Source organism: Maylandia zebra, linkage group LG2 (assembly GCF_041146795.1).
Source record: "Maylandia zebra isolate NMK-2024a linkage group LG2, Mzebra_GT3a, whole genome shotgun sequence".
Lineage (NCBI taxonomy): Eukaryota > Metazoa > Chordata > Actinopteri > Cichliformes > Cichlidae > Maylandia > Maylandia zebra.
The window spans coordinates 2,145,924-2,218,012 of record NC_135168.1 but is presented as its reverse complement, the minus strand read 5'-3'; the positions used below and the strand labels follow the sequence as shown (position 1 = coordinate 2,218,012).

The 72,089-nt window shown below is 42.0% G+C and overlaps 3 protein-coding genes across 6 annotated transcripts; 2 read left to right on the top strand and 1 right to left on the bottom strand.

Moving 5' to 3' along the window:
* Positions 1-9,365: 9,365 nt before the first annotated feature.
* Positions 9,366-19,878, bottom strand: LOC101464458 (ovomucoid-like). Its single transcript, XM_004566613.4, has 4 exons — positions 19,712-19,878; positions 18,951-19,051; positions 9,591-9,700; positions 9,366-9,503 (listed from the first exon to the last, which is right to left on the bottom strand). The coding sequence occupies exons 1-4, from the start codon at positions 19,758-19,760 to the stop codon at positions 9,452-9,454; spliced, it is 312 nt and encodes a 103-aa protein (XP_004566670.3). The 5' UTR covers positions 19,761-19,878; the 3' UTR covers positions 9,366-9,451.
* Positions 19,879-29,082: 9,204 nt separating this feature from the next.
* LOC143413445 (uncharacterized) lies at positions 29,083-30,652 on the top strand. The gene is made up of 2 exons (XM_076876540.1): positions 29,083-29,199; positions 29,958-30,652. The coding sequence occupies exon 2, from the start codon at positions 29,958-29,960 to the stop codon at positions 30,525-30,527; it is 570 nt and encodes a 189-aa protein (XP_076732655.1). The 5' UTR covers positions 29,083-29,199; the 3' UTR covers positions 30,528-30,652.
* Positions 30,653-36,922: 6,270 nt separating this feature from the next.
* Positions 36,923-66,604, top strand: csnk1a1 (casein kinase 1, alpha 1). 4 transcript variants are annotated; one of them, XM_004566615.4, is made up of 11 exons: positions 36,923-37,653; positions 37,910-38,016; positions 48,713-48,839; positions 48,993-49,091; positions 56,423-56,506; positions 61,182-61,321; positions 61,565-61,643; positions 61,888-61,962; positions 62,240-62,346; positions 62,617-62,729; positions 65,870-66,604. In XM_004566615.4, the coding sequence occupies exons 1-11, from the start codon at positions 37,531-37,533 to the stop codon at positions 65,875-65,877; spliced, it is 1,062 nt and encodes a 353-aa protein (XP_004566672.1). In that variant the 5' UTR covers positions 36,923-37,530; the 3' UTR covers positions 65,878-66,604. The 4 variants fall into 4 exon arrangements, with proteins under 4 accessions (XP_004566672.1, XP_004566671.1, XP_012778860.1 ...); XM_004566614.6 differs by having other exon boundaries at positions 62,617-62,765; XM_012923406.4 differs by lacking the exon at positions 65,870-66,604 and having other exon boundaries at positions 62,617-62,770.
* Positions 66,605-72,089: the final 5,485 nt, after the last annotated feature.

Genomic DNA, 72,089 nt, shown 5'->3' with positions numbered 1-72,089 from the left:
AAAGACCAAGAAGCTTATCGTGGACTACAGGAACTCCAGGGTGGAGGGCACACCCAGCAGTTTGATGGGACAGAGGTGGAGAGAGTCAGTGGTTTCAGGTTCCTGTGGATCAACCTCAGTGAGGAATAATTTGTTATTTGCAGGTCACTCTGGAATGGTGGCTGCATGAGTTTATTTCTCTTCACTTTTCACGTCTCTTCTCTTCTTTGTCTGTACTTGTTATGTCTGCTTTGCATTCAGTGCTGGAATTTATCACATAAACATACAGCACACACACAAACACACAAACACACACAGCAAGCTTCGTGCCAACAACAGCCTCGGCCCTCCTGATGGTCAGTCTGTTTGCGTCCTTTGCTTTGACGCCTGCACCCCAGCACGCCACAGCGAAGACGATGGTGCTGCCAACAACAGGCTGATAGAACATATGGTGCAGCTGCTGCAGACACTGAAGGATCTGAGCCTTGGTAGAAAGTAAAGCCGGCTCAGCCTTTGTGGAGGCAGCGTCCGTGTCGGCAGACCACTCCAGCTTGTGATCCAGTTGATCTCCCAGATACTTGTAGGATGTGACTATTTCCACATCAGTCCCACTAATGCAGACAGGAGAAGGTGGGGATCTGTTTCTGCAGGTGGTTCACCTCACACCACCTCATAAAGAGATCAGTCCGTCCTCTGTACTCCTCTTCCCGTGTCCACACTTCCAATAATGGCCGTGTCATCAGAGGATTCCTGGAGGAGTTTCTGTGATGTGCTTGAAGTCGTCCGTATGGATGGTGAAGAGGAGAGGGGACAGCACAGTTCCCTGGGTGCTCCTATGTTGCTGTTCAGACTCTCTGACACACAGCTCTGCAGTCTCACAAACTGTGGTCTGCCTGTCAGGTACAGTGGGGAAAAAAGTATTTAGTCAGCCACCGATTGTGCAAGTTCCCCCACTTAAAATGATGACAGAGGTCAGTAATTTGCACCAGAGGTACACTTCAACTGTGAGAGACAGAATGTGAAAAAAAAAAGTCCATGAATCCACATGGTAGGATTTGTAAAGAATTTATTCGTAAATCAGGGTGGAAAATAAGTATTTGGTCACCTCAAACAAGGAAAATCTCTGGCTCTCACAGACCTGTAACGTCTTCTGTAAGAAGCTTTTCTGTCCCCCACTCGTTACCTGTATGAATGGCACCTGTTTGAACTCATCATCTGTATAAAAGACACCTGTCCACAGCCTCAAACAGTCAGACTCCAAACTCCGCCATGGCCAAGACCAAAGAGCTTTCGAAGGACACCAGAAAAAGTATTGTAGACCTGTACCAGACTGGGAAGAGTGAATCTACAATAGGCAAGCAGCTTGGTGTGAAAAAATCAACTGTGGGAGCAATCATCAGAAAATGGAAGACATACAAGACCACTGATAATCTCCCTCGATCTGGGGCTCCACGCAAGATCTCATCCCGTGGGGTCAAAATGATCATGAGAACGGTGAGCAAAGATCCCAGAACCACACGGGGGGACCTGGTGAATGACCTGCAGAGAGCTGGGACCAAAGTAACAAAGGTCACCATCAGTAACACACTACAACGGCAGGGAATCAAATCCCGCAGTGCCAGACGTGTTCCGCTGCTGAAGCCAGTGCATGTCCAGGCCCGTCTGAAGTTTGCCAGAGAGCACATGGATGATACAGCAGAGGATTGGGAGAATGTCATGAGGTCAGATGAAACCAAAGTAGAACTTTTTGGTATAAACTCAACTCGTCGTGTTTGGAGGAAGAAGAATACTGAGTTGCATCCCAAGAACACCATACCTACTGTGAAGCATGGGGGTGGAAACATCATGCTATGGGGCTGTTTTTCTGCCAAGGGGACAGGACGACTGATCCGTGTTAAGGACAGAATGAATGGGGCCATGTATCGTGAGATTTTGAGCCAAAACCTCCTTCCATCAGTGAGAACTTTGAAGATGAAACGAGGCTGGGTCTTCCAACATGACAATGATCCAAAACACACCGCCCGGGCAACAAAGGAGTGGCTCCGTAAGAAGCATTTGAAAGTCCTGGAGTGGCCTAGCCAGTCTCCAGACCTCAACCCCATAGGAAATCTGTGGCGGGAGTTGAAAGTCCGTGTTGCTCGGCGACAGCCCCAAAACATCACTGCTCTCGAGAAGATCTGCATGGAGGAATGGGCCAAAATACCAGCTACTGTGTGTGCAAACCTGGTAAAGACCTATAGTAAACGTTTGACCTCTGTTATTGCCAACAAAGGTTATGTTACAAAGTATTGAGTTGTATTTTTGTTATTGACCAAATACTTATTTTCCACCCTGATTTACCAATAAATTCTTTACAAATCCTACCATGTGGATTCATGGATTTTTTTTTTCACATTCTGTCTCTCACAGTTGAAGTGTACCTCTGGTGCAAATTACTGACCTCTGTCATCATTTTAGGTGGGGGAACTTGCACAATCGGTGGCTGACTAAATACTTTTTTGCCCCACTGTAGATCCACTGGACCAGTGGAGCCTCCACCTGCATGGACTCCGACTTCTCCCTCAGCAGCACGGGCCGGATCGAGTTAAAGGCGCTAGAGAAGTCCAAGAACATTATCTGAACTGTGGTGTTAGGTCGAGGAACACGCTCTCTGCAGCACATGTATCACTGCATCGTCCACCCCCAGGTGGGGCTGGTATGGAAACTGCAGAGGGTCCTGTGACTAACTCTCCAGGGTGAGTAAGTTGCTAGTTGTTACACTACAAACGTAAGAGACAGTCTATTTTTTCCTGTTATTATTTAAATCAGTGTGGTGGTTGCATTTGGTTACCCATAGGTGTGTGTGGGACCATGCAGACAGCAACATATGTTCGTATCATCACACACACAACAGCTGTGTGCATTCTTAATGCCTTGTTGTAGGAGGTAAGTGTTTGCCCAGACTGTGTTCAGTAAGTTCAAATCATCACATTACTGTACACTGGTACAGCACATGTGGGTGAAGTTCTGGTGTGCAAGCTTCCCAAGCAACAGTGGTGTTGTCACGGTGAGCTGTGTGGCAGGCAGAGGTTGGACCCAAACGCAGGACTCAGAGATGGGAGATGGGAGCACTAGAAACAAAACCAACATTCAAACTCGGAAGGATGATCTAAACTGGGAGTTCATGACGCGGCATGACATAACCTGACAAAACATGACGGCCGAGAAACACACAACTTTTTATGTTTTCACTGTGAAGAATATAGTGACGTATTTGTAACTTAATGGGTGACTGAGACTGAAGAGCAAAAATAAAACTCAGATGTTGTACTTCTAGGTGAGATGAGAATATGTTAATTTAACGTTTGGTCACATTGTTGCAAACTATTTCTTTGCAAACTAAGGTGAGTAAATTTGAGTAGATACGTGTCACAGATAACTTGAGGATACAATAAAGTAAGTATTGGTGATATTACGGATAACGTGGGTAGAATAAGCTGAAGTGTTACTGTAACACACCCAAAGAAAGACTCTAGGTCTGACCAACCGTCTCAGTCGTGGGCAAAAAGATGACAGTCAATAAAATTCTAAAAGATAATTTATTGACAAAAAATATATCAAGAGATAAAAGATAAAACAGTCCAGTGTCCCATTTATGAATCGTATAAAAACACACAGTCCCAAGGCCAGAGCCAGCTATGCCACACGGCCAGTTGCACTCCACGTGTTGCCTGTAACAGGGTTAGAAGTTGTCCTTGGAGACCCACCACCCTGCAAGCATATAGCCAGTGGTCACTCCAGCCTCTGCAACTCTGCTGCCTTTAGGCTGTGGCATATAATAGGCCCTGGCCTGCACAGAGAGACAAAACGACACAGCAGTGTTTGTAGTGTGGGCTATAAGTGGACCAGTGTATCAGTGCAATCAAGTACACCTGCCTCTAATTAGTCCAACCCCATTCCAGCCATTGGCTCACCAAAAATGTGACACACACACAAAACCACTCCCAACCCAGTGCAACTTCACACAATAATATGGAGCTGAATTAACACAGGCACATTAGTCTACCATGTTACATTACAAGTATCTTCATCAACTCCACAATAAATGTTTATGAGGAAGTTACACAAACACATTAAAGAGGGTGGATAGGAGCTTTTCATGGTTTACACATCATTATAAGGCTTGTCCACAGGTGGCTTTTCACATATCTTATGTATAACAATTGTTATTTGAATCGTTAGAACACAATTCAACTGTCAGGGCTCTGTGTGCGGGCAGGCAGAGATGAGGATCCAAATGCAGGACTCGGAAAACGGAATGTAACTCAAAAACCTCAGCTTTATTGCTGGCAGGAAAACAAACATGAAGTGAGGATGGAACACTGAGACCAAGGACACACACACACAGGCATAATCTGTGGGTACGACGCGGCACTGGGCATGGGAAAACACAGGGCTTAAATACACAGGGTAGTAATGAGGAAATGGGCCACAGAAGGGAGACACAGCTGGGAGAGATCAGGGCTAACAGACATGGGGAACAAAGCTGCACACACTAACATAAGACAAAGACTTTCACAATAAAACAGGAAACATGAATCACAACTCAGAGACATGGACTCAACACAGAGACAGAAAATGAAACATGGAACTGAACTATACATGAAACCACCATTCCTTAAACATGGATAATAGAAACATGAAACTAATAATAATAATAATAAACATCACAACAAGAGAATGAGAAACAATCCAAAACACCAAGATAACTGAAACACAAAGTACCAGAGAAACAAAGAATAATCCATGATGCAAAAGTACCAAAACATAATAAACTCAAAATACTGGGTCCAACGGACCCAGAACCGTGACATCAACAAAAAGTGTTTGAAATAGTCTCTAAACTGAGGTGACATTTACTTTCAGTCAGCTTATCCGACTGCTAGCAAAGGGTGCATAGAAGGCAGTAGGATACTTTTAACACAGATTTGAGTTGTAAAGATTTAATCTTTTATTTGTTTAAAAAATACATTTCAAAATCAACAAGTGGCAAGATGCAGGTCACATAAATGTAACATTTTTTGCTTCTCCTAGTGTGCTGTAATACTCAAGATTTGTTTTGCTGTTTTCATTCTCCGGAGTTCGGTGGAAACGAGGAGCGAGAGAGAGCCGCCTGGTGGTGTATCTGAAAGAAGAGGATCTCTGAAGAGAACAGTTAGTAGGTAAATCTCACTTTGTTTTGTGATTATATATTTTTAAATGGCACTGTCATGATGTGCTGTGTATAAGACCCAAATGCAGAACTCTCAGAGACAAGACTGAAACTGAAGAAACTAAGAACCACGAACTGGGAAAACCACACAGCAAAATGAGGGTACAACGCACCACGGAAAACACAGGGCTTTTTGTTTTGATTGGTAATTTATTTCAACATGTGAACAATATACAAGTACATTTAGAAAAGAAATAAGAGAGAGAAAAAATACTATACAAATTACGTACAAAAAACATTCTGATTAATTTACATGTTGAAAGGGAGTGGGAAGAAGTATACACTTATTTAATCCCACCCCTGTCCCATAAATTATCAGTGAATATTTAGTCAGCTTCCTTACTGATATAATTTGTAATAAAAATAGTGAACAGATTTCTGATATACTATATACTATAATATCACATCATGAATTGTTTGTTTGTTTGTTTTTAAATAGAGACATTCACTTAATTTAAATATTTTCCTTTTCTTTATAGATCGAGAAGATCATATTTTTATAACTCTTTTTGAACAGTTTTATGTTTGGACATTGCTTTAATTCCATATTCAGTTTGTTCCATAGTTTCACTCCTTGAACAGAAACACAAAAGCCTTTTCTTGTAGTACGTACCTTCATTGTTTTGAAGTTACAAAAACCCCTTAAATTATAACTTCCTTCTTTCAAAAAAAACATACTCTGAATATTACCTGGCAGTTCTTTATTTTTTGCTTTGAATAGAATTTGTGTTGTTTGGAATTTCACTATATCGTCAATTTTCAATATTTCAGACTGCAAAAATAGTGAGTTTGTATGTTCCCTATAACCTGCATTGTGGATGATTCGAATTGCTTTCTTTTGAAGAGTAAAAAGTGAATGTAATGTGGTTTTATAGTTATTGCCCCAGACCTCTGCACAATAGCTTAAGTATGGTGAAACCAGTGAACAGTAGAGAATATGAAGTGATGTTCTGTCGAATACCTGTTTTGCCTTGTTTAGTGTTGCAATGCTTCGTGATACTTTGGAATGAATATATCTTACGTGAGCTCTCCAGTTAAGTTTTTCATCTGTTATTACCCCCAGAAATTTATTTTCACTGACTCTTTCAATATCAACACCATTTATTTGAATCTTTGCATTTGTATTTAAACTACTATTTCCAAATAACATCAGTTTAGATTTATTCAAATTTAATGATAATTTGTTTTTATCAAGCCAGAACTTCACTTTACTTATTTCATATCCTCCAATAAATTCTGCAGATCATCACCAGAGCAAAAAATGTTTGTATGGTCAGCAAAGAGAACCATTTTTAATACTTTGGACACTTTACAGATGTCGTTAATGTACAAGTTGAAGAATTTTGGACCCAAAACTGACCCTTGGGGTACACCACAAGCAATGTCCATACATAAGGAGCAACCACCATTTATTTTCACAAACTGCTTTCTGTCACTTAAATAACTCCGGACCCAATCTAAAACTACCCCTCTGACACCATAACGTTCCAGTTTTCTTATTAATATATCAGGATCTATAGTGTCAAATGCCTTTGTCAAGTCTATGAATAACCCAGCCACATATTGCTTTTTGTCTATGGAATTTGTGATGTATTCTATTGAATCTAATAGTGCCGATGATGTTGATCTGCTTGATCTGAATCCGTACTGACTCTCAGTGAGTAGTTTATGTTTATCTATAAATTTTTCCAGTCTGTTTTTAAACAGTTTTTCAAGAACTTTTGAGAATTGAGGTAGTAAAGAGACATAAATACACACTGGAACAAACAGGGAATGGGAGACAGGAGGGAAACACAGCTGGGAGAAATCAGAGCTAATGAGACAAGGGGAAGCAAAACCAGACACACTGCACAGGGACTATCAAAATAAAACAGGAAGCACGTGACAGACACAGAAACACAGACTTGACACCGAACAAAAGGGACACAGGAGCAAAACCCAAGAACTAGAAATGACAGAACAAAGAACTAGAGAGCTAAAAAAAAATACCGGGAGAGAAACCTAAACACTAATAGTGACAACAATGATGAAGTCTACGATCAAAAAACAGAACGAAACCCAAAACACTGGGTCACCGACTCAGGACTGTGACAGGTACGTAAAATACTGACGTCTCCTTTTGTCCTGCGTGGCAGGATGGTGAAGAAGTTCCCAGAAGCTGTGGTAAACATCGCAGTCACCAGTTCAGTCAGTCCGAAGCTGGAGGACAGCATCTCAGAACAGTGTGAAGACGGAGTGAATGGGTGTGTTTTAGCTTCTAAACACACCTTACACAGGTAATAAACATGCTCGTGTTGTTATTGTTTGTTTATACTGAAGTACTGTTTCTGACCACTGATTTATAATTAAAGGGCTGCTGTAATATTTGATTTGGGAATTACTTGGAAAATGTGTTGTAATAAACTGTTTAATCAGTTGGAAAAGTGAAATGTCTGTGTGTGATTTTACAGAAGTTACTTTAGTAACTTAAAACTATTTGGATATTTGTGAGTGGGATATATGTAAAAAAGTAAGTTAGAGCAACTCAGCTAATGTAATGTGTCAACTTAATATTACCAGAAAATCTAAATCAATATGAGGTTGTTCAGCTTAATTATGCTTTCGGTGGTCAAAGTAAAACACGTTGGTTTGTTAAACCAGCCGAGTTTGCCAAACCTAAAAATTACTTGCTGGATTTATTGAACAACACTGAGCTGAGTGGAAACTTTGGGCACATTTTTTTAAGTTGAGCCAACAAAACGTTTTATAGAGTGGAGAAGATGATGTTGTAAACTTGTGCAACATGCAGTGGTTGGATGTTATCACCAAACAGTGTTGGTCAAGTTACTTGAAAAAAGTAATCAGTAACTAATTACTGAAGTAACGCGTTACTGCCCATCCCTGTCACCAAATATTACATCCTGTGACATGTACAGACCCCAGTGTGTGCATTCACTGCTGTAGTCTGACTGCAGCTAGAAGACCTCTGAAGTCTCTCTCACGCACCAGCAGAACATGTAGCAGTCTGCCACTGAAGGAAGTACTCGGGGCTTTAGGAGTGACCGCCATGGAGGGGGGAGTATTATCTAACAGGTACGACAGTTCAGCCAACATTCTCTTATTGCTCACTACCACCACTGGGTCAAGAGGGCGTCCCACAACAGGCCTTCAGCTTGTTCCCAGTATGCTGCTGCCCCAGCAGACCACACCATGAAACACGAGTTATGATGCACTTCTTTCTGTGTGCTGTGGTGAGTGGACATCCAAGCCTTCTTGATTCCATAATCTAACACGGCAAAAATGATCAGAATAAAAGGCAGAACGTACAAAACCAATCTGCAGGTTTGCAGTCCGGGCAGCGGTCCCCTGGTGTCTCTGCTGGGAATTTCCACTGTGGACATCTCATCTCACAGAAGGAAAAGGGAAGAACCCTATATAGAAAATAGTACATTTAGTAAGTTTTTAAAACTTTTTTTCTTTAAATTAAAACCTCTTGAGACCCAAAGCTGCCAGTAGCGGGGGCAGAGGGGGTGAACTGTAGCTGAACACTATTGGCATGTGTGGTGTCCACAACAACCTCAGGATCGCCACTAAATGCTCATAGAAACCATTTCATCCAAACTCAGCAAAAACAAGTGAGCTAAACTTACAGCCCAGATTCTATTCAGCTGCAAGACTTCAGACTGCAGTTCAGTTTTTTTACACGGCGCCAAATCACAACAGCAGTCGCCTCAGGGTGCTTTATATTGTAAGGTAGACCTGCAATAATACATGCATTATCTTCTGGCATGCTATAAGAGTGTTTGATATTTGGTATGTCAGAAACACTCGTGTAAAATATTGCTTAGCTGTGACTAAAGAAGAGACCTTGCTCATTTGGCAGGACATACACTTTTCCACCGTTTGTTGTATTGTCTACACATAAGTTGTGATTATATCACAGAAATGTGTGATGATGAAATTACTGTTTCTCATGAACAAATCATTGACTACACCACATTTTGCGTACCTATAATAAATAGTATTATGAGAAAAGTCCAAGTACAGCTTTGTGGGACAGGTTTGAGCCACTTACTGTTATTACTGTTTAAATTAAACCTGTTTGTGATCAGTGCTGTTGTCAGGGTGTTTTTGTGTTAAAGGATTAGACCAGAGACATGCTGCAGAAGGTAACTTTATTGAGAACACAAACACAGGAAATCAATAGGCCCTATCTAACACCCATGAGTGCAACATAGCCATCTAGGAAGCGCATGGCCCCTTTTTCGCCACCTTCACAGTATTCTTCTCTTCTCTGTAGGAGAGAAAAACAAACATAGATTCAGTGTGCGCGTGTGCGTGTGCGTGTGCGTGTGCGCGTGCGTGTGTGTGTGTTACATGCCTGTTCTTCTTGCAGAGAAGACACTCGGTGTCATAGGTTTTTCCATCGCTCCCACATACTGGAGCATACTCCTTGGTGCAGATTCCTCCTTCGTACTTCCCACAGTTGGGCTGGATACAAAAGCAGGCAGTGACAGGATTACTGATTCTTAATTTAATCCCTTCAGCAAGTCTTGGGTTTAACCTCCAGTGCCTGGTAGACCTCTGAACAGACCCACACGGGGGTCACCATTAACAGGTGCTCATTTCTTAACTTCTTAACTGAATCAGGAAAATCTGAATCATCTTTATTTGTTTGTGTACACAAACAAGGAATTGCTCTCTGCATGCAAAGAACAAATGTTTTCAAGTAGCAGTATCTATAGTACACACACACAAACACAGGTGTGTGTGTGTATATATATATTTCAATGCGTTAGTATGGTCAGCTCGTTAACGCGTTAGTTAGCGCAGTGCAGCCCCACGCACGGGGCTCGCTAACGAAGAATTGCCGTGTTAATTCAGTTATGGCGTTGATGTTATTTTAACGCTGACAGCACTAATATATATATATATATATATATATATATAGATAGCAGCTGGATAGCGTAGTGGTTAAACTACACGCCTTTGGAACAGAGGATCGCAAGTTCGATTCCTGCCTGGGGCGTCTGTATCCAGTAAGGGTCCTAAGGCTAGACCCCCTATGCTAAGCAAGCCTACCGCAGACATGAGCGAGACAGATAAATATGAAGGCATGCCGGCTCGGACGTCGCCCGGATCAACAAGGTCCGCGTCAGGTGTTGAGGAACCAGGGCACCCTGACGAAAAGTGGGCTACTGGAACAAGAAGGCATCGGTGGGCAAGGGACGAAAACAGGGCGTTGTTGGAATGCTACTACGCAAGTAACCCCGGCGGAAGGGGCTACATGAATAGGATGAGGGACCTATGGATTCTTCGATACCCAACATCCACAATGACGGCGAAACAACTAGTAGCTCAGTGTTCCAACATTCGAAAGAAGGGACTGCTCTCACAGCTAGAGATTGACGAGGTACAACACAAATGCTACGGCAAGGAGGAGTCAGGACGCCAGGTCAGGGGGGAGATATCATCACCCCCACCCGAGATTGGGTACATAGCCCCAAGTGCGATAGGAGAAGGATCGTTGAGTGCGAGAGGAACTGACCTGAAAAATAGGATCATGGCCAAGCTTGAAACCTGGATCCCCCGTAGCCGGTTACCAAGATTACGTGAAGTACCCTCAGAAGGTCTGCTAGATGATGTTAATGCAGCACTACGGGCAATACCTACAACCACGATTACCGACACTAACAAGCTGATCTACAATACGGCAGCAGTGATCAGTGAGATGCTTGGCTACAAGTTGAACAGCCACAAGGGGCAGTACCCTCCATGGAGAAGGAGGCTAGAGGGCAAGATCAAAGTAGCACGGAGGGAGTTGCAGAAAGGTGCGACAAATAAGGTGCCTAAGAAATACAGCAAGCTGTCCATACCTGAGGCCTTGGAAACTGCCAAGCAAAGACTCACAGCCTTGGCCAGCCGCTTGAGGAGGTACACCAGAGAGATAGAAGGCAGGAGAATAAACCAGCTGTTCTCCACAGAACCAGCAAAGGTGTACTCTCAGTGGCAAGGGAACAATAAGAGAACAGCACCACCAAGGCTGGAGACGGAGCAATACTGGAAGAGCATATGGGAGAGGGATGCAACCCATAACGGCAATGCTCAGTGGCTAGAGGATCTGAGGGCAGACCACAGCGACCTCCCTGAACAGGGTCCAGTAACCATCACAGTGGCAGATATCCAAGAAAGGGTCTCCAGTATGAAGAGTTGGACAGCACCAGGGCCCGACATGGTTCACGCCTACTGGCTGAAGAAGCTGACTGCACTCCACGAGCGTCTGGCAGCACAAATGAACCAGCTGCTAGTTAACGAAAGACACCCAGAATGGCTAACTGAAGGCCGGACGGTCCTGATCCCCAAGGACCCCAAGAAGGGACCGGTCCCCTCCAACTACCGACCAATAACCTGCCTCAGTACTACATGGAAGCTCCTGTCAGGCATCATATCGGCTAAGATGAACAGGCACATGGGTCAATACATGAGCGGGACACAGAAAGGAATTGGCAAGAATACCAGAGGTGCAAAACACCAGCTACTGGTAGACAGAACAATCAGCCGAGACTGCAAGACCAGACTGACCAACCTGTGCACTGCCTGGATTGATTACAAGAAGGCCTATGACTCAATGCCCCACAGCTGGATACTGGAATGCCTAGAATTGTACAAGATCAATGGGACCCTAAGAGCCTTCATCAGGAACTCAATGGGGATGTGGCGTACAACACTAGAGGCCAACTCCAAGCCCATAGCACAAGTTACCATCAAGTGCGGGATCTACCAAGGAGATGCTCTGTCCCCACTGCTGTTCTGCATAGGCCTGAACCCCCTCAGTGAGATCATTAACAAGACTGGCTACGGATACCGACTACGGAACGGAGCAGTTGTCAGCCACCTCCTGTACATGGATGACATCAAGCTGTATGCCAAGAGTGAACGAGACATCGATTCACTGATCCACACTACCAGGCTATACAGCAATGACATTGGAATGTCGTTCGGACTGGAGAAGTGTAGTCGGATGGTAACAAAGAGAGGGAAGGTAGTCAGAACTGAGGGGATTGAACTACCAGAAGGCAACATTGCAGACATAGAGGACAGTTACAAGTACCTGGGGATCCCGCAGGCAAATGGGAACCATGAAGAGGCCGCTAGAAAGGCTGCAACCACCAAGTACCTGCAGAGGGTCAGGCAAGTCCTGAGGAGTCAGCTGAATGGTAAGAACAAGATCCGGGCCATCAACACGTACGCCCTGCCCGTGATCAGGTACCCTGCTGGGGTAATAGGCTGGCCAAAGGAGGAGATAGAAGCCACTGACATAAAGACAAGAAAGCTCCTGACCATGCATGGAGGGTTTCACCCCAAGTCCAGCACCCTGAGGCTGTACGCTAAGCGGAAGGAAGGGGGCCGGGGACTGGTGAGTGTCAGCACCACAGTCCAGGATGAGACAAGGAACATCCAAGAATACATTGGGAAAATGGCCCCAACTGACCGAGTGCTCAGTGAATACCTCAGGCAGCAGAAACCCAAGAAAGAGGAGGGAGACGAGGAACCATCATGGAAGGACAGGCCCCTGCACGGTATGTACCACCGGCAGATAGAGGAGGTGGCTGATATCCAGAAATCCTACCAGTGGCTGGACAAAGCTGGACTGAAAGACAGCACAGAGGCACTAATCATGGCAGCACAAGAACAAGCTCTGAGTACAAGATCCATAGAGGCTGGGGTCTATCACACCAGGCAAGACCCCAGGTGCAGGCTGTGTAAAGATGCCCCAGAAACAATCCAGCACATAACAGCAGGGTGCAAGATGCTAGCAGGCAAGGCATACATGGAACGCCATAACCAAGTGGCCGGCATAGTGTACAGGAACATCTGTGCCGAGTATAACCTGGAAGTCCCGAGGTCAAAATGGGAGATGCCCCCAAGGGTGGTGGAGAATGACCGAGCTAAGATCCTGTGGGACTTCCAGATACAGACGGACAAAATGGTGGTGGCTAACCAACCGGACATAGTGGTGGTAGACAAACAGAAGAAGACGGCCGTAGTGATCGATGTAGCGGTTCCGAATGACAGCAATATCAGGAAGAAGGAACACGAGAAGCTGGAGAAATACCAAGGGCTCAGAGAAGAGCTCGAGAGGATGTGGAGGGTGAAGGTAACGGTGGTCCCCGTGGTAATCGGAGCACTAGGTGCGGTGACTCCCAAGCTAGGCGAGTGGCTCCAGCAGATCCCGGGAACAACATCGGAGATCTCTGTCCAGAAGAGCGCAGTCCTGGGAACAGCTAAGATACTGCGCAGGACCCTCAAGCTCCCAGGCCTCTGGTAGAGGACCCGAGCTTGAAGGATAAACCGCCCGCAGGGGCGTGCTGGGTGTTTTTTTTATATATATATATATATATATATATATATATATATATATATATATATATATATATATGTATATATTCACACACACATATATTGGCAAGAATACCAGAGGCACAAAACACCAGCTACTGGCAGACCGAGCAGTCAGCTGAGACTGCAACACTAGGCTGACCAACCTGTGCAAGAAGGCCTATGACTCAGTGCCCCACAGCTGGATCCTGGAATGCCGAGAACTGTACAAGATCAACAGGACCCTGAGAGCCTTCATCAGGTGCTCAATGGGGATGTGGCGTACAACACTAGCCCATAGCACAAGTCACCATCAAGTACCTCCTGCACAATCCAGTTTCTCTGTCCTGTCTTTGTTTATCGTACAGTTAGTATTGTATAGTTAGTAAATAGTACCTTTTAATCCCTTAATTTTACCGAATTTACCAATTTAGCATGTTATTTATTTGTAATTCCTAGTTTTATATCTCTTGGAGATCATTAACAAGACTGGCTACGCAGTTGTCAGCAACCACCTCCTGTTCATGGATGACATCAAGCTGTATGCTAAGAGTGAGAGGGAAGGTAGTCAGAACTGAGGGGATCGAACTACCAGAAGGCAACATTGCAGACATAGAGGACAGCTACAGGTACCTGGGGATAGGGATGGGTATCGAAACACGGTTCTTGTTGAGAACCTGTTCCCACTGTTTCAGTTCCTTGGAATCGTTTGCCATTTTTGCAAACGATTCCCTTATCGATTCCAGTCGCCCCGAATGACGTCACCACGTTGCGGAGCGTCATTTACCTGACAGGAAACACGGCGCCTAAGCTCAACGCTCAAAAGTTTGGTTAGACTTTACGAGAACAGATGACATCAGGGCAACTTGCAATACTTGCAAAGTAGATGTTTCATTTAAGGGAGGAAACACTACGAATATGCAAAAGCATTTGCTCACAAAACACGCGATGACCTTAAATGAATGTCGTGTTTTTAATTCGCTCCGGACTCGTGAATCTCAACCCAGCAGCAGCGATAACGTTTGCACGTCCTCTCCCGTTAATGCAGCAGGTAAATAATCAACTAACAGTGCATATTATGTTAGCGCGATCTGCCTTATTACAAAACCTGCCATTACTGTGCATTTAGTGACCATGATGAGACAGACAGACAGAGTCTGGCTCAGATGCTGGCAGCTCTCGCTGCAGTCTACCGGTAGCGTCTCCTTTCAGGCCAGGACAGACGAATGTCACCAGCCTAGAGGGAAGCGAGCCGGCGTCAGGAACAGGCTGAGAGCTCGTGCACACCGCACACCTCTGCCTAGCATCCTGCTCGCCAACGTCCAGTCACTGGAGAACAAGCTTGACGACCTCAGGGCCAGGATAAAGTTCCAGAGAGACATTCGGGACTGCAATCTCCTCTGCTTCACCGAGACATGGCTGAACCCAGCGGTGCCGGACCACGCCATCCAGCCGGCCGAGTTCTTCTCGGTTCACCGCATGGACAGGACACGGGACTCGGGGAAGTCAAGGGGAGGCGGCGTGTGTTTAATGGTGAACAACAACTGGTGCAACAGTGCGAACGTTGTTCCTCTCACACGCTCCTGCACACCAAATCTGGAACTACTGTCCATCATGTGTCGTCCTTTTTATCTACCTCGGGAATTTACATCGGTCATTGTAAGTGCCGTTTATATTCCACCACAAGCGGACACGGTCACCGCCTTATGCGAGCTGCATGAGGCACTCACACAGCACCAGACACAACACCGGGACGCTGCGCTTATTGTGACGGGGGACTTTAATAGCTCCAACCTCAAACGCGCAGCGCCGAACTTTTATCAACACATCACCTGCCCCACCAGAGGTGAAAGGACACTGGACCACTGCTACACTACGGTCAAGGACGGCTACAAGGCACAATCCCGCCCCCCGTTTGGCAAATCTGATCTCGCCGCCATCTTCCTCGTGCCAAAATACAAACAAAGGCTGAAACAGGAAGTTCCGGTTCAGAGGAAGGTCGCGCGCTGGACGGATCAATCGGTGGCCGCGTTACAGGACGCACTCGATGACGCAGACTGGGGCATGTTCAGAAACAGCTCCGACGATGACGTCAACGTGTTTACGGAAGCGGTTGTGGGATTCATCGGGAAACTAACGGATGATACCGTGGAGACAAAGACTATCACAAAGTTTCCCAACCAGAAGCCGTGGGTGGATAAAACCATCCGCAACGCTCTGAGATCCCGCACCGCTGCCTACAACACGGGACTCATGACGGGGGACATGGACCCGTACAAAGCCGCGTCATATAACGTGCGGAGGGCGGTGAAAGAGGCGAAGCAGCGCTACGGGAGGAAACTAGAGTCACAACTCCAACAGAGTGACTCTAGGAGCCTGTGGCGGGGACTAAGGACAATAACGGACTATAAAGCACCAACAACCGGTATGACGAACGCGGCCGTGACTCTGGCAGACGAGCTGAACACTTTCTATGCTCGCTTCGAGGCTGCAGCTAAGGTCTCCAACAATGCTAGTGCTAGCGGCGCTAACGGCTGCAGACAGGAAGATACTGCCAGCACCGGAAACGTGCTCGTCATCTCCGAGCATGAAGTAAGGAGAGCCTTCAAGAGAGTGAACACCAGAGAGCAGCAGGACCAGACGGCATCCCAGGTCGTATCCTAAGAGACTGCGCATACCAGCTAGTTCCTGTGTTCACTGAGATATTCAACATCTCTTTATCTCAGTCGGTGATCCCCACATGCTTCAAAGAGTCCATCATTGTTCCTGTCCCGAAGAAACCCCACCCTGCTTCTCTCAATGACTATCGCCCTGTAGCCCTCACCTCAGTAGTGATGAAGTGCTTTGAACGCCTGGTCAGAGACTTCATCATTTCTTCACTACCAGACACACTGGACCCACTACAGTTCGCTTACCGTCCAAATCGTTCCACAGACGATGCCATCTCTCATCTCCTCCACACATCACTCACTCACTTGGACACTAGAAGGGGGAATTATGTTAAAATGCTCTTCATAGACTACAGCTCTGCATTTAACACCATAATTCCCTCCACACTCACCACCAAGCTGGAGCATCTGGGACTCAGCTCATCTATGTGTCAGTGGATCTCCAACTTCCTAACTGGCAGACCACAGGCAGTAAGGATGGGCGGACATGTCTCAGCCTCCACCACTCTCAGCACTGGAGCCCCCCAGGGGTGTGTTCTGAGCCCCCTGCTGTACTCTTTGTACACATATGACTGTGTGGCCACTACCAGCTCCACCACCATCATCAAGTTTGCTGACGACACCGTCGTGGTGGGCCTGATCTCTGATAACAACGAGACGGCCTACCTGAAGAAGATTAGGAATCTGGAGAACTGGTGCCAGAGGAACAACCTCCTTCTAAACGTCAGTAAGACAAAGGAGCTGATAGTGGACTTCAGCACTAAGCAGGAGAGGAACTACCAGACCCCCGTCATCAACGAGTGCCCAGTGGAGAGAGTGGACAGCTTCAAATACCTCGGAGTTCACATCACGCAGGACCTGTCATGGTCCTGTCACATCAACACCGTGGTGAAAAAGGCCCGTCAGCGTCTCTACCACCTCAGACGCTTGAGAGACTTCCAACTGCCCTCCAAGGTGCTCAGGAACTTTTACTCGTGCACCATAGAGAGCATCCTGGCGGGAAACATCTTAACCTGGTTCGGGAACAGCACCATGCAGGACAGACGAGCTCTACAGAGGGTTGTGCGGTCAGCTGAGCGCACCATCCGCTCCGAGCTCCCTGACCTGCACTCAATCTACAGCAGGCGGTGCTGGACCAAGGCCAGGAAGATGGTGAAGGACCTCAGCCATCCCAACAACAGACTGTTCTCTCTGCTGAGGTCAGGAAAGCGATTCTGCTCCCTGAAGACCAACACAGAGAGACTGAGGAGGAGCTTCTTCCCGCAGGCAATACGGTCTCTCAATCACACCACCACACAGTACTGACCCACACATATGGTTCTTACACACACACTGGACTTTCTGGACTTTGGTTTCACTTCATCACTTAAATCACTTTAAGCATATTTGCACTGCACAAGACATAATGTGGATCGCACAACACTGGTCACTACATTCTTCATTTCCAGTTAATACTTGTACAGCTGCTGTTATTGTGTATATATTTATTTATATTTCTCATACATTCTTATATAGTTCTATATTGTGTATTTTGTTGTACAGTTATTTTATTTTCAACTTTAATTTATATATTTATCTTTATCTTATTCTTCCCAGTTAAATTTACCCTTCATTCTAATTTGTGTTGTACAGTTATTTTATTTTCAACTTTAATTTATATATTTTATCTTATTCTTTCCCAGTTAAATTTACCCTTCATTCTAATTTGTGTTGTACAGTTATTTCATTTTTAACCTTAATTTATATTTTATTCCTTCCTAGTTAAATTTACCCTTTTTAATTTTTCATATTTATTTCCTATCTTATTCATAGCCTTTTCCTTTTTTGTTTTCTTTAGGTCACGAGCAGTTGTCCAAGCATTTCACTACATATCGTACTGTGTATGACTGTGTACGTGACAAATAAAATTTGAATTTGAATTTGAAGGACATGTCCTGGTCAAAAATGACTCCAAGGTTCCTCACAGTGTTACTGGAGGCCAAGGTAATGCCATCCAGAGGAAGAATCTGGTTAGATACCATATTTCTAAGCTTTTCAGGGCCGAGTACAATAACCTCAGTACAGTTTGTGCTGACCTTTTTGGGTGGTAATATCAGCATGAAGTTCAAAACACAGTTTATGACCAAAAAGAACACCTAAATACTTGCAAATCTCCACAATAACCTCATTCTTTCCTAAATTTCAAAACAGAAAATTAGAGGTCACCTAGAAAGTACAGATATTTGTGTAAAAATAAGAAAAATAAATATTGCCTGTGTCCAGCTCCCAGCAGCGACACTGACCACAGCCAAATGCAACACGCTGAAGAAAAAGTGTTTCTTACAAAACAAAACTGATAAAGGGGTGAATAAAAACCTTGAACTTTGACAAGGATGATCTCAACACTTTTAATAATAATACTGAACCATAACTTTCCCCAATACTGTTTTTCCTTTAAGCTGTTAAAGGTTTCTCAAGAAGAACAGTTCCATGAGGCTCTGAGAAACCAAATACATGTTTAAACTTGATGGTTTGATCTCTGTTAACGGGAAGATCTTGAAAGGGGCGACTCCCGTAAGTAGAAAGGCATCGTAAATAAAGGTAATTAGTTAAAAGAACGTCGTATTCATTTGAAGTGACCATGCCCACTAAGAAGATCCTGGAAAACATTTAAGACGGGAGAAATAAAAATACTGAATAAGACCAACTCGTACCTCTGTGAGATCAACAAGAGCTTCTGATCTTGGTCCTCCAGATGTCCTCAACTTGTGGTTGTTTGGAAACACAGATGCTGTCTCATCCTGGTGGGAAAGGACTGCACAAACATACACACATGTATTATTTGTGTATTTGTATATATGCTTGTGATCGACCCTGTTTTAACCATCACAATTTCATATCCGGTAAGTATGAGGGTAACCAGCAGTTTGTCCATCAGATTATAATCCCGGTAAGCATAATAAGAGGATGTCATCTGAACGTCCTGTTACGTTGCTCCACTCCAGGTCTTTGATGTGTGAATATGAAAAACATGTTTTGGTCTCTGACAACATCAAAGAAACTCTTCCAGTTTAAATATATTCCTGATCATAAAGGACATCAGGTCTTATCTTGTAAACTAAGGTTTGATAATAATCTGCAGTTCACTTGTTAATGTCGTTTCAAGAGAGAAAACTGGAACTAAAAAAATAATCTGTTTATTTCTTCTGACTATCCTTGAATCCTAAAAGCACACAGTGAATGATAATTTAGGCATTTTTGTATTGTTTAATTAATTAATGTACTGAAATGGACTGAATGTCTTTGTTATAATTATTTGTTTTTACAAATTGTAAACATTCTTTTAAATTAGTCTTGCTAACATATTTTACATGCACCTAAAACCTCAGTTAAAAGGAGGAAAAAGTTATTTAAAGAAGAGCCTGAGACAGAAAATGTTCTGAAGATCATCAGTTTGTGCTGTGAATGAACTCACCACAGACAGAAAACAGCAGAACAGCCCAGAACAGCACGGTCAGCTTCATAGCTTCCAGTTTGTAGACGTGTTTCTCTGGCAGCAGGTGTGTGTTTCACATGTTATCCTTATACACACACACTGTGGTCCTGACTGAAGCCGTCCTTTGATTGGCTTCGTTGTAAAGGAAAGGAGACACTCCCACAAGAATACGTCACTGGATAGAAAGAAAACAGCATCCAAAAACTAATATCCAGTTGAAAATGAAGAAGTACAGGGATGTCCACGCCAACAGTTACCCTGTGTTTGGCTTCCTGGAAGGAGGTATTCTTCCAGGTTGGGAAACTTTCAGATTTTGTGGTTTTGCATTTGTGCAAAATAACCCCAACATTTCAGAAAAACAGAATAAAGCTGCTAAAATGGCCCAAACACCTGAACACACACACACACACAGACACACACACACACAGGGAAATGAATAACGTTACGTCGAAACCAAGCACACCATTATTTTTCTTGTGGCGTTACCAATAAGTGTGATGTGTCACATGGCCCTCTTCCTATTGAAGAAACAAAAGTTGTATCCAAGATGGCCGACTTCTAAATGGCCACCATGGTCACCGCCCATCTTGAGGAGTTTGCCCCCTCACATATACTAATGTGCCACAAACAGAACTTTAATATCACCAACCATTCCCATGTTGTTACGCTGTATCCATGGCCCACCCTGTTGTACTACTTTTTACTTGCTCCCTACATGTTTACAGTTTGAGCCTAAACAGCAGCACATGGCCTGCAGTCCTTTTCTTTTATTAATCACCAGAGGATGTTGCATAAAAGAGGCGACCTGTGCCAAAGTCAGGGGTTAAAGGGGACGGTGGTAAATGGACTGATTCTTAAACAGCACTTTTCTACTCTCCCAGAATACTCGCTGTATACAACATGCCTCATTCACACAAGTGCAAACTAATCTACATTCACACACCGATAAACACATCGGAGGGCAACTTGGGGTTGGTATCGTGCCCAAGGATAGGGCTTTGGAGTTGACGTCACGCCGCAATGCATTATGGGAGCGCAGCGCCATTTTCGGGGTCTACGAATCAAACCAAACACACTGTGTTGGAACGACGACTACAAGAAAGATGCTTAAAAGCAGCTCAAAAGAGAACGTACTGTATAGAGATCGATTTCATTCAGAGGTGAAGCAGCGGTACTTGCAGAAATAGCGTGCACTGAAAATGTGGACCCGTATGAAATAGGGCCGTGGAGTAGAAACCCTGAAGACCAACCGCTACTGACGTAGCCTGACATATTCTCGTACCTTATCTGTGGAATCAGCGCGTACAAGTCGTCATTCAAACAAAGGTAAGTCAGCTCGAGTACTGCGAGTGAAATGCGTTTGATTTCCCTGCAAACATTCAGATTAGTGCAGCATAAATTCATTCATGAGGGGAAATTACAGTGAGAACATGTGGAGGCTGTTAGGTGGATAACATAGTGAGTTCAGTGCATTGATGTGACATTGTCCTGAAGGATTGTTATTCTTTATGGTTAAAGAAATTGCACTAATTTATTCATATTTATTATAAATAATCCTAATTAAACATCTTGCTTCCATGTTTGTATCTTGTGTCACTAAAAATACATTTTATTTTAGTTTTATACATTGATTAATGACCTGCAGAATCTCCTTATCATATTAAGGGATTCATAATTGTCACTTTATGCTTTCTCCATCTCTACAGTGATGACATCCTTGCATTACCGGTACATACTTTAGGTTCATTTTCTGCAGGCAGGTTTCTGACAGAACAGACAGATTTACACTATAACATGCAGCGCTCTATAGATGGACACATAAAGAAATGAAAAATGACATGTATGTGCTAACTTTCTAAACACTTTGTTACATTTATGATAAAGTAGATTAAACACATTTGTGTCGGCCTTGGCTCATAGTTCTTGTCTTTAAATGAACTTTGTCTGTGTGTGTTTCAGGTCCTGCACTCTCAAAGACTGAATGAACCAGCATTGCAGCCATGGGTCACTGTGAGCATCACAGGGAAGGTTGAAGCCGCCCACTGCACCTGTAAGGCCGGAGTCGCAGAGACCTGCAGCCATGTCCCTGCTCTTCTGTTTAAAGTAGAAGCAACAGTGTTGATCGTGGCACAAGGACTGTTACAGATGAACCTGCATACTGGGTTTTGCTGGGCAATGTGACCAAGATACAGCCAGAGGTTGGCCATAAGATGGACTTCTCCTCTTCAGCTGCCCAAAAAAAGGCTCTTGATCAAAACCTAAACAGACCATCTGTAGTGACAGGTAAAAGGAGCCGTCCTCAAAACAGAAAAATCCCACCTGCTACTGTGGAGGAGTTGTCACTGCTATTGGATACTTTGCTGGAACACAGTAAAGCTGTGGGTTGTGGGAATGACCCATAATGTTTTATCTAGGGGTCTAGATTTATGCCTGTAGTGCACTGCTGTGTAAATAATTTGCATTTACTGAATATATACTGACTGAGTCCCGCTGTTCAAAAGTTGAATAAAGAAACAAACTAATTTTTGCCTCTTTTTTTTTTATTGAAACCACTTTATAGAACATCACATCAGTTGCAATGATGATGTCATTTATAGTTTACAAATGACAAAATGTTCACACAAAATCATGAGTGTTTACATGACATCACCCACTACTAACATTATTTACTGTATCTTTTGAAAAAATACAGCAATTTTAACAGCACAAGACTTAAGAACATTTAACAGGAGCAGGTTTCATTCTTCTCTGGTTTTATTATCACACTGTTCACCAAACGCAGCAAACCTTCACCATCTTATCCAGAAGGGTCCCCTCTTCACCCTCACATGGAAGAAGTAATCTGATTGGCATGGTGGTCTGTTTGCAGCAGGTCCCTCGTGTAGCGCTGGAAACCAGTCACGATGTTTCATCCATTTCATCGGCTGGTTTGCTGCAATAATGCCAAATAATTAGCAACTCTATAAACAGAAGGTAGTTCTGCAAAATCACTCAGTAGGATGTTTGTTCTAATTTGCTATGAGCTCAGAGCGCATCAAAAATAAAACTAATAGGCTATAAAGATATGAACATATTTAGAACTTACCGGAATGAAAATGTCAGGAGCACCAACAGATATTTGGAGATGGAAGAGAACTGGAGCTCGCCTCACAGCTGCTCTCCAGGCTGGACGCCTTCGTTTGCTAACATCGATACACGAGCTGCCTCGTGTTGCTTCCAGGTTGGGAAAGAATGAAAAGATAAACCATTTTCAAGCTTATTCTCTTGCCGGTCGTGTGATCGAACATTGCAGCCGACCACACAGCAAATACGAACCGTGGCTGTTGTGTGTGACTTCGCTCCCTTTTCACTTGCACTAGACCCCCAAAATGGCGGATCGGGCCAAAATCCTTTCCACGCCCACCCCCGTGACATCACGCTCCAAAGCCCTATATCCGGTTGTTCAGTCTGACGTCACTAGCCGTGTCTGGACCTAAACTCCGCTGCAGGTCCATATATCTTTTTTTTTTTTTTTTTTTTTTTTTTAAATGACATCAGAAACAGCAGTATGCGACATTACGTGATGGCAGAGCTTCAGTTCATCCTTTGTCATTTTTTTTTTTTTTTTTTTTTTTTTTTTTTTTTAATAAATAGGACAGGGGGAATGAATGAGAGAGAGAGGGGGAGAGAAAGAAAGAAAACCAAAGGGGAGAAGAGACGGTGAGAAGGGGGGGGAAGAGAGACAAAAAAAAAAAAAAAAAAAAACTCCTGGGTCACCTGTATGGAGAAAAAAAACAAACAAACAAACAAACAAAAACAAACAGAGGAGACAGCAAACAACAAAGAGCAACATAATAATAGAGAAAACAAAGCACCATACCATCACAATAAACTAGCTAGTCATAGATATCAATATTTACTAAGTAATAAACGATATTGTGCAGCACGCAAGATAGACAGCGCACAGTGTGCTTTGAGGCAGCAGCCAAGAAAGCTTTAGTCCGCGTCTGTGAATACCCATGTGTGCATACCTGTGTGGATCAGCATGCTTGCATTCCAAAGGTTTCTCCATGTAATGATCTGCTAGGGAGTGTGGGGGGGCCACAGCCCCGTCCTCCAGGGTGTGAAGCGGGTATGGAGGAGATCAAAACTCCAGACATCCAGAGGCCCCCAGAACACAAGAGACCATGGAAGACCAACAGAGGGGCAGCCGCGCCACTGTCCCAGTAAGGGCTGAGGAGAGTCCCAGATGAGGGCTCGCCCAGCAGCCGCGGAGCAGAAGTCAGGGGGAGTTGCAGTGACGCGCCCGTGAGCTCCGCCGGCCCCCAGCTGCGCCTGAGTGACCGAGCCCTAGGCCGAGAGGCCGGGGGCACCCCACCTCCAAAGGGGCCCGAGCGAGCCCCAGGCCCCGACAAGCGGCCGCCAAGGAGTGAGCCGGTGTGTACCCGGACGCCCACCCCCAGACACAAAGAACCACCAACACACCGACACCTGAGGGAGTCCGCCACCGGCAGGGGAAGTGGTGGTGGGTGGAGATAGGCCTCCAAACCTTGGAGGGCCTGAGATGTCCCCAGAGAGGTGGCGTCTGATACCCAACCTGACATATAGACACAGACATACAGGCACACACAGATACAAACATCCATTCCCACCCTCATGCTCTCATATGCACTCACTCCACACTCAACCAACGTGGAGACAGACATAAAGAGACGCTGTACACACAATCACACTCCCCAAGCGTACTCTACAAACCGGGTCTAGGTGCCCTCGCCCCTGGAGGGGGGAATTGCACCCAGACCCAGGTGGTGTTACCCTTTTCCCTGCGGTGGGGAGAGGCAGACCACCCCGACTCCGCAGCAGCAGGGAGGCCCCACACCCCAGACCGCAGTCGGACGGCCAACTCCTCCTACTAGCCCTCCCGCTCCAGCAGGCCGCAGAGAATGGGGGTGGGAGAAGACTCCAAACCTCCCTCCACCCGCTCATTGTAGTGTTGATGCATATGTGTTCTAAGGTGCAATTAAAACCCAGGAGGGCTTGGAGCTACCTGCCAAGGAGCAGCAGGTAAGCGCATAGTCCCTCCTGCTAACCCTCAATGACTAAGTGTATTTAAAATTGAGAGGTGGGCAACGACGTCAGGGGTGGGGTGTACACCCTGATGGTGATTTGGACTCCGTGATTGTGCCCACCCCCAAGATCCTATATGTATGTGTAATGAGAGTGTGAATAATGTGAATGTCTAAGTTGTGGGATAAAATTGAGGCAGAGGCAGCCAGAAGGGGACGGGGGGGGGGGGGGGGGGGGGGGGGGGTAGCCTCCTCTGCACCCTGGTGACATACCCCCACTCCAAGGCCCTGCATGTGTGGGTGGTTGTGGAGGAGCGGGAAGAGGGAGGCAGCTGGAGATGGGGAGGGAAGGAAGGGAGGGGCAGGTAACCCCTCCCTGGGGCCAGCTCCCCCGCTGACCCCAGTAGGCACTCCCACCCTCCGCGACCCGCCAGGGAAGGGGGGCCCAGGCCCATCAGACCGGGGCCCAGTGCAGCAGCGCCCCCCCGGCTCCACAGAGCCCTGGACAGTCCACCCAACCCCACCACAGAGAAAACTGCACCCACCCCACCAACCACACATCTTCCAGACTACATAAGACGGTAAACGCCCAGGCTGAGATCTTCCTCCACCTCTCCTGTATCTCCCCCTCCTGCAGAGAGTTCCTGAGAGAAGAAAGCTCCTGCAAGATGTGACCATCCCCCCCACCAGTTGAAGAGCCCCCCAGGCGGCTCGATGCACCGGCGGCACCCTGCTCCAGGGCCGGGCCCCCATGCACCCACCCGCCCACAACCCCGGCAACACACCAACCAGGACCCGAGCCCCCGAGGCCCGGCCCGGGCCCCAGCCCAGAGACGGAGCGCCCCCAGAACCTCACGCCCATCCCGGACCCACCCAGGGGCAGCCAGGTTGCCAGGTCAGTAACCCGCGTCCGTCAGCACAGACCCTCCCCTAGCCCCGCTGCACGCAGCCGCGAGGAAACAGTCACCTGAGAGCCAACAGAGCCCTCAACCGGACGTGACCGCTACCCCGGGTTGAGCCCCCCAAGGAAGATGCCTCCGGGGAACCCCCCGACGCCCTAAGCCTGTCCCTACCCCCACACCAATCACAACAGTGAAGGCGGGACCAAACTATGACCCCCCACCCCCACTAGGTGATGGAGCTGATAAAAGGGGCCCAGAGCAATTGATCTGATGTGGTGGCAGAGGCTGTGTCAAGACTAATGTAATCTAATAGATAATTTCTATATTGGTTAGAATTAAGATTATTTTTATTTTTCCAGTTCATGAGGACTGTTTTCTTGGCTATGCATAGGGCAGTGAAGATCATATGGGCTATATTCTTTTCTGAAGTGACATTATCTAAGCTGCCCAACAAACACACTAAGGGGGAGGTTGGAATGTTACATTTCAGACACTTTGATAAGTCTTCACATATCTCGCGCCAAAACTTTTGCACTGGTGGACAGAACCAAAGAGCGTGGATGTAATTGTCTGGTGTATTGCCTTGACAGTGTGAGCAGTTGTTGGAAGATGTAAAGCCCATCTTGAACATCCGATGACCTGTAAAGTGCACTCTATGAAGTATTTTGTATTGTATTAATTGCAGACTGGGATTTTTAATTAATTTAAAAGTTTTTAAGCAAATCTGAGACCAGAAGTTTTGGTCTAGGTTGACTGATAAATCTGCTTCCCACTTTGCAGTAGGAAGGGATATTGATTCATCTAATTTAGAAAGTGTTCTGTATATTTTAGATAATAATTTGGGGGATTTAAGAGTAAGAAAATGTGCCGCACTTAGTGGTGTTTGTAATTCAACTTGACTGAGGTTAAATTTCTTTTTTACTATGGATTTAATTTGTTGATATTCTAAAAACCTTGTCTTGTTGATCCCATATTGTTCAACTAGTCTGTCAAATGGAATAAATTCTGTTCCCTCTAATATATGTTCTAAGTATTTAATTCCTTTACAACTCCATTCTGGGAAATTAATCATATTATTGTTTTGTAATATGTCAGGGTTGTTCCAGATAGGTGTACGTTTGCATGGGATTAATGAAGACTCCGTTATTTTTAGAAACTCCCACCATGCTGTCAGAGTGAAGCTGATGTTGATACTTTTAAAGCATTCATGTCTTTTGATGTTTGAGCTAATAAATGGTAGGTCTGAAATCTCTAGATCCTTGCATAGTGCCTGTTCAACATCTAGCCAGGGCTCAACTAAGAAGGTATGTTTTAACCATTCTGAGATGAACTGAAGCCTGTTGGCTAAGAAGTATTGGTGAAAATTAGGCAGATCTAATCCTCCTCTATCCTTGGTTCTTTGTAGCGTTTTTAAGCTTATACGCGGGGGTTTATCTTTCCAAAGGAATTTGGAAATATATGAATCCAGAGATCTGAACCAATCTTGTGATGGTTTGTTAGGGATCATCAAAAATAAGTAATTTATTTTTGGCAAGATCATCATTTTTATAGTGGCGACCCTTCCCATGAGTGATATGGGTAAAGATTTCCATCTAGTCAGATCGCCTTCTACTTTCTTTAGAAGTGGGATGTGGTTTAGTTTAGTTAAGTCTGAAAGCTTAGGAGAGATATTAATACCTAAATATTTAATATTTCCGGATTGCAGTCGGGCAGAGGAAGAATTATGGAAGGAGCAGTTAATGGGGAGAACTGTAGATTTTGGCCAGTTAATTGAATAATCTGAAACTCTTGAAAACCAGTTTATTAAAGTAATTACCTCAGAGAGGTTGGTTTGTGTGTTTTGCAGAAAAAGCAACACATCATCCGCATAGAGACTGATTTTATGTTCTATGTTCTTACATTTTATGCCCTTAATTGTTGTAGCCTGTCTAAATGCTGCTGCTAGAGGTTCGATAAAAATTGCAAAAAGTGAGGGGGAGAGTGGGCATCCCTGTCTGGTGCCCCTCAGGAGACAGAAGCTGGAGGATGTCTGGTCATTTGTTCTAACACAAGCTGTTGGGGAATTGTATAATATTCTTATCCAGTTTATGAAAGAGTTTCCAAAACCAAATTTGTGTAAAGTTGCGAATAAAAATTTCCAATTAACTCTGTCAAATGCTTTTTCTGCATCTAGAGATAATATTATGGTTTCAATGTTTTTATTGTATGAGTAGTCTATTAAATTAAGTAATCTACGAGTGTTTGTTGAGGAGTGCCTACCTTTTATGAAACCAGTTTAGTCAGGATGAATTAAGAGGGGGGTCATTTTCTCTAATCTCTTTGAGAGAGCTTTGCAGATTATTTTAAGGTCTACATTTAAGAGAGAAATTGGACGATAGCTTGAGGGAAATAAAGGGTCTTTGCCTGGTTTTAGCAGGAGACTAATGTTGGCAGAATTCATATTTGGTGGTAGTCTGCCCTTTTCCTCGATTTCCTGCAACATGCTGTGGAATACTGGTGCCAAAATTGTCCAGAATTCTTTGTAGAATTCTGCAGGGAAGCCGTCTGGACCTGGGGCCTTATTATTGGGCATACTTATCAGGGCTTCCTGGAGTTCACTTGGCGTCAGTGGCGAATCCAGTTCCATTGCTTGACTGTCTAGTAATTTTGGGAGAGTTACGTTGTCAAGAAACAGATCAATTTCATTTTTAGATGGGTTTATTTGTGGTGAGTATAAAGTTTCATAGAAATCCCTAAAAATGTTGTTTATTCTTCCAGGATCATATATTGTGTTCCCCGATAAATCTTTAGCAGCACATATAGTTGTTTTTTCTTTATTTATTTTTAGCTGGTTAGCTAGAAATCGACCTGATTTGTTACTGTGTTCAAAATTCTGCAAGCGAAGTCTTTGTATAAGGAATTGTGTTTTTTTATTAATAGTTTCATTCAATTCTAGTTTTGTTTTGTCCATATATCAAACATCACTGTGGCATTACTGAGAGTTGAAAAACTGTCTAAAGTCTTTCATCTTTAATAAAATGATCAGCGTTCTGCTCTACCAGGTGTAACAACTGAGTTTAACATCCAGGCATCCATGAAAACGGAATTTATGACATTTAACGGAGTTAGAAGTTAGCAGGAAGTTAGCTCGCTAGCTTCTATCTAAATGCAATATAGCATGTCCTGACTGCGGGGTTTTGGAAACAAATTAAAACGTACAGCTCTGTTATCACTTCCAACATAAATGAAGACAGAAAACTAAATAGCAGTGACGTTTGTAGGGTTACTGAAGTTGGGCTAGCTGGCGGGAGCCTGGGATTGTTTAGCTAAACGGCCCTAAACTGTTTCCCATTCATTCTCTATGGTAGCGCTAAAGCACTACGGGTGTAATATATTTTTGGCCACTACGGTCTTCCGGCGCTGTTGCGAGTTTGAGATGCGGCGGCACTTTGATAAAATCTCCTCTTTTACGTTTCGGGAGAGAAAACAAGTAACTCACCTCTCGCAACACATCCCAACGCTCCTCATTCATTGATCAAAGGTAAGAAACGTCGTTTGAAATAAGAATAAACAAACAGAATACATTTACAGCTGTATATTACAGGTAATAGGCGTGTTGCGATTGCATTTACGAAGCATCCATCGCTCAGTTAAAGACGGTGGGAGTTTATCTGCTGTTGTAAAGTGGCACGGTAAAAAATGAATGAACGTGATCCTTAAATAAATTGCGTGTTTCATTGACGTGTTTTACTGTTAAATAAACTTTGTAGGTTTCTGACTGCTGTGACACTGACATTACTATAATGTGGTACAATTAAATAACCGATAAGTGGCTTGTTATGAGATGACATGCTAAATGACTGAACCTGCTTAAAAAATGTATTGCTTTCATCTTGTAATGGGCAGTAATCTTATCAATGCGGAAGTCTGTCTTGATATCGCTCTAACATGAGCAATGCCCACTCGTGTATGAATAAACACGATAGCTTAAATAGATATGTTGATAATCTACCACCAATTCTTATGTGCCATGACTGCTAAGCAGTTACCACAAATTTTGCAGATAATCATTCAACCATGAAAGGTTTTTATTTACAGACAGAACAGTTTGTTATACCTGGAGGAAAAAACAATTTTATCGCAAATGTTGTCAATGTTCTTTCAAATTGTGTCTCTTTATTGTTCTCCTGCATCCTGCTGTCTAAACCAAGCAGCAAGATTATAACCTGGAATGTCTTTGTTTCTGTTTGGAATCAATTTTGTTTAATATAATTGTTTATTTTTTCACTGCATGTCAAGATGCACAAAGGTTTGTTGCGCCATATCCAGGGAAAATCTCTGTGGCGTTCCGCAAGAGGCCACTTGGATACCTCGTCAAAAGAAGCTCGACGGATTAAAAATGACCCCAAGCTTCAGGACAAGTCTGCACCTGTGAGGGAAGACGATGCTCTGACTGTCATCTATCAGAGAGGAGGCGATGCCTCCAACATGAAGGAAGTGCAGGGAGAGTACATCCTGCAGTTTGGAAAATATAAAGGGAAATCTTTCCGGTGGCTTCTGGAGAATGATGTCGGGGACACCATGTACCTGATCAAAGATCTCCAGAAGGAAGAGGCTGCAGGGACCTCTGTGGAAGAAGGGCATGGCAAGGAGAGCTTGCATTCATTTGTACAGTATGCCCTCAGCTTTACAGAGATAAAAGCTCTTCTGGACTATGAGGCCAGCAGAGTGAGTGTTGCTGCAGAAGCCTCTGAGGATGATCAGCTGGTTGGCTTTGGCTCACGAGCCAAGAGCACCTGGAAGGAGATTCAGGAGTCTCCTTTCTATGAGGCAGAGAGACAAAGATGGGTGGAAGAAAAGAGGAAATAGGGGAGAAACTGTTGATATTGTACATAATATAGTTTTGTTCTAATTTTGTAATGTTTATTTTGTTTATATAAATAAAAACTGATTGTAAATATAAAAATGTGAATAAATTGTGTTCTTTAAAAATAGCAGCACAGCTCTCTTCTTTATAACCTCTTAGAGTTCACCTGTATGTTTATATACCTGTGTGTGCTCACCATCAGGTAATCAGTTTTAAGAAGCTGTGAGTGCTGCCCTGAAAGCTTACATATTATTTCTAAATCACTTCATGTAATGATAACAAGCCATCCTTTCTCTAGTGGGGTCTCACAGCTTTTATCTTTATAATCTTTCTGGTTGATTTATATCATTAGAAACATGACTGCTGTCTTGTATCTGTGTGACTGTACAGCCTATTTCAGACATGACAACCAGACAGTGTCTGAAGTTATCTTTAATGCATGAAACACAGCTGGAGATAGTCCAGACACTTTCTCACTGATATTTTTGGTTTAGGTATTGTTGCTTTCTGGCTTGAAGCTTATCTACAAAAGCAGTTCAATAAGGAGAGATCATGTGGAAAAACCGAACATGATTTATTGAGATACAGAAATCAATGTAACTGTTAGGAAGTTAGACTCCAATGACCCATCATAGCAGAAGAAATCTCAGCAGTGACAGGATTTTACACAAGCCACACCCCAGAGTCAAAATGCTGGTAGTGATGAAGATGGAGGCTGGGACAGGGTTCTGAGTGAGGAGGAGAAAGGAGAGAGGGCGGGCTGCATGGCTGTGGATCTGAAACGCAGAATGGTAGAAGCAGAAGAGCAACAGATTTAAAGCATGCAGTGGAGGCTGGCAAGAGCATGACTGGAATAAAGTAATGATGTCAGTACTGAGTTTGTGCTGGAAAATGAATAGATATAAACTAACAGCCACCAGGAAGCAGACAGATGACTTATTACAGACATGCCTTGTTTAAATTATGTATAAGCATCATTTTCTATGTCATCAGAATGTATCTGTATTATAGTTTTAGCTTTAGTCTTTTTATTAAAAGTTGGATGTCTGCATAATTGTAGACTATATGTCTGGTATGTATCATCTCAAGACTGTCATGATACAGTCTGAGTTATGACAGTATAGGTACGTAATGCAGAAAAATTGCTCCACAGGCCCTAACACTATATAATATAAATAAAATGATAATGAAATAAAAATTAAAAGCAAAGTGAAAAATAAATGTTATCCACAATAAGTAGATTGAAAATGGTGTTTAACTTTTGATAATGTAACACAACCTTTGTCCCAACCAGGACTCGAACCCGCGCTCAGACAGTTCAGTGTAAAAAAAACCCATTTTTTTCCAATGCCCGAAAAGCTGCGATTTGATTGGCTGTTTCTCCGTTACACCTATACGTTAGGAGAACAACTGAGATAATCCATCCACAATACGAGGTTAGTCATTCATATACTGCTGCATGGGCTGGGCTGTAGTTACATCCTAAGGTTTTAAAAACTGAGCTTAAATAAATGATTAGCGGTAATAAAAGCCGAGGGAGGTCAACAGTGATCACTGACTGTTTTAGGAGCTTTTTGAGATCAAATAGAAGAAAATACAAAACATTAAACATGTTAACAACACAAAAGCCATATTAAACGCAGACTACTTTAGGCCCGGAAGTAGGATTCGTGGCGTCATCGCTGAACAACCGGATTTGACATGCAGACTGGGGAAGCTAAGGCTCGAACCACCAATCAGTAGCTGATCTGCTCCACCACCTGAGCCACAGCCACCCAGATGGTGGAGTTGTTGTTTGTTATTTGTTTTGTTTTTGCCACAACACCAGAACAACTGCGGGTGTCCTTAATAAGTTACAGTTGCAGTACTTCTAACTAGCTCAACAAACATCAGCACGCACACACTGTTTGTGTGCAGTGTGTTGCACAGTGTACCTGCTGGCTAAAGGTCCAGCTGCTGCATTTCACAGGGAGAAACAAGAAAGAGCTAGCTTCACTCAGAGTTGGAGAAAGATAAGAAAGACTGGAGAGGAAGAGGAGAGGTTAGATTTAAAGTGTGGTCTGCTCAGTGGGATTTTATAAACTGGAAATTTCAAGCTTACATGTAAATCCTCGTGTTTTTAAATCAGGGTTTGTGCACAAGACATTGTTTTTTTAATATCGTGGAATGTGCTACAAATCAAACTGAGGTAGACTAGCTGCTATTCAGAGGCTCCATTACAACCATGCTTAGGATCCCCCCCCTGCTGGATCCACTTTGACCCCTGACTCTGCACATTTTACTGTTAAGAGGCAAAGTCACCCTCTACAATGTAGGCAGCAGTGTGTGTACATATCTCCCTTCTGTTTCTTCAGATTCAGGCTGAGTGTAGTTATAACTACATATAATATAAAAGTATTTTACTGTGTATTTTACAGTTTTGTACTGTTCTTCTAGAATATCATTAAATTCACATAAATAGACTGATTTCACATTTCAAACGTAAATTAACGTAAAATCACTGTAAATGTAATAAAACATAATTTACTTGTTTTTTAAATGTATCTGTCTGTACATATGCATATTTAGATTGAAATACATTCACAAATGTATCATGATTTCACAAATATCTGTCCGTTATTTGAAAGATTGAACTGTTAAATTCAAATGTAATGCTATGGAAAAGTATATAACATGATTCTTAGAAACTTTCTTTTACATCAAATAATAATTATTATTATTGTTACTTTGGGCGATCGTGGCTCAAGAGTTGGCAGTTCGCCTTGTAATCAGAAGGTTGCCGGTTCGAGCCCCGGCTCGGACACTCTCGGTCGTTGTGTCCTTGGGCGAGACACTTCACCTGCCACCTACTGGTGATGGTCAGAGGGGAATTATAAAGTGGAATTGAGGGTCTCAAAGAGCGCTATAAGATTGCAGTCCATTATTATTTAAACCAACTGTTAACTGTATATTTCTGTACATTTAAGTATTATGATTCATATTGCTGCATTCACTGACCTTGTTTATAGGTAATTTCATTGTTTAATCACATTAAATTGTTCCTAATTTAATGTTTAAAAGCACTTGGAAAAGGCAAAATCCCATGTAAAATTAGGGCAACAAACCGTATTTTCATTACTGGAAATAACCGTATTTTTATGAGTAAGTTATTTTCTGTTATTTTACGGTATTGTTTTGGCGCCCCAGCTGCCGGATTAGTACTGTTTTTTTAAGATGTTTTTTCTAACAGTGTACCATATCTACTGATATTATTTGTATGATAGCACAAGGTTCACAAACCTCATATAGAAACCTCCTTTTTACTGGTTTCAGAGCCTGTACTTTTTACTTTTACTTGAGTAAAGAAGTTGAATCAGTGAGTAGTTTTTAACAGTAGTATTTATACTAACACGTAAGTACAGAACGCCTGTGCTTTTGCCATTTCGTTGGTCTCTGGATTTCAGCTGGATTGGGCTGAAAGGCCGTTAAACCTGCCAGCTTTATTCCCCATTTCATAATATGTTTTATTCATATATCTGACATGTCCTTCTGCCTTATAAGTTAGTAACCCATGTAACTGTCGTTAGTTTTTCAATTGTAACATTTTCTCTATTGTATAATTCCTTCATCTTAATGCATGATCCCACACAGAAGTCTAGCCAGTCTTCATTTGGGCACATTTCAAATTGTTATTTTCATGACTCCTATTGTTTCAGTGAAGATGACAAAATGTGTTTCATCATCGTGAAAAAACGTCCTCATGATTGGTACACATGCTAAACAGGACAGCAACTCCCTACATGATGCACTGCGTACTCAAACCCTTTCTCTGACTCAAGAAACCCTAAATCATTTCTCTTGATTGGGTTATTGATTGTGCTACATTATAACTATGATGTTATGATATGTTCCCCTTTTTGTTTAAACAAGTGTTTCCCATAAATGTGCTTCACTTGTAGATGGGTGTGAGATATGTCCACGACATATGTCAGGAAAAACAAAGAAATGGCATTAATAACACAGAGCAGGACCTCCAGTCAACCACGGTCGTTTAACTGTGTTTACCTCTGTGCTGGTCAGAGGGGTGAGACCTTCCCCCTCTGTGGGAAAAAAGGCTCAGTACGATGTCAAAGAGGCCCAGATGAGTGTAATCTGCTCATATCGAACCACCAGGACATTAAGAAATATCTCTTCTATTACTGTGACATGTAACTGTCCACATCGTCTTCATGTTTATGGATTTATGGCATTCATTGTTCCTCGTGTAGGTTCAACTCCCCTCCTCTTGTTTTCTTTCTTACAGTTGAGTCAACAGACCTCTGCCCTTTACCCTTAACGTCCAGCCTTCCTTCAGCTGTCCTTAACATGCTCCGTTTCTCCACAGCATATCTCGACTCTCCAGCAGCAGCGTGGCCTCCGTTAGTGCAGCGAAAGTCTCCTCTCCAGTGTGCAGATATATTTTCACTTTTGCTGGATGCAGACATTTGGCCTGGACATCCTTTCTTTTGATTTCGTGAACATTTGCTGTCTTCATTCGTGGATCGGGACAGTTGTCTTTTTTAAAGAATGTCCATTTATGTAAAAAAAGACTTTTTGGCTCCATGCTTGTTATTTTTTGCTGTGCTGAGGAATCTCACTATTATCGACCTGGGAGGTGCTGGTGAATCTCGAGGACTAGTTTGGATGTCTGGATGTCTATTTGTGAGGTAGTTTCAGTGTCTGCTGAGCAGCTCTTTCACAACTCTGACTGTATCCTTCCTTTCACTTGCCTCTGGGACCTGGAAGATTGGAATGTTATTGGCCTGTTTTGGAGATCTTTGCGGAGAGGATCCATACCCGGTGAATTCTGTACCGCAGCACCCAGCGCTGCAACATGACTGTGTCTTGGACCATTCTAGCTCTTTCATGTCCTGGGGGGCAGGCCTGTGGCTCCCCCCACACACTATTAGATACTTAAACACAGAAACCTTATGAGCACAGCACGCTCACACACACAGGTGCCCACACACCATCTTGGTCGGCTGCTGCCTCTAAACATGTCATGTAATATTAATACTGTGTGCTGCTCAGTAACACTTATCATATGTATGTTACTCTTAGTTATACATATGCTGGTTGTTGCTATGGTTTCCCTGCTGTGTGGTTTTTTCCAGCAGGTATTCAAGCAGATTGTCTTGTTTTTTCTCTCCCTGCCAAACTTGTCTTACTTTCTTCTTTTGCTTTTCTGTCCCCCAGTTTTGTCTGTTGTGATTTTAATATCTCAAAATAAAAAAATCCTAATAAAATATGACATTATAGCAAAAGGCGTAATGGTCTACTTGAGGAACAAAGATCTGTTTTTTGGTCTTCTGACTGCCCACTAAAAAAATCTACCCTTGTCATATTCGTTCTCTGAATGACCATGTAGAATTTCTGGCAAATATTTGTAACATATTTTGGAATAATATTTCATGTTTTCCAGTCACATGACGTAGTCTGTTCGAAAACATCACCTGCTGGTGCATTCAAGTGCTCTGTGGTGGAACCTGACCAAATTATCAACCAAACAAAAGTTAACCCCCCAAAAAGAACTTTTCACGGTTAATTAATTGGCCTTTTGTGCTTTACGTTTTATTACTGGCTATGGAAGTCGTGTACATCATTGTTCTTTGTATGCTGCTGCTAAATGTCCATCTTTGCATATTCACAGACTCTCCCATTGGTTGATTTTTATCTATAAATCTCTCCTTGGGCTGGTTCCATCTTATTTATGTGTTTATATGTGTAAAAACCACAACCAATACAACCTTCGTTCGAACAAAATCATACAATTGATTGTCCCAAAAATCAGAACAGAATTGGGGAAAAAGGCCTTTAAATACGCTGCCCCTGCTTCCTGGAATAATCTGCAGAAGGAACTGAAATGATCAGAATTGGTTACCTTGGGAGAGTTTAAGTCTGTCTTAAAGGAACGAGAGAACAGCTCTTTTACTCAGTGTGATTGTTTTTAATGTACTCTTAATTTGATCTGTTATTGTATATTTTACACATGTTTGTATGGGATATTGTATTTGTTTTAAATGTTATATACCTATGTGGTATGTGACTTGTGTTGCTATGATGCCAGGTCTCCCTTGTAAATGAGATTTTTAATCTCAATGAGATTTTTACCTGGATAAATAAAGGATTAATAAAAATTAATTGGCCTTTAACATACGTCGACACGCGATAGGACAAAAAAACTAATTAAAAAAGAAACAAAATATACAAAATTTTAAGGCCATTCAAACTAGGAATGTTGCGTTATAAAGCATTTATACTGCGGGCATACATAAAGCATATTTCCTTTCTTAGCACTAAGTTTTGTGGCATATTTTTTATATTTACTTTTATTTCCGATAGCAACTGAAGGGGCCATGAGGTACCTTAGCTAATCGCCTCCAACGGCAACCAGCTGAGAGAAAGGGTAGAGAAGACAAGATGGCGGAGTGAGTGGGTTGTACTTTGTACAGACGGTTTCGACCCTTAAAGTTTGCTGAAAACGTCTTTAAAAGATCGAAGAAGCAACGGCACCCGCGAGAGTATAAAGATTTACTTTCGCTCTTCACTGCAGAGGAAACCTGGACAGTTTCTCCGTTGCGTTCGTTACGACGACGTTAGCTTGATGCTAACGTTAGCTAACGTTAGATTTGACGGACATTAGTTGCTACTTCGAGGTAGCTGGTTGGGTGTTAAAGGCCTTAGGCTTGTTCTAATTTAGTTCTGGATGTTTGTACGTCGATACTAACACGCCATTGAGCGTTTACCTGACCAGTTTGTGTTTTAACTAAGATTATTGTAGCCAGACGAAAGCCAGAAAACTATATATGAGATCTATCGAAGCCTGGTTCATTGGTTTTCGAAAATATTTTGTAGTAACAGCTAGCCCACATTGCCCCCTGTAACACCAAGTGGATATACGGGACGCCGTATGTTCTGCTGACAATCGGGCTAAATTGCCACAGAATTTCCTAAAGCAAATCAGGTGGAATTTGATATCTGGTGGATATGGCGAGCAGCAGTGGCTCTAAAGCAGAGTTCATAGTCGGTGGAAAATACAAACTCGTCAGAAAAATCGGATCAGGATCTTTCGGCGACATATATCTGGCCATCAACATCACAAATGGAGAGGTAATATGGTGCATCTTTCTACATCTTGGATTGTTTAGCTGTCTTCTGGAAGTTGCTAAATAATTTTACCGAATATGACGGTAGCTTTGTCCTATGTGTGCGATAACTTTATAGGTTGGAAAGTGCACAGCTTCTATTTATCTGCTAGGGTTACACAATACTTTTAGCTGCATTCAGTTTATGAATCCCTGGATGTTAGTAGTAAAAAGAATGGTAAATATTGAAGTGTATTTGTTGTCGTGTTTCTATTTTTCAGGAAGTAGCTGTTAAATTGGAATCACAAAAGGCCAGACATCCGCAGTTGTTATACGAAAGCAAACTATACAAAATCCTACAAGGCGGTGTCGGGATTCCACACATCAGGTAAGGAGACATGGTTGGGCGGCACGGCGTCTGTGTCGATACTAACATGGAAACATTTATTTCGGTCAATAAATGTCGTCCCGTCTGCTCTGGGAAAAAGACGGCTAACAGTGATTGTGAACCCTGCTGGCATTAGGCCTGCTAATCAGCCCAACAGCTACGAGGACACACTGTGTATTATGTATTTCCAGCCACCGCTTTCAAACGCTTCCCTCTCGGTTCCGTTTGACACTTTTGGCTGCGTGGTGACAGCCGTGTACAGACCCTAGGTGCGTACTTGTATCCTGAATTACAGCTGTTACGGAGCGGAAAGGGGACTGTGTGATTGGAAATGGCCGCTCTTTTGTTGTGCTAGCTTCCAACATGTCCTCCGTTCCCTTGTCAGAAAATGGCGGCGGCGAACAGAAGCGAAAACAGCAGACCATGCCCAGCAGTGTGTGTTTGCAGCGCGTAAACGAAGCCTCTACAGGGCCCGTCAGCGGGGACACGTAATATTAGTTGCTGTAACTGCTAATAATAACCATTTAGGGTGAGCGGTAATCTTAAGTACACTAGCTGCGTCCCACTTCCACACTGTATATTTGAACTATGCAGTGTGTACACTTCAGTCCGAGCACCAGGGTCGCGGTATTTCACCTCTTTGTTCACATCGTCTGTGCCAGAAAGACTGCTTATGATGACGTTTTTGTTTCATTAGTCGTGAGTTGGACCGGTTGTTTTGATGAAAGCATTACATTTTCTTTAGTGTATGTTTATTTAGAACAGATGTGACACCACAATAATTTAGATTCCTGACAGGTCTTACATGCCTTGATTACCAGCATTAGTAAGGAATTGGGTAGCTGCTGTTAATGATGTGACCCGTGTTAAATGTAGGGCAGGCTGCAGCTGTCAAAGGTCAACTGGATTTTTCTTTAGCGTGCTGGAAGGCAGAAACTGGAGGCGGATTTCCTCATTTCTGGTTCATTTTTTGGTTTCTGGTGTAACACCCGTCCACTCATGTCCACAGACGAACATATTTGAAGGACCATTTTTAGCCATTGGTAACTACAGAGCAAACAAACTTTAATGCAGTGTGAACACGCGTCACTACTGACCATGATAGAGGAGGGACGAGCCATTTAATTAGCTTGGCTCACTTTGTCATCGTGGCACGCAGTGTGAAAGTTGGATAACGTGTGTTTTTTGTTTGTGGTAGTCATTGAACTAGAGTTTTAATTAAAAGCTGGAATCCTAATTTTATTTGTATTTTTTTTAATATTCATGTGTAATTGGTCAGGGCAAAATGTAGGTGACAGAAATAAACAAGACTTCTATTAGAAGATCCAAAAGGCATCAAGACAGGATGAGCTGGGAAATGAGCAGCGCTGACCTGGACCTGCCCCTCATCCTTATCGCTTTTGAGTCCACCCTGCCGTGCAGATCTAGTTCAGTCACTACTCTCTGGGTAAACCCACAGAGACCGGTTGAGCTGAGCTTCAGACTCTAACTGTACCTTTGAATGTTGTTTGATATAATTGATCACTGAATACACAGGAACACATTTCAATAAGAAGTATTCCAAAAACAGACTGCATTTTAAAATGCCTGCACACAGTCTGCATCATCACTCCTGCTGAAGAACAGATTATTGGTGTCCCTCAGCTGGACAGTCGCTCCCTGAAGATGAGTGCTGATCACCTGCTTTGTTCAGCTGCTCTTGATACTGTTGCTCCTTTTAAAACAGAGTGTGTTAAACCTAAAAAAGGTGCCTGGCTAAACAACGTGACTCAACGTGCTGTTAGAAACGAAGAAGAGAAAACCTTCAGCTCTCCTTTGATATGTTAAGCCCTGTTTGGTTAGCAGGATGGTGTTAGAGGAAGGATTTTAGGACAGAAGTATTTATCAGACATCATCTGTAATTCCTGTCACAGACCTCGTGTCTTATTAACACCATTAGTTCTGCTATCAACCACCAAACACTTTCCAGGGTCTCCAGCCACCTGTGAAAACTCTTGTTTTTTGTCAATAAGGTCACTGCTATCAGGTCTCATATCACTCCTCCAGCTTCTGTTCCCCCAAATTTATCAGCTGTTGGATGCCTTTGAGCCTGTTTCTGTGTCGCCTCGACATTATCCCCACTCGTTATTTTAAAGACGTCTTTGAAACTATTGGACCTAGTGTGTTGTCCATTATTAACACCGGTCTTCTAATGGGAACTGTACCAACTGATTTCAAGCACGCCATGGTGCAGCAGCCATTTCTCAAAGAAATATATTTAGGTAACGTTTAGACATTGTGTCTTCACTCAGATATTCATTGTGACAAAGCGTGATAGTCAATAGTTTAATTAAAAAAAGAAAGATTAACCTGTCTTTGGCATTTCGACTTCATGCATCAAACTATCCAAAGCAGCCACGTGATAATGTTCATATTTGACCTTCAGAACAAGCTGCTGATCATGTACCATTTGTTAATGCTCCTGGCACTTGTTTTAGCATTTAAGTGTTCTATTAAAAAAATAAAAGAATTCATTTTTCTTTTTGTATCTTAGACTTGTAGCTGGATTTTCTAAGGTCAGCGCTCGCAAGCAGGTTTCATACCCGAGGGGAAAATCCCTCCAAACTAAAACAGACACTTTTCTTTCATTGGTTACAAAATGTACCACATGAGCCAATCAAAAATGATGTGGCAGCACGTGGCATATGGTTGCTTAGAAAGAGAGGAAAGTTTTGGGAGTGATGGCGAGTTTGAAATGTGAGAGATTTGACATTGAATGTGTTTGGAGTGTGTAGCTGGTGTGTAGCGTAGCCATTTGTTTTGTGTGTTAAAACAATGAGACGACTAAAAAGCCACCAAAGCCTTCTGTCACTGTACATGTAGAACACAGTTGTGGGTGCTCTGCACCAACTGTGTATGGAATAAAAACATAAATGTTAGGGCAGCAACAATACACCCGTCTGTCTTGTGGTGGACAAGAACTATCAGGAATAATTAGTGGCGTCTTGTCTCCCCGATTGTTCTGTAGTAGAACAAAAAAGGAATTTGCTGCAGTTTTATATGAATGGTTGGACAGAACTTTGTTGCCCACCTTATATTTGTATTTCAAATAATGAAAAGCTTTCTTTCAACATGTTGGTGGTTTTCACATTAAATTGAGTTGTTTTGGGGGTTTTCTTTCAACTTTTCCCTACTTGGACTAGATAAGATAAGATAAGATAGAACTTTATTAATCCCTCGGGTGGGTTCCTCTGGGAAATTCGATTTCCAAAAAAGCACAGCACCGACAGAAGTTACAGAGTTATACACACACACATATATATAAATACAGAGACAATATAAATAAAATATACGAAGGGGATAAATAGAATAAATAGGAATAAAAATAAAAATACAAGTGAATTGCACATTTCAAGTATTGAGTCTATTGTCTATTGTCAAACGTAGAATCCAAGTATGCTCGCCCCCGACCGGTTGCAGCAGATGGCCCCGCCCCTCCCTGAGGCTGGTTCTGCTGGAGGTTTCTTCCTGTTAAAAGGGAGTTGTTCCTTCCCGCTGTCACCAAAGGGCTTGCTCATAGGTGTGATATTTACCTGTTTTCTTTGTGTCATTGTAGGGTCTGTAAAGCGCCTTGAGACAACTGTTGTGATTTAGGGCTAAATAAATGAGATTAACTTTTATGATCCTTCACATCAATTAAAATTTGTATCTATAGCACTCTCCTCAGCCTTTGGCAGTACTACGTAGATGAATGGTCTCTAGCAACATACATGAACTGTGATTAGGCTGAACGGCCATGTCCATCTCAGTAATGTATGTGTTCATTTAATAAACTACATCTAAATTGAGCCTGCATCTGTTTGTTGAAAGACATAATTACACACTAATCAGTGGATATTTAGGAGTACTGCATTTGTTTTTTCCCAGTTAAACTGGACTTTCAGTGAAACGACTGACTTTGGTGTTTAACAGTGTGCTAAACGGCAGCTTTTCTGACGTGTTTACATTCTGGTAGTCATCTATTCATGTCATATACCGTGTCGTCGGGGTCTAAGGAGAACATAGTCTGGTCAGATGAGACTGAAATTAAACTCTTTGGATGCCTCAGTACACACAGTGTTTAGAGGCCAAAGACACTGCATATTAGCCCAAAAAGAGGGAAGTCTGCAGCTGGGAACATAATAGCGTGGGGCTATTTTTCATACGGCACTGTCATGCTTCATTGATGGAAGGATTAATGTACTGAGACGTTCTTGATAAAAATCTGCTGCCACCTACTGAGGATTGCCAGTAGCTGTGTCCAACTCTGTGATCCCACATAGTTCCTCATTATTACACATCATTTATGGACATCTATGGTTTGAATTTGCATATGTGGATTAGAGGGGTTGTTACCAACATCTGGTGAGAATTTCCTGTCAACAGTTGCTTTGTAATGCTGTGGAATGTTTTCTAGGGTGATGTAGCCTGAAAATCCTATAAAAGCCTTAATAGCCACTAGTATGGGTTATAAAATGGTTGTAAACCATAAATCCCAGTTTAGGCTTGTTTCAATTTGGCTTTTTTGTAGTTTAAGTCTAAAGTAAGTTTCCACTTTAACTGTATTGCAAACAAGCTGTGTTCAGTGAGTCTTGGTGCTCATAGTTCTGGTTTCATGTTGAAACACTCTTGCCTACAGCCTGCGCAACCTGCTGATCTTGCTGCCTCTCCTACATTCCTGCTACGGTCTGACTTGACTTTTATTCAGGCCCCACCTATACCAGTTTGTGCAACTTCCTCACTGTGGCTCGGGCTTTTTTTGTGTGTAAAGAAGTGACTCAAGCCTTGTGTTGGGGTCATGATTATGGCCTGTGAATGTTACAGACTTCAAAATCATGGTAAAGCTGTCAGTTGTGTGCATATTGTGACTATAGTTGATTCCCACCAGGCTTATGGATTGAAAATATATCGTGCCATAAGATAATTATGGCAGTTACAGGTAGGGTTGTTCCTGGGAATTCATTTCTTAGTCTCTTTTTTTTCTTTTGGTCTCGTTTAGTTGACTCATCAGCTCGTCTAAAACTAAGAGACTGATATTCATTGAATTAAGTCCCTGTTTAATGGGCAGTGTCAAAAAGGCATTTGTAACCGTTAATTACATTCCTTAACAAGGAATCATGACGCTTGACCCTCATTGCCATACACCTTTCATCCCCACCCGGTTTATTTAAAGTATCGTCATCATCGTTTATTTATATAGCACTTTATAAACACACCTGGTAGACCAAAGTGCTGATCGATACAAATATAAAATAATACAAAAGCAAAAACCAAACATAGCAATAAAATTGTCAGTTACCCACAGAGTGGTAACTGTAGTATAAATTGTCAGTCGACCCTGTTACACCTTCAGTATTACTTCAGTCAAATGCAGTGCCACAAACTGTTCTCTTCATTTTGAAATGTTGCCTCTAGACCTTGTTGACATAAGAGTATAGCCTGTTCTGAGTGAAAACAAAATGAAACTATGAAGTTAACGTTAGTGAGACTGCAGTTTTGTTTTAAATCATTTGAGTTTTTTCAGTGGCAGCACACAATCACACCCGTTTCCCTCTGGGCTCAAAATTTCCCCCAAATCTTTGATAGTTTAAAAAATATAAAGTGGATTAATCACTCAGTTATGTTACTTTTAATTAAAAGTTTATTCAAACACAAAGATTTCATTATTCCATTTCAAATCGAAGGTCAATAAACACCCTACTTCCATTAGCACCTATTTGGATTCGCCAAGTCATGGGACATCATAGCACGGGCCTCAGTGAAGGCAGACTTTAATCACAACTGAGCCCTTCCTCAGTTTCCACCATTTACAGGCCACGGCATACAAAGTAAAATGTCACAGGTATCATTTTTCGCCCTCGGAGACCTTCTGTAATGTTATGGACAACTCAACAAGTTTTTTTTTTTGTTTTTTTTTAATGTGCACCAGCATGGTTGCCACTAGGGCTGCACGATTTTGCATAAAATGAGAATCACGATTTTTTTTTGCTTAGAATTGAGATCACGATTCTCTCACAATTTTCTTTTCCAGTATAAATATTTATTGCGCTTATTAACTGCACATCAACTTCGCAACAGTTGAGACATAAAAACAACAAATGTCTCATTTTGTCGTTGCCAAATGTTGTACTGCTTGAGATTCCGTCTCCACCGTTGCTCGACGCTGCGTGTACAGAGCAGGTAGTGCAACAATAGAAAAATAGTTGCGGGACGGCACTGTGTAGCGTTTGTCGAGGGTGTTGATCATTTTCCTAAATCCCTTGTTTTGCACAGTGTTGATGGGAGCCATATCTTTGGTCAGGTGATAAGTGATAGCCTCCGTGATTTCTTTGTGCCTGCGGGAGTTCGACGTGTATAGGGAAGCGCTGTATAAGGTTCCCGTTATTGATGTTTGGGTGGTTGACCGGGACGGATTTTCTCCTGTCACTTTCTTGTCATCCCTGACGTGCTCTCTGTTGTTTTTCCCTGCTAATTTTAGCAGCCAGCTTCTGTATCACGTGGTAGGAAGAGTGAGCGCTTGTTTTCATGCAGATTACGTCCCGGATCAAAATGCGGTACAATCGTCTTTTTTTTTTTTTTTTCTTTTTTTTTTTTTAAATCGTTGTCATTTGGAAATGAGATCGCACATAAGTATGAATTGAGATTAGGGCTGCCACAAACGATTATTTTGATAGTCGACTAGTCACCGATTATTTTTGCGATTAGTCGACTAATCAGATCATCATCCATTGGACGTACAGCGTACAGCTTATTGCACCAGCAGCATCTGGTCTTATATAACTATCATTAGCTTACAGCTTGAAGTGTTTGTGCTAACTAAAAATAAAGACAAGATGATAGTTTATTAATTTTTAATGAAATTTGCAGATTGTTTCGGTGAAGTTTAATAAACTCCTTGCTATCTAAAATATAACAGGACACCGGAGTATATTCTCCAGCGTCTCACACTTATGATAATCAGCTGTCTGCTTGACAGTTTTAGCTGTGCAAAAAACTATAACTTTAATCTCAGCCAAACCGATTTACTCAGGAACAAATAAAATACTAAAGAAAGCCAAACAATAACATTTTAAGTTATCTAAGTGACTCATATATATTTAACCTGACTAGCGAAAGACGGCGGTGGGTTTGAAAACGATTTGCCAGGAGTCCGGTGTTCTCACGGCTCTAGTGAGCCTAGCCCCCGGCTCGCTATCGAGCTAGTGGGTAACAGACGTCTCAGAAAACGTCGGAGCGCTTTTGAAAATATGTGGTGTCCTGATAAACTGAGCAGATATTTGAGGTTTACACAGCTACATTCTCACCTGAAAATATGTTAAACGTTTATTTTGTGACCCAGAAAGAATAATAAATGTTAAAACTAACTAGCTGCCGCCATTGTTGACAACTGCGCTGGGCTGCGCTATGAATTCTGGGACACAGCTGCTTCTTCTTCTTCGGGGTTTAACGGCAGCTGGCATCCTTGTACATGCAGTGCTGCCATCTTCTGTTTCAGTCCGTTATTACACTCTTAAACCCTACTACTCATTCCTGCGTCCTTTGTGATCTTACAAAGCTTCAAACGACGCGTCGACTATTAAATTAGTCGTCGACGATTTTAATAGTCGACATAATCGTGACTAGTCGACTAATCGTGGCAGCCCTAATTGAGATCGTGATTTTCTAACGATTAATCGTGCAGCTCTAGTTGCCACCATGTGTAGCTGGACCTGGTGTTACATACTGCCCATATTTTTGTGAATGGGTGGATGACTGGATATGTAAAGTGCTATATAAATACAGGCCATTTACCATTTTACTGCCCATATTTTTGCCACAGATTTACTGGTTTACTAGCTGTAGCTTCTTTACTGAATAGGTGCACATCAGTAAGAATCAACATACCCACATATGTCTGTACTAAGGCTGCCACAAACGATTATTTTAATAGTCGACTAGGCACCGATTGTTTTTGCGATTAGTCAACTAATCAGATCATCATCCATTGGACATAAAACGTACAGCTGCATCTGCTCTTATATAACTATCATTAGCTTGCAGCTTTTAAGTGTTTAAGGTCTGTGCTAACTAAAAATAAAGACAAGATGATAGTTTATTAAATTTTAATGAAATTTGCAGATTGTTTCGGTGAAGTTTAATAAACTCGGCCGTCTGTTCTTTATGTAAAATATAACAGGACACTGGAGTAAACTCTCGAGCATCTCACACTTCTGATAATCAGCTGTCTGTTTGACGTTTATTCAGCTGTGTGAAAACTATAACTTTAATCTCAGCCAAACAGATTTACTGAGGAACCAATAAAACACTGGAAAAGCCAAACAATAACATTTTTAAGTTATCTAAGTGTTTGGACAGTCATCACGGCGTCGCTGTAACCTAATTGGCCTACAAATGCGGCCTCCGAAGGATGCAGCCGCTAAATTTGGACACAGCTATGAAACCTGACACAGCTTCTTCTTCTTCGGGGTTTAACGGCAGCTGGCATCCCTGGACATGCAGTGCTGCCATCTTCTGTTTCAGTCTGTTATTACACTCTTAAATACTACTACTACTTATTCCTGCGTCTTTTGTATCTTACAAAGCTTCAAACGACGCGTCGACTATTAAATTTGTCGTCGATGATTTTGATAGTCGACGTAATCGTGGCAGCACTAGTTTGTACGTCCATTCAATTCATCTTTCTACGCTTGTTGGCATACACATTTGATCCCTCTTTGTTTGTCGTGTTGGGCCTCACCTCTTCAATAAGGTAGCTGTAGCTTAGGAGGTGGAGCAGGTCATTTACTAATTGAAAGGTGGTGCTTCGATCCCTGACTGTTCCAGTTTGGATGCCAAAGTACCCTTGGGCAAGATACTGTAACCCTAAGTTCCTCTCCAATGCAACTATTGGGGTGTGGATGTTAGAAAGCACTTAGGTGTAGAAAAGCTTGTCTGAATGGGTGACTAAGGCATGTCATATAATACTTTGAGTGCTTGTTGTTCTTGTTATTACATTTTATACAGTTGTTATCGGTGCCTTTAAAGACGTGGTTTAAAAGTGCAGTTTGGTCTGGAGATCTGGTGTAAGTGCATTCCAAAGTCTTGGGACAGAACAACTAAAGGCTCTGAGTCCCATGGTAGTCAGGTGAGCAGACAGGGGAAGATGAGCAGAGTGTACTCTGAGTACGTATGGAGAACATTTGATAAAGACAGGCGAGCAGGGTTATAAAGGACTTTGAAAGTGATGAACAAGATCTTGAAATTGATACTTAGGTGAACTGGAAGCCATGGGAGCTGTTTAAGAACAGGTGTTATGTTTCAGCAATTCTAGCTGCGATTTCATTCTTTTGCCTTTTAATAAAATTAACAGTTACAGTGTTAACTAAACGATGAGGCGACTTGTCACTGGGACCTGAGCACCTGTGGACGTGGGAAGTATAATCCCTGTATAAGTAATCTCGGTTCAAGCTGTAATCAGTAAAATTGAGCTTTTAGAGAGGTATGAAAGCACATCAATGCAAAGCAAAGGGGTGTTTGTTACAGATATTTATTTACTAACAAAATATTCTATGAAAAAACAAAATCAAAAGACTGACTTTCAGTGATTAGTTTTGAAAATATAAATATACAAAGAACCGTGGTTGGTTTGTTCTTTTCCATGTTTCTAGACACATAGCTGGCTTTAGTGAACAGATTGTGTTCAATGTTTTTTCCAGAGTCACATGACTCCACATCACAGTAGTGTTTTAGAGTAGGGAGGAAAAAATGACTGTCTTAAAACAATTTTAAAAGGTAAAAAGTTCAACCTCTGCTGCGTCACAGTAACTTGTGTTTTCTTGTTTCCTTGTTGACACATCAGGATGTCAGTCGGAACAACTAAATTAAACCAGAATCCCACTAAGCAATGATGTCATTGGTGGAGAGAATTCATGTGATGGGCTTCCATGGAACAGCGTGACATTTTAATGTCTCATGTTTGTACCTCAGAAACACATTAGAATTGTTTCAAAGTGACGTGTAACCTTTTGTTCTTATATATACACGACTCATTTATTATGCACAAGGGACACGTAAAACGAGCCTTTTTATAAGAGGCCAACCTGCTTTGGGTCTACAGTGGTCCCTCGCTACAACGCGGTTCACCTTTCACTGGATTTTATTTTTGTGCACTTTTGCATGTTTTCTTGTTTGTTTGTTTGTTTTTTGTTTGTTTGTTTTAAACGGCGTATTGTGTCCTGCGTCCTGATTGGCTACGTTCAGCTTGTCACATTTACATAAATCTTCGATCACTAGCAGTGTGACTCTGAAGTGCTGGACTGTATGTTTGTACGTTTTCTCCCCAACAAACAACAATGTCGACAAAACGTTGCCACCTGCGGGTTCCTTTGGACTTGTTTTCTATGAAGGTTTGAACTTGAGAGTTTAAACGAGAGAAAAGTGTGAAAATGTTCCTGCCTGTCTGAGAAACGAGTATAAAGTGTGTAGTGAGGGCTTTACAGCCTTAAAGCATCTATAGTAATTATAAAAAATAAAGTTGGCTACTTTGCGGATTTCACTTATCGCAGGTTATTTTTGGAACGTAACTCCCAGGATAAACAAGGGACCGCTGTATATTCAGCCTGTGAAGTTTGTTTAGAGAATGCATTGTGACTGAGATCAACCGTGAAAACCTACTTTTCTATGTTACTGTTGTCATCAGGTGGTATGGCCAAGAGAAGGACTACAACGTCCTAGTTATGGACCTGCTTGGACCCAGTCTGGAGGACCTGTTTAACTTCTGTTCTCGCCGCTTCACCATGAAAACTGTCCTTATGCTGGCAGACCAGGTATCCAGCTCATACACACCCACTTCTCTGCAGGCTTTTAAAAAAAGGGAACTAAGCAAAGGTTTATCTGTATCCTGCCTTCATATATAACCTGGAAACTTTTGTCCATTGTAGTAATTTGGTCACATTTAAAACACATTTTTATATCTTCAGATGATCAGCAGAATCGAGTATGTACACACAAAGAACTTCATCCACAGAGACATCAAACCAGATAACTTTCTCATGGGCATCGGCCGTCACTGTAACAAGGTAAGATATGCAGGACCAGTACATAAGTATGTCATATTCAAGGACTGTATAGACCTGTTGGAGGATAGTGATATGACAGGGGCCAGATATTATGAAGTAGTTTCAACATACGTCTTTCAGTTATATGGAATCACTGACGACTAGACTATACGGTCACATGAAGTTGGTTAATCAACTTGCTGAGTTAATCCAGGGTTTCACCTGCAGTTCACATGAAAGGGGTGTTGGCAGCATCCAGTTCATCTAAAAGGGGCTTTTTCATGGGTTACATGACTTTTCTTCCACATAAAGTGGAAGAAGGGGAAATGACTCTAATTTGTCGGCAGATCAAAGTTAAATGAATTTGAACAGGTGTTCTACTAGCTGCAGTTACAGCAGTGTAAAAGAGAAATATAGGAACATTTTATGCCTTTTCGAAATCAACAAATTAATACATGCACATTTCTGTGACAATGCAACACAGTGTGTGCTTCACTCAGTGGGTTTAGGTACAGTTCAATAAGTAGCATATGTATGCCCCCAGCATAGAATCCACATTGCTCTTAAAACATGCTGTGAATAAAAGAAACAGTGAAAACGGTGATTTTAAAATGAAACCCCCAACATAACCTGCTTTGGACACTTGTAGTTTTTATTCTGTCCCCGTTGTCTTTAAAGGGTTTGAGAGTAAAGTTTAAGAACAGAATTCAAACAGGAAGTGTCCTGTTTTAGGATCATGAATTAAAGGTAAATGAACAACCAAAGTGTTAGTGTTTGCTGCCAACGGGGGAAAAACACAGGATTAAAGTTGCATCTAAGAATTAGATCTATTACTGATACTCATCAGGGAAGCACCCTCCAACTCTCCATGCAGAGGTTACAGGAGTGGTGATGCTGTATTCTGCAGAATCAGTCAGTGGGCAGTGATTTCATACCTGTCGATGTCTAATCTGGAACATCTATAGCATGAGGCTATAGCAAGTTACACCTCTGTAAGTCAATCACCTTTTGTACTACAGAAAACCAGGACTAACCCTGAAGTCATCTGGATAAGCTGAAGTCCTGCTTCCTAATAGACACCTCTGGTAGTAAATGTATAGCTTTAGTAATCTCCTGATGGTGACGTCATCAACACAAACGTTTTGGTTTTCTGCTTTGATGCTTTGTGTAATGACTCCAGTCGGCACCATGGAAACATGAACCTCTCACTAAAACAGATCTGTAATAGAACTGTGGTGTGTCTAGGAGTGTGCTTGTGAATGTAAAAAACATAATGATGTTAAAACAATGCAGCCCCAAGTTTTTAAAGAACAGACTTCTGATACCAGCAGCAGTGAAGATGATGGTTTCATATTTTAACGTGGAGCCGCAGTCTGTCTACTTACAGTGTAGAGTAATAGATTTCACAGGGAAGTCAAAATTAATAAATTATTACATTATATGCACAAGACGGTGAGCGTAGGTGAAGGAAAGCATCCAAAACAGCAGCACTTGTTCCTGTAATCACAGTAAATCCCACACAGGGAAAAAGCTCAAAGTCACTCATTAAGCCACCTGCTCAATAAGCTGGGAGACAAAAACAAAACTGAACTTTGTAGCTGCTCACATCCGCAGCCAAAAGCCACAGACGCTACATTAAAATGTGCATATCGGTCAGATACGGAGTTTAAGCTGAAGAGAGCCGACCCACTTTCTGTTGCAGTGACACCTGCACCAAGCAGGGGGCAGTTTAAACGGTGAGGATTTTCACAAGACCATATTGATTTCAAGCCCTTCATAAAAATGTTTTAATTAAATGTAAAATAATATAAAATATTAATTTGTAATAATATATAAAAATGTTTTTTTTGCAGGCCAGTTATAAATGTACATGAGTCTGAACCAGTCACCTGCAGCTGTTTGGTAACTGAATTATTACCATCTACACCGGCAGAGAGGCTGTTTTCAGCAGCACACAGTGTTGCAGCAAAGCTCAGGGACAACTTCAGAATATGCTCACTTTTCTTCATTGCAGCCATCACATGTTCTTTTTCATTGTAGTTTTATTTATAGAGCACAAAATCTTTAAGGGCTTATCCTGCACACACAACCACATATACCTGAACACACAGTCTGTCATCCAGCAGATACAACACTGTTCCAACAGTGTTGTATCTGCATTTTTGCCTGAATGCAGTTAAACTTTGAGTTTCTAAAATGGAGAAACCTTCGTCATTTTCTGTTTTGGTTTTGGAAGACTGCAGATCAGGTGTGACTATTACTATAAATATTAGCAACTTTTCTTTTTGGTCTACTAGAAATGGAAAGGGACATGGTAATCTGTGTTATTGAACGGCAGGGTTTGGTGCCTTGGGCACAAGTATGAATTGTATTTTACAAGAGGGAACAAAGCCTTATTTCCCATTTCCAGCTTGAAGAAGTTCTCATTTAAACATCAGTCCTCCTGTTTTCTCTTATTAGGATTAAGAGGATTATGGATTAGGATTATGAGGGCTGAAAAATTCTCCCAACACACGCAAATTAGACTTGGCATGTGCAAGTCTGCATTTGTGAACATGTTCATGAGTCCCCGTCCCCATGTTGGGAATATTGGTTGAAGGTAGATTTAAATGGGCTTGAATCTCTAAATGCATCTGTGGGAAAAATTGGATACAAATTTGACACCTCTTTATAAAAGCTATTGCCATTAACCTTGAACCATCGTTGATCCCCAACATTATCATCCATGAACATAAGTAAATAAAGCTCTTATTTTGAAAATTGCTACTAACCAGCCAGCCCTGCTCGCATCCGTTTTGTTTCTTTGTAGTAATTGTTGTTTTGCTCTGGATCTGCTGTCAGCGGGAGGACTCATATTAACATTAACGTACAGTTGGTGGACATCTGGTTAATCTTGTGACCACACTCACCAAAACTGCAGTGCAGAACCAGGGTTACTGTTGCCAACTGTAGGTCCAGATAGGGACCTAACACCGTTTAGTGGTGTCAACATGAGCTTATCGCAACTGCAAGATGCAGTCACAAAATGTTGAACACCTGTAAAGTCCAACATGAACGTGGACTGAATGTCAGCATGCTGAAGGAGCTTTGTGACTGGTGGGAATCAATTCTGAGTCTACTTCCTGAAGTTATTGTGTTTACTGGACATACCGGTCTGTTTTCCCAGATGTCCTTATCTACCAGTTAATGATGCTTCACTGTGGTAGTGTTGCTTAAATGCTTTCCTATTAAACCCCAGTTTCTCACAGAAATCCCTTAAAAATAACAGGCCTTGGAAGTATAGTTGTAAGTTTCATTTACTTGGTCGAATTTGTGACCTTGTTTTGTGGTAGTGTTAGTATCTAATGCGTTTTGGGCCACTTAATAGTGTTAGTTTCTTTCATAATCTCTCTCTGTTACCAAATTCAAGTCTGCATGTCACCATGCCTGAGTGAGGTGATGAGTGGTGTAGAGCCGGGGACTCATTTCCATCAGCATTGTGGTTTCCCTCAAAGGACCATTTGTAACTGGATAAATGTAATTGAACTTTGCCATACTGTTAAACTGTCTCTGTATCTGATTTTTGATATTGGGTTACAAATACTCCAAACATTTGCATAAATGCAACAACATAGGTTGACACGTTGCTTTAATTAACAACTTTTAAAGTTATAAGTTTAATAAAGTCACACTACAGCAGCAAAAATAACCTCTTCATAACTTAGCATGTGAACTTTGTCCAGGACGAGCTTTGTCACATTGGGTGATGAGCAGCTGCTGAGAATGTGGGACAGATTTGTATTTTAGAGAAACAAATGGCTCAACAGTCTTCACATTGTCAGCATAAGCTACCCCCAGCTAATGATGTAGTTAAACAAAAGAAGAGGGGGGCTCTGCAAGCACACTGAATACATAACTGCACATACAGAAACGTGTAGAATTTATTCAAAAGAACAAATTTGTTTCAGTTCACAACTAGATTGGTGAAGTTGGATCGATGGTGTGACCTATGGTCGTGTTCTAAAAAGAACACAAGATGCAAACACCGCCATTAAATTTCAGTTAAATAAAACTATTAGAAGATTTGAGTTAAAAGGGGATAATAATTCCATCCAGATGAGATGCTGACCACAGGCAAACACAAATTCTGTTTGTTTTTTTTGTTTTTCTTCTCATGAAAAAAATCTCTCCTGAGCTTAAATAGTTTGAGAACTACGTTCCTGCTCAGCTTCTGTGGATGGTATGGCATGTCTCCATACACACAATCCACACAAAGCTTCTTGATGGATGATGAAGTAATGTTATCAGAGGTTTGTGGCACCCCCCCCATTTTTGTCCTATGTTAATCCTACCAAGCAGCCTTTTCCACCACACCGGTCCCTCCCTGTCTTCGTCCCATGCATTGAAGCTACATGAAAGAGCTCCTCGGGACAGACAGACGTCAGCCTTCACGCCCCATATAAAAATTGCTAACTGCACTGTGTCAGTGTTGTCTGTGCTTTTATCAACAGCTAATGAAAAAGCCAGATACCTCCCTCTGTGACGGATGTAAGATTGCCTGTAAATTCCCTCACTCACTCTGCTACTGTGTTTTGTTTTTTGACAAATTGATTTTTCATTATTTTTTTTAAGAAGTCTTATCTGGTTGGTGGATCCCTGGTCACAAAGCCTTGGCATGCACCGCTTCAAAAACACTGAGAAACTCTTTGAAGCACGGGCAGTGGCCACAGTAAAGCTGTTGGTGCTGTGTCCCTCTGGGCTGTAGCTTTGATGAACACATTCTGCTGAGGTTGCAGTCTGCCTTTAATTCTTGAACCACGTTGTGTTTTTGATGGAGACTAAAATGACTGATGTTTTTTCTTTTTTAAATACATGTGAAGGAATACAACGTATATCGACCTCCCTCACCACCGACACGCTCACAGCACAAGCTGTTTTGGTTTTTCTTCTTAAATAACAAATATTCATTTTCCTATTTCTCATTAAACAGCCTTCCTTCTGCATCGATTCTCCTTTTTCTGGAAATTCTGAGATGGTCACTAAACCCAGTGGTGTTGTAGAAACACTTTAATCTAGTGGCAGTTTGCTGTCTCTTCATGGGACGGCTTGCGTTTTGGGATATGTAGTTTATTGTCACTTTATGTATATTTGTATTGAATCTCTCGTGGCAGATTAGGCCCGCAGCCTGGTGTGTGACACAAGTGGTGTAGAGCACATAACACAGATCACAGGGAGGTGGTGCTAAAGCTGTGTCCACACTGGAAACAATTTGCTGTGCTTTGAATCGACAGCTGTTCAGTTGTGGACATTACAGGCCTCTGATACATTTAGTACCAGATCGGATGTTTTTCATAATCATTGATAGTCACTTGAGTGACTCATCTGGAAGTTGAGAAACGTGTATCTTGGGTCCCACGCTCGTGTATACTTATTAATATGATCAGTATTACCAACATTTAACTGTTAAGAGTTTGAGTTACCGTCACTTTGTTCCTGTCTTGCTCATTTTTTCTGCACTGCCTGCATGCAAGAAGTTAAAAGCTGCCGTAAATCAAAATTCTGAGTATTATGTTTCTTTGCAGTTTTAGTCAAATTAAGGTGAAACTGAGCACTTGATGGGTTTTAATAGTGATAAAAGTAAAGCTTTTCATTAAGTTCAGGCGTTGTATTTATAAAGGTTTCCAGTGGAAATCCTAACATCTTTCCTTTTTAAGAACCTTGTTCAATTACTTGGAGGCTTTTAACCTAAAAATTACAACTTTGTGTGTAGTTTGCTTTTGAATATTTTGTTTTCTTGACATGCAGAAAGTTCTTCCTAATATTGAAATATGCTGATGAGTTATAACTGCTAAAGAAATGAGAGTAAGAAGCTGGCCTGACAATTTTAAGGAAAGTAAGGCTTTGGGCCACTCCTTAATATGCAGCCACCCCACAGGCCCTGTGAATAAGAGTGCTGTCATTATGGAAACAACAAGTCCCAACAGGACAAAACATTTTCATCAAAAGAAAAAGGTTATTATTCAGGACAGTTTGGTATTCATTTAGGCACAGATTCTACTCAATGTGCAAACTATAGTCATGGATTTGTTTAATGCTTCTTTGTAGTCTAATCTGTGTCCACTTCACAAAGCAGAGCTGTGCTGAATTAGTATAGTGTTGTGCATGCGTGTACAGACCTTGCCATGTGAAGTATAATACTGATGAGGCACATCTAATGTTAGACCGAGGCTTCCTTTGCTTGGTCATGGCCCCAAAAATCCCAACATGAGTCATTTATACCTGCGTTACTGGTGCGTACTGGTTTGTGGCAAGGAAAGTGTCCAGTAAAAACACAAGTTACCTGTGTGGTGGGTATATTTTGTCAAAGATTGATTTTTAGCTTTGCTCTGTGTTTGCTGTGCTATGTGAATGCCCTGGGTAAATATTGCACCTCTATTGCTCTTCACTAATGCAAGTAAGCTTGAGTAGGCCAGTAACAGAACACTGGACGTCCTCATTCGCTGGCTTCTACCTCCCCTATTAAAGAGCTAAAATGACGCCGCATGCCCGTTATAAGAGCTGTCATATTTCATAGCAGATTTATGCAGTGTTGACCATTTAAAAAAAAAAAATACATTTTTAAAAAATTAGTATTTATGTGCTAGGAATGTCCAACTTGAATAGAACCAGATTTGGGGTTTGTTGTTGTTTTTAGATCACCAAATCACAAACCACACATTAGCTTAGTCCCTCTGCTAGAGCCTTAAATCTTTGGTAAGGTTGCACTGTATCAGAGGAAATCTTGGGTGTTGGTTTCAGACTTTACAGGTGACTTATTAACCACTTTTGGTTTTGGTTTTTTGGCAATACTAACCTAACTGTAGAAAAGACATTAACCCATGAATTTGCTTTTTGTTTTTTACATGCTTTATGTTAATATCAAATACTCTTCACCACTCGTCACTACCAGTTTACCAAAACCCCACTTGTGCCCAGGTCTTTAGTGAGATATGGCACTTGCTGTCTATTTCCCCCAAGTGTTTGTCAGACATCATACTGAAGCATCCATGTGTCCCATACTACACACACACTTTTGATCTGATCTTTCCATGGTTGTCCTGACAGAAGAAAACCATAATATGATTTCTTCTAGACAGGTGGCCAGAATGATCAAATCTGTAGCACGGTTATTTAAACTGTATTTCTTATTTAGATCCAGCATCGCATGTACAAAAGCCAGTGCATATCCTAGCTCTACAGGACAGTGTTAGTTGTTAAAAGGAGAAAACAATGTGGGTACAAACAGAACTGCCTGTTGTACTCATGTTAACTGTAACTGAAGGTGGATGGAGGCTGTGTAATTTTGACCCCTGCCCCTCTACTGTCTGCCCTAGTGTTTAGACTCGTCAGTGGGGAAGAGGAAAAGAAGCTTGGCTGTTAGCTCTTCTCAGGATCCATCTTTCTCAGGATTAAACCAGGTGTGACCTTTACCACAACACCAGCTGCCTCACAACTGCAGTTGTCGCTTTGCAATCATATTTTACTACACTGGTTTAAAATGAATTAGCCCACCAGCACCCATCTTGCAGTTGCATAATGCCCAGCGTATGTACTCCATCTAACAGTGTGAATCTTGTTAGCATTGGCTAAGAAGTAGTTGTCATTGCCATGTAACAAAGACGCTGCATTCATCTAAATTATACACGAGTGCCTGATTGTCCTCATTGGCCTAAGAGGAAGTGAAATGACTTTATTTTTATTTTGTTTTAGCGATGAATCAAACCTAACTTTAATAACAAGAAGTCAGTGAGCTAATAGGAACAAACACTGGAGAAACAGCAGAATCATAGAATCTAATGTTCTGGTTGATTCTTGTTAAGTGTTTAATACTTTACCAGTACTGGTGGGTGGTGGGACTGACAGACCAGTGTGCACTGTGTAAGTCTATTTCACACAGAAAAGGAAAAATGGAAGTTTCTTTCTTTCTCACCAATAAGACTGGTGTCTTAATGTGCCAGCAGGACAGCAGCAAATCGCATTTAACGTGATTGACATACAGTGATAAACTGTTTGACCTGCTTTAGTGCCTCAATGTTGAGGCATTAAAGTTGCCTGGTTCTTATCCCCCTTTTTAAAGGTCGCTTATAGTTGCTGTGTTTGGTTTTCTAAGCCTAAAATGAAATCTTTCAATAAGAGACATTCAAAGTCTTACAGCTAAGCTGAGGCTGTGCGGGGGACATTATTGATATGTCATCCCAGTGAAGGTGAACTGCACGTGCGACCTCTGTAGAGTCCAGTTATCATGTCATGCTACCTGTAGTGACACTGACCATAGCCAAATATAAAAACTACTTTAAAAAAAGAAGCCCTATTGTTGTCCGTCTAGTGCATCGGTTAATTTCATTACCACCAACACAACCAATGTCAGAGGTCAGGGTTTTTCTGAAAATCCTGTCAATGCAATCAAGAAAGTTGCCTTGGATTTTCAAATTGATGCAATAAGTGTCTACTTAGGTCTGAGGGGTCGTCACCGGCAGTCACCAGTACTTTGTTTTTTGAGCAGTGTATCTGGTGCTTAAAACTCATATCAAATAATGACTATTTGTCAGTTGTGGAAAATAAAATGGGCCAGTATAGTGAACTGTAGGTGTGCTCACTCCAGTCTTGGAGTGAGTAGGATTTCTGTCTTGATAGGATTGCAGGTTTGGTCATGTTGTAACAGGGTGTTTGTGTGTGAACACTGTAGAATTATGGCTGCAAGCCTAAATTACAGAGATGAGACACCTTAATTTGATTTTTTTTTTTTTTCCCCCCCCAACCCCTTGACCATCTCACATTTGGGAGGGAGCTATTCATTTATTTATTTATCCCCCCCCCGGTCATAAATGGCAGTATTATATTGGCTGTGAGTGTGCATCCAGTTGTAACTCCTGTTGTTGGAAATGTGTCTTCTCTGGACCCCTCAGCCGTAAAAGGTCAACGGGGGTGTTGGCGTCATGATGCTGGTTGTGCGGGCAGTTTGGATGCCTATGTTTGTGAATGTGACAGCTTGAGAGCGAGGTGACATAGGTACATAGATACCACAGGTGTATCGACTTAAAATCCCCCTACCAGTGACTTTGACCTCAAGGCCAAGGACGGAGGTCAAGTTTTCTGAACATTTTGTGAATGCCATAACTAGAGGAAGCCGCCTGGGATTTTCAAATTGATATCATTGGTGCCTCTGCTAAAACTCTTGGGCGAGTTTGAATCTCACCGACCTTGACTTGAAGATCAGAGGTCAAGTTTTCTGATTAAGTCGAGAGCCAGGCGACGTAACATTTTGACATTGCTAGCATAGATGTAACCTAATGAAGGTACTGATATTTTAAAGTGTTGTGATCAAGCCTTTATTTGACTTTGGGGGTTTTGTTTTTGTTTTTGTTTTTTTTGTATTTAGCATTTAAGGGTGGGGTTGTTTTTTTTTGGTTTGGTGTTTTTGTTTTTTAAAAGAAATTCTAATAAAGCAAAAATACATCGGAAAGTTTTTGGGTTTTTTTGACAAATGTTATGCAGTTAAACGATTACATATTGCAGTTTCTAAAATGGAGAATGGGCAGAAGTGTCCGATTACTTTTAAGTAACAAGTAAGATTACTCTTCCAAAAAAGTAATTAGATTACTGTTACTTTCCCGTAAGCACACCGCATTACTAAACCGTCGTGATTTTATTTGTGAGAGTGTCTCATGACGATGGCGTAAGCGCGTGTGATGTGTGCAAGAGAGTACGACCATGCAGCGTTTAAAGCGTGGACGCACTGACAGTACTTTGAGTTTGATTCTGTAAAAACTGACAAACATCTGCATGGTAGAGGTGGGAATCACCATATATCCCACGATGCGATATTATCACGATATTTAACTCACGATACGGTATTATTGCGAAATTTAAAAATATTTTGCGATATTCAGATTCTGTACATAAAGGTAAACTTGATCAATATTCATTTTATCTAATATCAAAGTCTCGCACTCAGTCTTTCTCTCATCTCAGTCAGTTTTATTGTTGACAAACTGAACGGTTTGTATTACAGTCTAGTCCAACTGAACTGAATGCAACCATCTGGTACAATTACAGCTATTCTGAACTATGCAATATGAAAACTATGCAGCCCCTTCAGCAACTGAAGAATTTGAAAGTAAATTAAAACAAAATATAATTTTACATTAAATAAAAAAGTTTTAAACTTAATTAAAATAAAACATGTCTTAAAATAAAATAAGTAAACTGTCGTGTTTATTGCTGCCATAAAACAAGTTAAAAACATTTGGACAGTGAAGGAATGTCAGGATTCTTGCTCAGAAAAAGGATCAACATGCTCTGAAGTCAGAGTCCACAAAAACTTTTTTTTTGTAACAAAATATCGATTTCTGCTGTCCCTGTATCGATACATTATTAGCAAACAAAATATCACGATACTACACAGAATCGATTTTTTTCCCCACCCCTACTGCATGGGAAGAAATGAAACTTCAAATCTGAGCGAGCACCGAGCACGCCGGTTGTCAAAAACTGATTTCCGGTATTTCCGTGTGTTTACTTATATTGGTAAATAGACTTTACTGAACAGGATTTACAAAGACGTTACATATAAAATTGCCTGTTTTTCAAGTATCTTTACAAATCTTGTGTTATTGTACCGACATTATAATCGATCCGGTCCTTTTTGGCCACTTAAAATATGTTTACAACATAACTGTTGTATTGGTTGCGGGTTTTTTTTCTGCTGCCCTCTTGGCCAGATTACTCTTAAAGAAGACAGTTTTATTGTCAACTGGATTTTTTTTTATGTATAAAGGAAATATAAAAGTCACTGCTAAAAACTGATTGTAGTTTCTACCTTTGCAGCTCAGTATGACTTGATATCTGCGTAAAGTTATAAGATTAAAACAAGTTTAACTAAATGTTATGTGATTATGCAGAAAAAAACTGGGCTCAAAGGTCTGTTGCTTTATTACGTATTCAGGTTGTGTATCATGTTTTTAAAAAGTAATAAAGTAACTAATTTTGAAAAATAATCAGTGAAGTAATGGATTACTGATTACATCTTCAAGAAAGTAATCAGTATCTAATTACTTCTGTTAAGTAACATGACCAACACTAATGGAGATTAATGAGCAGTTTGTTCGTTTTTTCATATTTATTATTGCTCATTTAATAAGACTGGATACTCTTTATCCAGTTACTTACCTGGTTACTTAATCAATGGAATACCAGATTATTACAGTAATCAGTGGCAGCTGTAATTCAGTGTGTGCCGTCATCTGTACAGCACAGTGGACATACTGCCATGGTTTGTGTTTCAGCCAGTAACGTTGGTAAAATTTGGTAATAGTGTGAATGCAGAGGACTGCGTGAGATTTTGGACCAATGCCATGTGGAAAGTTTCTAGCTTTAGTTTTAAACATGACAGTGATTGCAAAGACACTTTGAGGTAAAGGCATATCTGATAGGGGGGTACCCCCAAAATAAAACAGTGGAACTGTGAACCCAGGCTGCATTATTATTGAAGCCAGGTGGTGTCATATTGAGAGAGTGGAACAAAAGACGGCTCGCCTCCAAATGAAGCTCGGCCAGTCGTCCCAGAAGGCAACTTTAAATATTACCAAAAGCTTTAGGCTGTGTTGAAGATTAAGGGTGCTCACTACCAAATACACTCTGAAGCTTGTTAACTTGTTTTGTTTGTCCATGTATTAGTTGCATGTGTCAATAAATCACTGCACCCATTTACGCAACAAAGAATAAATGACAGCTTTTTCCAGACTTTTGCACAGTGCTGTAAACGCAAACTAGAGAATCAGTAGTCGAGTAATAGATCGATTATCAAAATGGCTTTTTACAGTCATTTAAGACATTTCACCTGAGACTAGTGTCAGTTCATATAAATGAATCGTAATGTTCCAGAATAAGAGTGCAGTGCCCCCACCCTCCAAGCACACTCCGCTCAGCAGACACCCGTACGCTTCTGCATATCGACACCATCACAGGGTTACGTTCATCGTTGAGTAATGTTAGCATTTGTTTTACAGAAGGACAAAAAGGATGATTTTAATGAAAGAACTCTATGTTCGTCGGTAACCGACAACTAACTAGTCTTCTGTCCCTCTCCATCAGTTGTTCCTTATTGACTTTGGTTTGGCAAAGAAGTACAGAGACAACCGAACACGACAACACATCCCATACAGAGAAGACAAGAACCTGACTGGCACGGCACGCTATGCTTCCATCAACGCGCACCTGGGCATCGAGCAGAGGTCTGTGCAAACATCTGATAGACAAAGGACATTATAGGTTACTTTTTTCCAACAGTGTTAAAAATCAAGCCAATTTTTTTTTTTTTAAATGGGCTTTTTTCTGGTTTACATTGTATCTTTCTCTTCGTAATACTGCCACAGCAACCATTTCTAAGAGAACGAAAAATAATGAATATTTTGACGGTGTCAGGGAAACGCTAATGCACTCATTGTGTACTCAATGAACACTTTTGTTGTCTTCAGTCGCCGTGATGATATGGAGTCACTAGGCTACGTGCTGATGTACTTCAACAGAACCAGTCTGCCATGGCAGGGATTAAAGGTATGTCGCTGCCTTTGACACACTGCAGGCAAAGACGGTAGTTTTGTTTGTGCTGGACGTGTGGTAGACAAACTACAGACGCAGCACACCATGATGTTTTGTGGTATCGCTCACTAGCATGAGTTAGAGATGCACTGATTGTAACTTCTCTCTGGCTCAGACGCAGTGCACCTGTAGCCTGAGTGCATTTAGTGTAACAGTGGGTTGTGGCGTAAACATGCTGTTTGTATTTTGTGTTGTCCAGGCTGCCACAAAGAAGCAGAAGTATGAAAAGATTTCAGAAAAGAAGATGTCCACCCCAGTTGAGGTCCTCTGTAAGGTAAAAACACTTTAACCGCACAACACCAAGAGTTTGAGACCTACATGTTCAGTGTGCCCACACAGAGAGAAACCTAAATAGACTGTACAAGGATGCCAGAGCTAGCAAAAAGAACACTTTGAATTTTACATGTAACATTAGTCAGGCCAATAAACCCTTCAGTTTAAAAAGTCTAATGAAAATGGCCTTTTCTTGCAGTTATGTCACATCTTACAGGGTTAAACAGGCACCATGATCAAAGCAGTGCACACTCAGTTGTATGAATGCATATTTCCAGGGTTTCCCAGCAGAATTTGCCATGTATCTAAACTACTGCCGTGGCTTGCGCTTTGAGGAGGCTCCAGACTACATGTATCTGCGCCAGCTGTTTCGCATCCTCTTCAGGTGAACACACGTGTCCAACTTTCTGTACATGGCTGTCAGTTTTGGGGTCGTCAGCTTTGAGAGCTAAATGCAGTTTCCAGTAGTTAACCCCAACACGTGCTTTTACTACATTGCCATTGCTGATCCATTAGCTAATCTTTTGTATGCAATTGCAAACTTTTAGTACAGACGGATTTGTATGCGTTTGAATAAACTGTTTCTTTCCTACAAAATTATTTTAAACTGTTCAATGTTAACGTTGGTATATTATTTCTGTGTGTGTGTTTTAAGGACTCTGAACCACCAGTATGACTACACATTTGACTGGACCATGCTGAAACAGAAAGCCGCTCAGCAGGGGGCCTCCTCCGGGGGCCAGGGCCAGCAGGCACAAACCCCCACAGGCAAGCAAACTGACAAACCCAAGCCTAACATGAAAGGTTAGTAGCAAACAGCCAAGTGACGTTTTTTACAGGCGCCAATAGCTCAGCATTATATTCAGGACTTTTAGATACTGGGTTTATTTTGTTTGTTTGTTTTATTGTTTTGTTTTATTATTAGAATTCCCTATTCCATGCCCCAGTGCCCCTGGAGAACAAACAAGCACCAAATTGGAAATGTACAGCAAAAAGGATATTGTTGCTGAAATAAAGTCAAGCCACATTATAAGCCTGAGGCACAATAATATTAATGATAATAATAATAATAATAATAATAATAATATTGGAAAAGAGAGAGATTTAATTGGAAGCAAAGACGTCCTTGGGGAATTTGACTACTAACTTTGCTGTCATGCTATTCTGTCCTTTTTGGGGGTTGGACTACAGGCTTTCTCTGCTGTCGCAATGTTTTAATACTGACCAACTATCATTCTTGATTCTTCTGCAGTCGCTAACATTTCCTATCCAAATGAAAATGCTGAACATGTTGTGTCTCTTGCTGCTCCATGTTACATGATTGAGATGGTTACACTGTATGGCAATGGCAGCTGTAGGCTGCTGCTGCGTTTGTGTGTAAAAACATTTTTGTACACATTTGACAAATTGAATAACATCAACAAATAGCAACATATCAGGAATTTCAAAAGTGGCTGCATCAGATGTTTTTGCTGCAGCGCCCTGTTTAACAGGGATTTCTCTGCCTCTATCTACATAAAGATGCAAAGGGAACACACGTGCACATATGTACACACAGAGACGTGTGTGCACATGTGTACTGTTTGAATGTCAGAGCTTGACATCATTCAAAGTTGTATGTATTTATTTACTGATTATAAGGCTGTAAATTCTGCCCAATACTGACTGTAAATTATGTGTCTTTAACTTCTTCTAAACCCAGATCACTCAAATGCATCATTGTGACAGCAGCATCACGTGGCCCAGTTTGCATTAGAACCCATTTTGGCCCCACCAGACTTGAGGCTGTGACAGTCTTGCTGTAGCAGGACCTCGTGGCAGCACACATATGACCACGAGCATGTTCTTTTGTTGCTCTGTAGTGAAAAATGGCTTTGAGAATAAGACCAGTCTAGAAGGCGCGCAGCATTTAATATCAAGTGATCAGCGTGTTCGTCTGTTGATCTTGTGCTCAACGTTTTGCACACCATAATCTACATGTCATAGTTGGTTGCAGTCACCAGAGGGCAGCTGCTCTCATGCAGTGCTGTTTGTGATGCTACTTTAGTTTAGCTTGTGCTACAGAGAAGACCTGGACTGAGTCATCAGGCTATTGCACAGCCATGTGCCATGTTCCTGCAGGCACAGGAAGAACATGCAAACTCCACACAGAGCTGAACAGCCACATGCAGTTTGTTGCAACAAAGTGGTCCATGTACGCCAACATATAGAGTACTGACATACCTGTCTGTGGGTGACATGTTGTGGTTCAGGTGAGATGCAATATGTCACCATTTAAAGTAGTTTAGTTTACAGCATGGTTCGATGTAACATTGGCACGCACATGTTGTGCATGTGCACTACCGTCAAGTTTTAGAGCACCCCAGTTTTAGGACGCTGGTTTAGCTCAGCGGGCGACCACGTGCCATACGGCTGAGAGCGGCCGGCCCGGGTTCGAGTCCGACCCACAGCCCTTTCTGCCCCCGCTTTCCTGTCCTTTCTTCACTAAATAAAATATATATGTTGTTGTTTTTTAAAGAGCAACCCCAAATTTTCCAGTTATTTATTGCAATTCAAGTCGTTCAAGTCCAGTGAAGAACTTGAAATGGTGCAAAGGACAGTGGTGAACTGCCAGAGGTTTAAAAGAAGGTAAGGTTGCCTAAGACTAGAAACTGCATTTCAGAATTATTCAAAAAGGCCTTTTTCAGGGAGCACAAAATGTGTTAACAATTTAAAGCTTCTCTGCATCAATGGAGGTTCAAGCCTTGAGAGCTGGTGCTACTAATGCCTACATGAACCTAGTTAGTCAGAACCATGGTGAGCTTGGAAACACGGAGCGTCCAGCACAGTCTCCAGACTTGAACCCCGTCCATTTACAAACTCATGACAGAAAGAAAAATGTTCAGAAAAACATTTAAATAAAAAAGCACAATGCTGCTTCTCTTTTCCACTCTGTTTACAGTGTCTCTGACACTCGACCAAACAACAAATACAAAGATTAAATAAAAAGTCTGTTAAAATTCAAAATGTCTCTTCCAGCCATCATTAAAGGAAACAAACTCAGATGTTAAGTCTTTTGTGTGATTTGGTGCATCTCAAATAAACAAGTATCTGTGTTAATACTGAAACAGGAAGGTGAAATATTCCCTCCAAACAAAACGTCTAAATTCTAAATGCACAAGTCAGTCCGTGCGTGATTACATCGCTCCGCCCATCAGAAAGTCTGTGCCTGCGTCCGTATCGCCTGTCGTCTTTTATTGGACTGACAATTGTCGGTTGGAATATTTTTACACATCGCCCAACTTTAGTCTATAAATTGATTCCATGATTTCTTTTTTAACTCCAGTTTCTTTCATACAGTGAGACATTAAACTGCGTCATTTTCAATAAAAACTGCAAACACTGGGGTGTTCTAAAACTTTGGTAGTGCACATCGGTGAGCTCACCAAGTGCTGCTAAATATCCTACATTAAATGTATGATGGGAATGCTACATGTAGTTAGAATTTCTGGGTTTTGTAGTTATGTTGGTATAGTGCGGGCTGTATGGTTAAACATGCTCGTGTTACCTGTGTAGTCTCACACTAGTTGAGAGTATTGATGTTGTTTCAGTAACTAGTTTGAAATGAAACCGCAGGTAGCGTGATGGACTTTCCTGGGGAATCCCAAAAGGTCGATGCTGTTCGTCTGGGCCTTTTCAGAGTTGCTCACCTGGATGGCTGAGCATGCAACAAGACGTTTGTAGGGAACTAGCGCTGTAGGACACTGATACACCTCCTGTGTTCTACACCTGTGTGCTGGTTGTAGTTCTTTGCTGCTGGCCTTTTGCTTTCACTGCGCTACATGCTTCCCTCGCTGGTGTGGGTGTTCAGTTTGTCCATCTCTGTGCTCCTGAACAACTGTGGTAATGATGCTTCTGTCTGTCTCCAGGTTTTTGAGGGGTCTGCTCTGAGCAGAGCTCCTGAAGTGTTGGTGACCAGGACTAATAAGTCTCCCTTCCTGGATAAGCGACAAACAAGAAAGTCTTTCCTTCCATCATAACTGTCTATGTAATGGAAATATATAGATTTACACACACCTTTGTCAGCTGTGTTATCTATATATTCATATATGTGTATATATAATAAACCCTCCACTCTGGAAGATTTTTTTTTTTTTTTTGGGCTTTTGGTTTTTTTAGGATGTGGAGGCTGTAGCCCCCCCCTCCCCAACACACATGCCCTCCCCCATCCATCCTTCTGTCTCTGTTCTCCTCAGTGTTGACTTTGTTTCTTTGGAAACTGAAGTTGAGATCAACTGACCATTCTTCTGTTTTTCCTCTCCCAGTAGAAACATCTCAAAGCATCTCTTCTCTTCCCATTCAGTTATTTCACTCCCTCCTTTTACCAAATGTTAAACATGTAAGCCTACAACCTGTTCTCCCTTTTGTTTCTTATATAATTGAATGACACACCCCTGGATGTTATTTACTAAAAAAAATCAAATGTTGATTTTTTTCTTCTGGTTTTGTTTTCCTATGGTGATTAGGAGTTTGCCTGTTAATAAGCAGTGGATGGCAGTCAATGGTAGAATGATACTCCGGCTCTCTCCCTCTCTAGAGCTCTGAATGATACATCTGTTGTTAAATCTTCTCCATAAATGCCAATAAAAATATTACATAACTCAGAGCAGCACAAGTTCTTATCAGCCACCTTCACATGAAAACTGTGTAGAAAGCACCAGCCAGGCATGAATGTGAGCGTCTGTTGCTTGGTGTTTGTTTTCCCCAGCAGGCAGCACCGTAAAGAAATCATGTTCACCTGAATATTCGGGATATTCACATGGTATTAAAATCCCTTCTGCTGTTCTTTAGTATACCAACGTGAATTTTTAACTTACTGTTTTGTTTTTTCCCTTGTCCCTTTTTTCGGGCTTTAGGTTCAGTGTGCTGCATCATGAGACCAAACTGTTTAAAGCACCGTCTCAAGATTGAGTCCAAGTTATCACACGTATACCAGTCGCTTGTTAGGTGTATAAAGAACACTGGGAAACAGTTTTTCTTGCTCAGAGATGTCCTTTATTATAAAGATTCAGTGATTATAAAATATATGGTTGTCTTTGATTATTTTTTCTTCTTTTTTGTTTCCAACGGTGGAAAAAGCTTCTCGTCATCATTGAGTCTTATACACTGTACACCGATTAGCACTGTAGCCTCGTACCCAACATTCGACCAAACCACTTATTTCTGAATAAATGTTGAGACGCTTTTGGGTTTTGTTTTTGATTTTGATTTTTTGTTCTTAAGAATGATTTAGATCAGAAAGACTGGATGACCTGCAAAGGTTGAAACTGGGTGTATTTAAAGGCATGTTTCCTGTCGTGCTGTTAATGTAGAAACTATTCATCTATTAACAGTAATATTTAAGTCCAACCTGACTGCATCAAACTAAATTGATCATCTGTGCCTCACCTTGCTACTGTTAGCATGTGACTCTGGAACAACCAGCCTTGTTGTTGGGGATTGGGATGTGACCTGTACAGAAACACAGTGACCTAAACTGCAACTTGTGACACAGAGCACGAATTATAGTTCAAGTTAAGGACGGAAACACTCGCACCGAGATGGACCCTGAATACAGATCAAACTAATGTGAATGTTGGACACGAACCTGACGGCAAAGCAACAGTGTGCACAACACACGGTGCTCTGTAGTTTGTGTTATTTGAATGTGAGCTGTTGCACACTGTTCAAAACCTGCAGGAAAACCAGCACAAATGATGTGCAAGTTTGCACATTTGTATCATTTAGTGTAAGCAGTTTCCACTGAATGTTTGGATGTGTGTGAGATCCTACTGCAGCTGTTGGGTCGACTTGATGTCTCTGTTTGGGGTCCAGCTGAAACAAAACATAACAACACAACTTTTCCGTTTGCATAACACGGCAGTACAAACCATGAACGTCTGCACAATCGCCACCAAATATGTGGAATCCTGGTGACAGGAGACCAGATCCATAAATACCGACGTGTCTCCATCCTTTGCATGCTCCATACGTTATACAGAGGTTGTGTTTTTTACAGGCGACCTCCATCAGCCCCCAACAGTCAAACAAGCTTAGTTTCCAATGAGCCGTTATTCCTGGAGAGCAGAGCAGGTAACTCAGTACGATGGGCAAAGTATAAACACGAGTGGACGTCCCAGCAGCAGTCTGATGTGCCTGTTGGAGTTTGTGGTTCCTCGGCTGTTTTTGTTTTTCCAAGTTTCCTGTATGTTCATCGTGTGTGCACGAGCAGAGGAAGAGAGATCATCGATATGCTTCGTGATGGCAACAGGTAAGGAACAGCCTCCATCGCACTCCTGTGGACCGAGGAGTAAGAACAAGTGTCAGGAGGAAAGAAGAGTTATTCGTGATGATCGGATGAAGCTAAATTCTACTTTTACATTTGATTTTAAATCAAATTATTCATCTGTAACCCAACAGGACAAAATATAAAAGGCATGAAGTGAAGATCCAATGTGGAGAAACACGTCAGACACATTATTGTGTAAAATGCTTAAAGACAGGACTTTGAGTGTTTCTATTGTAAGCTAATATCAGCCATCGCTGATCGATGGCAGCCACTGTTTCACCTCTAACGCTCCTGTAATCCTCGGGTCACGTTCACCCCGTTCAATTTTTAGCATCCGAAAATTTATTAGAAATTTTAAAAAAAGTTTAACTTTTTTCGGCTTCATATTTCATGAGCATAAACTTTTTATACGTTTCCAATGAGCTGAACACATTTTGCATACATCGGTGCTCCTCTGGGGTTGTTTTAGCTGTGGAAAGCATGTCTGTGACCGTGAACCTTTACACCTGCATGTGCGATGTTGGTCCTTTCAAGCTGACGCATGAAAGGGGGAAACGTTCCCAGGAGAACTTTGATACTTCTGCCGTGTGGCTTGCGAGTCGTTCACATCCAAGTATTGAAGTGTGCGACCTATACTCTCACCTGCTCAGTCAGACCTGATATTTCTCATGCGGCGGTGGGCGGCCATCGTGTGGGACAGACGAAGACGAACAGCCCTGCCACCTCTCCTGCCTGTGGATTGTAACACTGGAGAATCAGTGGTACAATCCACAGGCAGGAAACGTGGCAGGAGCCAAGTTTGTCCCACCAGAAATTATTCTAAGACTAGCATGACCCCTGCACACTGCAAGCATGCACACTGCACATCCTGTGTGCTGCAGTGCAGACAAACATGACTGCTGGACAAGAACTTCATGTCCTGACTACTTAACTGATGCCCCCCCCCCCCCCACACACACACACACACACACAAAAGCAAACCAACAATAAAAGCACTGTTCAACTCTGCCGTTGCCCATATTTTTTTAAAGAGGAGAGGTGAGTGAAAGCGATGCTGCGGCGCTGCAGCAGAGGGTCTAGGACATAGGTGTCAAACTCTGGCCTGCGGGCCAAATTTGGCCCGCAGACTAATTACATTTGGCCCGCGAAGCCATACCAAATGACTATCAGAGCTGGCCTACTGGTATTATACAGCTAATGTATATATTGTCTAGTATTAAGCTTTGCTTGTTCCATATTCAGTTTTTCAGCAAAACGTTTTTGAGTCCATAAGAAAAGATTCATTCTTACATCTGGAGCAATAAATATATTTCAATAAATATTAACGTTAGCCCGCGACTTTGTTCCAGTTTTGAATTTTGGCCCGCTGTGTATTTGAGTTTGACACCCCTGGTCTAGGATCAGGAAATTCAGCAGGATTCCTTCTGAAGGGTGGATGTGGTGGATGTGCACCCCGAATTAGAAAAATATGGAGGAAGGATTTTGAAGATGCACTGAACCTAAAATTGAAACTTTGACCTGATGGTGGTGCTAGAGAAAAGGTTATGTCATCACCAAAAACCAGTAGGGTTCATCTACTTGTGGTCATTAATGTTGTCCATTGTCATTTGTGTATTCAGTGCACCTATACATGCATCCAACAGACCACTTTTCACACAGACAAGTAGGGCAGGGGAGCAGGCAGATCTTCCACCCTGTCTGAGGCTGGGTTTGGGATGCACCAATCCATCCACACTTCAGGGGGTGGACATGTGTCTTTGTGCAGGTTCTGTGTCTGTGGGTGAGCCTGGATCTGGGGCTCATTGAGCTTTGGTTACTCTGGGACATTGTTATAAAGAGCGGAGAGGATCTCCTTCCCTGCCACTCCCCACTGGTCGTTGCTTCTGGAACTTATGTGGCTTCAGGGTACCTGACTAGGCCCACGTGGGCACGTGTGATTCATGGACACACGTTTAAGGCTTTGCAAGAGAGCAAGAGGGATGTCACATCTGTGCACACTCACACACATATTTATAAAAGAGAAAAGCAGCCGAGTCGTGAAGCTGAACTTAATCAATTGTGTGTAAATAATCACCATTTATTCAGGTTTGAATGTAGAGGTTTGTCAAAAACTGTCTGCTCAAAGTTCGTGTGCGTGCGGATGTAATTCCTTAAAAGCCAAATCACTGTAGAAACTTGTGGATCGTATCGTACGCACTCGAATCACTTTTGAGGCAAATTTCTCAGCTTAGCTTCTGAATGATCTTGTTAATAATTTCACATCCTCGTTAGGTTGGACTGTGGATCCTGCAGCTCCTGCAGCTCCTGTGACAATCAGAACAACCCCAGGTTTCTCTTCAGCTCTGTAGCCAGGCTGACAGTCAGAGCTCTGTCGGGCCAACCATCCCTCTAACCTTAACTAGTAACGACTTCATGAATAACATTTGAACCATTAGAGAAAAATGACCAATAATCATCCCACAGATGTAATATTATTCAATTCAATTCAATTTTATTTATATAGCGCCAAATCACAACATAAGTCACCTCAAGGCGCTTCATAGATACAGAGAAAAACCCAACAATCATATGACCCCCTATGAGCAGCACTTTGGCGACAGTGGGAAGGAAAAACTCCATTTTAACAGGAAGAAACCTCCGGCAGAACCAGGCTCAGGGAGGGGCGGGGCCATCTGCTGTGATTGGTTGGGGTGAGAAAAGGAAGACAGGATACAGAGAGACAGAGGTTAATAACAGATATGATTCAATGCAGAGAGGTCTGTTAATACATAGTGAGTGAAGAAGAAACACCCAGTGCATCATGGGAATCCCCAGCAGCCTACGTCTATTGCAGCATAACTAAGGGAGGATTCAGGGTCACCTGGTCCAGCCCTAACTATATGCTTTAGAAAAAAGGAAAGTTTGAAGCCTGATCTTGAAAGTAGAGATAGTGTCTGTCTCCTGAATCCAAACTGGAAGCTGGTTCCACAGAAGAGGGGCCTGAAAACTGAAGGCTCTGCCTCCCATTCTACTTTTAAATACTCTAGGAACAACAAGTAGGCCTGCAGAGCGAGAGCGAAGTGCTCTAATAGGGTGATATGGTACTACAAGGTCATTAAGATAAGATGGGGCCTGATTATTTAAGACCTTGTATGTGAGGAGCAGGATTTTGAATTCTGGATTTAACAGGAAGCCAGAACAGGAGAAATATTATCTACAGCTGCTCTTAGCACCACTGATGTTAAGTCAGACTCTTTTTCTCCAGTCGATCTTTCTGAGTTAACTTCAATAATTACTTCCTCCAAACCATCAACGTGTCTTTTAGACCCCATTCCTACAAAACTGCTCAAAGTCCTGCCATTAATTATTTCTTCAGTCTCTAATAATCAGCTTCGTAGCACAACATTCATCCAAGCACCAGCTAACACTCACACACAGACTCTGATGGTCGGAGAGAAACTTGGCTCAGTATCTGGCCCAAGGACACAGACTGGGATCGAACCACCGACCTTCTGATCAGTGGATGACCTGCTCCACCTCCAGACCTACTGCCACTTCATACTGGAATTCATAAACTGGAAAAAAGATACCAGTATAGCTGGTTGAGGAAGTTCTTTGATGTCTGCTGAACGAGCAATTAAACAAGTAACGTGTTCATATTCAGCCGTGTGCACAGATGTGTTGATCTGTACATGTACAACACAATGCAACATGCAGGGAAACCGTTGTTGTTGTTGTTGGGTTTATGAGCACAGACAGAACAGAGAAAATTCATAAACTGAATCATTTTCAGCTTTGGATTTATTTTATTTTGTTATTAACTAAACTTCAGTATCTGTATC

Bases quoted from the DNA above. Each gene is read 5' to 3' on its own strand.
- LOC143413445 (XM_076876540.1), top strand. From the start codon at position 29,958: ATGCACAAAGGTTTGTTGCGCCATATCCAGGGAAAATCTCTGTGGCGT.
- LOC101464458 (XM_004566613.4), bottom strand. From the start codon at position 19,760: ATGAAGCTGACCGTGCTGTTCTGGGCTGTTCTGCTGTTTTCTGTCTGT. The intron at 9,701-18,950 runs GTACGAGTTGGT...TTTTGTATCCAG, and splicing joins CTCTTGTTGATCTCACAGAG to CCCAACTGTGGGAAGTACGA. The intron at 9,504-9,590 runs GCATGTAACACA...TCTCTCCTACAG, and splicing joins CTTCTCTGCAAGAAGAACAG to AGAAGAGAAGAATACTGTGA.
- csnk1a1 (XM_004566614.6), top strand. From the start codon at position 37,531: ATGGCGAGCAGCAGTGGCTCTAAAGCAGAGTTCATAGTCGGTGGAAAA. The intron at 38,017-48,712 runs GTAAGGAGACAT...TGTTGTCATCAG, and splicing joins GTCGGGATTCCACACATCAG to GTGGTATGGCCAAGAGAAGG. The intron at 61,644-61,887 runs GTATGTCGCTGC...TGTGTTGTCCAG, and splicing joins TGCCATGGCAGGGATTAAAG to GCTGCCACAAAGAAGCAGAA.